The sequence below is a fragment of the Grammomys surdaster genome, unplaced genomic scaffold (genome assembly GCF_004785775.1).
Source record: "Grammomys surdaster isolate TR1022 unplaced genomic scaffold, NIH_TR_1.0 125612, whole genome shotgun sequence".
In the NCBI taxonomy this organism is placed as follows: Eukaryota; Metazoa; Chordata; class Mammalia; order Rodentia; family Muridae; genus Grammomys; species Grammomys surdaster.
Window position 1 is genome coordinate 681062 of NW_021620455.1, and position 70564 is coordinate 751625.

The following is a 70564-nucleotide window of genomic DNA, read 5'->3' on the forward strand; positions in this document are numbered from 1 at the left end:
GGGAGGGGAAGGGGGAGGGGATAGAGAGGGGGAGGGGGAGAGAAGTGGGGGGGGCAGGATAGTTGGACACTGAGTAAGTAGCCCAATGGTAGAGAGCTTGCCTGGTGTGGCAGTTAATCTTCGCTCCAAGGCATCCATGTAAGGGTGTTTGCAGAGAGGTTTAACTGGGGGATGAACCCTACTTTAAATGTGGGTGGCACCACTCCATCACATCCCATGGGCTGGGGTCCCAGGGTGAATACTAAGAAACCTAGTTTAGGTGAAGGGCCATACATGTCTAATCCTAGCACTTGAGGGGCAGAGGAAGAGGACCTCTGTGAGTTTGGTCTGGTCTACAGAGCAGCCACAGCTACATAGTGAGACCCTGTTTCAAAAAGAGGAGGAGCAGGAGCCGGAGGAGGAGAAAGAAAAAAATGGGAGCAAAGCATTTGTCTTTCTGCTCTCTGACATTAGGTACAGTGTATCTGGCTGCCTCATTCCTGCTGCCATGTCTTCTCTGTCATGATGGACTACACACTTAGCAGGTGAGAAAGTTTCCTGGACAAACGAAGACATGTGTTTGGATCCCAGTGACCATGCCAAAACAAAGTTTGCCTTCCTTAAATTGTTTTGTTCAGGCATTTTATCATAGCAACGAGAAAAGTAACCAAAAACAGCTAGTGTAGACAAGACCCTGGGTTTCAGCCCCAACACAGTACAAAAGGTCAGAGTAAAGTGCTGTGTGTGGTAGCTCAGTGAGGAGTGCTTACCGAGCACTCGGGAATCCTGGAAGATTCCCTTGCACTAAAAAAACTGGCCCTAGGTTTAATCCCCACACCAAATCAATTAAATAAATAAATAAATAAATAAATAAATAAATAAACAAACCAGAGTAGCAGGTTCCAGGCTGATGAGAAAGAACACTAGGCACAGACCTGTCCAGGGATGGGAGCCTGGAAATTGAGACTCCTAGATCCTGAGCAACTTGCCTAACAGCACTGCTGGGGATGACTGTGTCAGAACACTGAGGGATAATCGGATACACTTTAACAGGCATGTGGGGCGTGGCCTCAGCTGACACTCATAGGAAGAAAACAACTTAGTTTTTTTCTTTTTAACTGTCAGGATTTTGTGATCTATAATATACTCCTTAACTCTGTCACTGATTGATAAGGTCTTTGTTTAGTTTTGTTTATTTTTAGACAGTCTCAATGTGTAGCCCAAGTTGGCCTGGAACTCACCATCCTCCTGCCTCAGCCTCCAAGTACTGGGATAACAGTATGAGTCACCATGCTGACTGCCTTCTTTTTAGTACATAAAACAGCATGTCAGCAAGTTCTTGTGGAGTAAAACTGGTGTTCTGAAAAGCTCATCATTTTTCTCCAGGATATTGTGTGTCTCTGCTACAATAGAATAGAGGAGAACACCCACTCCAAGGTGTGACTAAGCTCTGCTGAGCAAGGGCAGTTAAAGCCAAGCATGAATTTTCTCCTGGCAACCTTTCTTCCACAGCAGCCCTAGAGGTGTCATTAACAAGGCCCAGGAAGCTTCCACACCCGTCCTGGATCTCTCATCCCTCCCTAACGTCAGAGGCAAACACCACTGCCATCAACCACATGGTCCAAGATCTATGAGGGAGGGAAGGGGATGGTGTGGAGCCTCTAGAAATCCTCTACCTCCAGCACAGGTCAGCATGAGTCCTGTGTTGTTAACTAACAAGGAGAGTCCTAGGCTGCCATTCCACCTCAGAACTCTGTAAATGTATTCAAGTCGCTTGCGTGCTGTTACTTATTGTATTTATGGAGTCTTGGTTTTCCAAGTAAATTATTCTCCCCTGACTCTGATATATTAGTTTGAAATGACAAGTATTACAACATTCAACATAAAATGAGCACCAAGTTAAAGAGATGTGAATCTTCAGATGTGGGGATAGAAATGTCCAGAAGCACATTCGAAGTTTGTGCATTTAAAACATCAAGTAATTTAGAGGGTTCGTACAATTTAGTGAGGAGTGGAATCATGTTCCTTAAAACAGTCTGTAACAGGAAGGCTGCTCATAGTGTAAAAGCCCCCAGGGAGGAGACAGTCTTGTGTGTCTATACCACAAATAGTGCTTATTTCTAGTTAGAGACTTTGCAGCTGTTCATCTAACCTGGGGTAACTCAGGTGACCTGGCCAGTCACTCTGAAAGGGTCTAGCTCAGTTCTCAGGATAGCCTCTGGCCCAGAATTCCCAAAGGGTCTGCTCTTTTGTTCTGCCACCATTTGTAGCCCTGAGAAACATGCGGATGTCAGATTCACTGCTGGGCAGTATAGAAAGGACATACTAGGGGACAGGTGGCCAGCCTGGGGTATTGAGTATTCCCAGAAGCATGCTGGAAAGGTATCTAAAAAGTTAACCAATCCACAACCAAAAGAGGATATCCACATGGGCCAGGATTCAGAGTGACCAGATGCTAAAGGGCCATAAGAAAGGTAGCCCAAAGCTTTTTGGTACTGGGCTTAAGAACAGGACATTCATTCTTCAACTCAACATGTGTGAAACTAGCCCACATTGGCCCAGCTGCCCTGAGGGACAAAGCATCTGTGGCCCTTCGAAACAGCCAGACCCACTGGCCAGTCTTCGGGAGGCCAGGGTCTCCATGATCCCTGATGTGTTCAGGTCCCCCATGGCTCCCTCATACAAGACTGTCTCAAAATAAACAATTTCCTGAGCAAATAACGGTACTAGACACGGTGTGCAGGCTGCATGATGAGCAGGGTGTACAGACTGGTGGTGGAGGGCTCTGAGTAATGGCTTTGCTTCTACTTGCCCTAAGTACCACCCAGCCCAGGTCTCTGGCAGCCCTGAGCAAAGACCTAAAGGACTGGGACTCATTCTGAACCAACAGCCATATATTCCGATGTGGCCAGGCCATATCCCTGTCTATAGCCCCACAGACACTCCCCAATATCCCCCTTTGAAGTACAAGGTAGTTCTAGGCTTAGAAACACTCAGCCTGAGGCCACAGAAGCAAGAAGCCTGTTTTGATAAGCAGAGCTTCCCAGAGGCCAGAAGCACAGGGGGGAAATCCAGGAAACCAAAAAAGCAGCCTAAGAACCAGGAGACTGTGAGAGGGGAGACAGACCCAAGGTGCAACCCTGCCAGTAAGAGCAGAGGGTCCCCACTACTCCACCCAAAATGGAAATCTTCCTTACTCTAGTTCTTCCTTCTCATTCCTTCAATGTCTCTATTAGCTACTACAATCTAGATAGTGCTTGCCCACTGTGGCTTTGTCCTGAAATTAGTCATTTGGTACTCCCTCAGGTTATAAGATGTCCCAGGACCTCAAGACTTCCTCATACCCACAGTTTTGGTCATGGTGAAGGATCCAGACCTATCCCTGCAGCTTTGTACAGTGGTAGGGCCCTGAGAACAGTGGAGTTGCTCAAAAGATGCTAGGTATAGCTGTAATTCCATCAGTTCTATGAATTATACCTGCTTTGTTTGCAAGAGTCTTGGGTAACCCAAGGGCCTCAGACTAACTATGTACCTGAGGATGGCTTTGAACTCCTAATCCTCCAGTTTCTGAGTGCTTGGATTACAGATGTGCAGCATCATGTCCAGTTTATGTGACGAGATCAAACTCAGGGTCTCGTGCATGCTAAGCAAGCACTCTAACAATGAAATTACAGCCCTAGCCTGTTAACTTTTTAAATTCTTATTATTTGTAGTCATGCATACATGTGTAAGTCTGTGTGTGTGAGTACATACTTGAGTCCAGATGCCCACGGAAGCCGGAAGCTGGAGCTCCAGGGCACTGTGAGCTGTCCAAGCCCCCATCCCCATAGCTTGTTTCCTTGTAATGTAACAGACAGGTTCTCTAGCACCAACGTGAAAGAGAGCTTCTAAATCTTTTTTCACAAGGCCTTTTGGGAAACTCACTAAAGACAAATTTCTATCTAGGAACTCCAGAAGAAACCAGATTCCTGTTAACAAACAGAACCTGAATGAAATCTTTTAGCAATGTTTCCTTAGAGGCCACAGCAGCAGGGATTGGTTCAGTGCTCAGGGTCCCCAGTTCCATTCCCAGTGCAGAACTGTTCCATTCCCAGCTCAGCAGAAAGTCTCAGCATTTAACCCTTGAGAAGTGAGCATCTTGTCTCCTTTTTTCTTGCAGGGGACAAGGACTCACCCCTAAAATAATGGAAACTAAAGAAGATGGTATGGGAAAGGAAGGGGAAGAGGAAGACAAACCCGGCAACCCCAAGGAATCCCAGCAGTACTCGGTACATCTCAATCAGGACTCCTCCTGTTTATCTGGCAGGCAAATTAGTTTAAAAAAAAAAAAAAGTAACAAAAATTGTTACATTGGAAAAAAAATTCCCTTAAAATGAGGTAAAAGAGTGCCACCTTGTGGTGAGTCTCTTTCACCATGTCTAGAGATACCCGTTTCCTGCCATGTTCTGTATTTTCCTTCTAATAAGCTCGCATGTATGAACATCTGAGGCCACCAGCACATGCCATCCAGAAGGTGCATGTGGCATCTAAAGAGGCTAGCCTCCCTGAGGCAACTCTGGCTATGCCAGGAGACTCCAGAACCCTGCCACCCCAACCAAAGAAACTTGGTGAAGCCAGAGCAGTGTCTTAACTTTAAGGTCCAGGGTGAGGGGTCTCAGAGAGGCTGACCCCCAACACACACACACCCCCCAGAAGAGGCAGGTGACAAGCCCTTCAGGAGAAGCTTCATTCCTAGTATGTCACAACGCTCAGTGGTACAGGCCTGGTCTTCACTGCCAACCCTGACCACTTATCTGGAGTGATGGTGGCAGATCCTAATAGGCAACTAAGACTATTGCCAAGCCTTTAGCTGTTAATGCTTCTGTGGCTTCTGTACCTAGAACAGGCCAGACTTGATGCTGCTGGTACACTAGTGAAACCTGAGGACCTAACTGCCTTGAAGATACCCCACACACATTCAACTAAGCTGAAAAGCTGGACAAAACACAGAACAAAACAAGTTGACTGTGAGTTTTTTGCTTTTTTTTTTTTTTTTTGGCAAAACATTATACTGTTTATTTACAGGTGTGCCTTTTATCCTCCTTGACAAAAGTCATTTGGACCCTTCACTTTCATGCTGAGAATTAACATGTAACATAGTCATTAAACATAACAGCATCATTTTGGGGTCAGTAGTATTGTGTCCTTGTTGCTTCCCCAAGGTCTCGGCTTTATGAGTTAAAGTCTTGATGTCTCCCCAGGTTACTCGCTTGCTCTTCTTCTTGGAACGTCTCCTCTTAATGGATTTGTTGTCTACCTTCAGGTGCTTCCGTTGCCCAGTGGTCTCCAAGGTGCTCTCCGGGTTGGATGAATCAGAATGGGAGCCATCTGGGATATCATTCACTTTATGGAGGCTACCAGGCATTGGTGAAGCACCAGAAGGTCCTGGAGGCAGTTGGTAAGGATTATTCGGAGAGGGTTGGAGTCCTAGGGTAGGATATGATACTTCAGGAGTAGGATATGGTGCTGGTGGTTCCCAGGTTCCTGGTGGCACTGTGACCCATGCAACAGGTGGTCCTCCTGACACTGGAAGAGGAGGTGTGGGAGATGGCCCTGGAAATAGATATGGCACATTAGGATGCTGCCCTCCCATTCCTGGTGCCCAAGGTCCAGAAGACATAGATCCCTGTGTACCTGAAGGACCAGCTGGATCTATAGGTGCGCTATCTGTCCTAGGTAGCTCTGGAAAGGGCATATTTGTTGTAACATATGGCCTTGTGGGGCCAGGGACTCGTACAGCAGGGCCTGGATAAGGACCACTACGTTGGGGACGTGATGGTCCAGAAGGAAGAAAGGATCCTGGAGATCCTGGTAGTAGTCTAGCTGGAGGGATGAAGGGATACATTCTTCTTGGTGCTGGTCCGAAAGGCACAGTGGAGGGTGCTGCACTTAGTGGGCGTCCAGATAACATAGCAGGTGGAATACTTGAGGGCTGGAGCCTGGCCAGTCAGAAGAATATTGGCCAGCTTTTGGATTGCTCACAGCAGAGGTTCTAGCAGGGACTGTTCAGTGTTCAGGTAGCGCATCTGGCAGTGAAAATTCATGTGGTATTTTTCCAGCAGGATCTAAGCCTAAGACACAACATACAGCAGTGATGAGGCCGATGAGACAGGCACTGGAGAACCAGTCTGAGCAAGTTGATTGTTTAAATCTGCTTCATAAAGGAAAATTTGCCCTAAATAAAACAAAACAAAACAACTGGTTGATTATATCACATTCTGAACCATTAGTGGTCTGGCCACTTTACCAATATGAGGAAAAGACTTAAGTAGTGGAGATTGGATGGTTGGGGATAGAGAAGAGAGGGGCTAGCACATAGGGCACAGGTTGAGGATAAAGACGAGGGGCTAGCACATACAGCACATAGGGCACAGGAGCAAGGACAGCACCTACAGAACAGCAGTGAGGAAAGAGCTGGTTATAGAAATGTCTTCACTGCTGATACTGGAAAATAATCTTATAAACTGATTTTAAAAGAAGGGATAGTTTTGTAGTAACTTAGTAAAATTCTAGTAGAGTAGAATTCTCCCAAATTAAGAAAGAACATTAAAACCAAACAAACAAACCAAAGTCACCTTCTTTCTTAATAGAGAAAAGGTAGATTCTTTCCACTTGAGATTAGGAAGGACAAGGCTGTGGCACCCACATCACCACTCCTACTCAGCACCACTGAGGAAGTCCTAGCCAAAGAATACAAGAAAGGAAAATAAAATGTATATAGATCAACAAAGGAAACACAAAAAAGTCTTTATTCTGATTATCCCATTGTCTATGTGGAAAATTCCAACAAATGAATTCCAACAAAAATATCTCCAGAAAGATATAAGTGATTGCAGCCAGGCTGCAGGACAAAGTCACCACATAAAAGTTGATTTCTTTCCTGTGTACCAACACTATAACTGTGCATAAGCATCAAAAGGATCAAGATCAGAATTCCAGAATCCTCAAAACAGCACCATCAGATGAACAACACTAATGTCAAATAAGTTCATATAGTGACAAAAGGCAAAACAGCACTATACTCGAAATAAATAAATAAATAAATAAATAAATAAATAAATAAAACAATGGAGTAGAGAAGCCAGTCTAGAAATAGGCATACACAAGTTATCAACAGATCTCGGACAAAGGAGCCAAGACATAACAATGGTGCAAAGAAAGTCTATTCCACCAGAGTTGCTGTAACCCCATGTCCACAGACCAAAAACATGTAACTTAGACACCTCCCAAACATAGCTCAAATGGATTATAGACCTAAAGGCAAGGCCATAATAAACACATAACATTTCTTTAAAAACAAACAAACAAACAAACAAACAAAAACTGTAAGAGAGGCCTTTGTGTGACATAGGGTTTGGCAATGAGTTTTTAGACACAATACCAAAGTCGAATCATAACTTGTAAAAGAAAAACTAAGCTGGATTTCTCTAAAATGTAAATGTCTTGTCTCTGAGGGATAGCTTTCACAGTACAAGAAGCCATGGAAGTTTCCAGAGGAGGGAAGTACCCAACAGTCCTATCCAGCTATGACACTTATGAATCACAGCAATGGCCAGCATGGCACCATAACCCTAAGGGTGCAGGAGTAGTCCACATTGCTTGGTGGTAACCAATAGCTCTTTAGGGACTGAAGACTCATTCAAAAGGAAGAAAATGGTGTCTGGTACTGAAAACTACTCAGCACTAGTGAAGTTATAGATATTGGAAGAAAATCTATAACTACAAACTTACTAAACCATCATAATTCTAACAATAATCTAAGCATCTGTCTGTCCTTACACCCATAGATAAGTATAGTCTTCACTGATCATCAAGGAAACGTCTCTCGAACGAGATGGAGACTACAGAAAACTACAACCAATCAAAATGCAGAGCTGTGAAGTGCAGTCCCAGTGGCTACATGCACAAAACATTCCTGCACTTAGGCCTCAGAGAATATTGTATAAGAGAGGATAGAAAGAGAGGCCAGATAATCAGGATGCTAGTTTGCTTCGAGATTCTGTCTCCTAGTAACATCAGAGGCTACACTCATAAAGTCTCACCAACATGACTTCCCAAACATGAGGTGAACAAGGACAGCACCAATGGATGTACTGAAGTGGACAGGAAAAAGCTCACAGGACTCAACCCTACACAAAAGACTATAGGAAACTGAGGAAAGCTAGGGGTGGGAGAGCACAGCTCTCTAGGGATGAGCACAGCAACTGGATGTCCAGTATCAAATGGTCAGCCCTGAAAACATACATACAGGTAGTATAATCTATACTGAATAGGTTATATTTAAGTATATATATGATGTGTGCATGTGTGTATACATACGTACTATATATATATATATATATTATGACATATATATATGAAACCTTATATAGTCCTATATAAACATACACACATGCATGCAGTAACAGTTAAAAAGGAGGTCATAAACTTGAGGGTGAATGGAGAGAATACCTGGGAAGGTTTGAGGGAGGAGAGGAAAGAGAGAAATGTTCTAAGTATATTATAATCTCAAAAATTAAATAAAACAACATCCCTGGCAAAGAGCTAGTGTCAAACACCACAGAGGAGCCCAAAGAAAGAGGGCTGGTTGGTATACTGTTTTATCCAGCTACTATAACAAACTGCCACAGACTTCATGGCTCTCAGTAACAAAAATGTACTCTCCCTCAGCTCAGGGTATCAGAAGTACACAACCGGCCTCACTGCCGTCTGGGAGGGTGACTTCCAGAAGCTCTGAAGTCCCTCCTTCTGCCTTCTGGCCACAGGGACAACTGAAGCACATCACCACAGCGGTTCTGTCTCCATCTCATTACTCCTGTTTTTCTCTCTTTGCCTCTACAATAAGATCACTTTCCACGGTACCTGGGGCTTGAGACATCCGTTATCATTATCTCAAGACCATCAACTTGGTGCCAGAGAGATGGCTCATCAGTTAAAAGCACTGGCTATTCTTCCAGAGGACCAGGGTTCTATTCCCAGCATGGTGGTTCACAGCCATCTACACTTCCAGGCCTAGGAAATCCAATGCTATCTTCTGGCCTGTACAAGATAGACACATATGGGATACACATACACAATGCAAGCAAAACACCCATACACGTAATAAATAATTTGTAAAATTCTCTCATCTCAATCATATCCAGAACCTCATGTCCCAGTGAGGCCCCACTCACTCATTGTTCAGGGAATGCAAGCACAGATACATCTGCCTCAACAACCAGCACAGGAAAGGGTTAGCCTAAGGAGAAATGGTATATCATCTCACAGGGAGGTTTAAGGGGCCTGAGATCCCCTGGCTGGCTTCAGCATCTAGGTAAGGTTTAGAGGAGTTCTCATATCTCATGAAGAATCATGGGAAATTTCACTAATTATATCAGACAGATGCTGGGTTCTTAAGGTGACACCAGCATATGGTTAACAGAAGGGCTGAAAGGAGACAAGGATCATTAAAGAATGGTCAGCCAGGCATTCCAGCTCAGAGAGACACTATGGCAGAAGCTGCCTGATGGGCTATGTCTCCCAAAACAATCTGTGGGCTTAGCTTCTGCCTGGGAGGAACCAGAATACCTCAGACTTAAAAACAAGCATAGCCATGTATGTGTTCAGATCAAGAGTCTTAGTCAGCCTAAGTTTCTTGTTTCACACGGTACAGGGACACTTTGCCTTCTCCTCTAAGTTGAGACTTGATTTCTACATCAAAATAGCAATAAACCACAAGGAATGCATGGGATACATTTTTCTCAGGACATGGATGTATTTACCAAAACTTCACAGCCATAAACAAGATGCCTAGCTAAAGTCGAGTCTCCTATGAAGACCTGAGCCCAAAAGTCTCATCCTTGAACCAAACACAGAACAATTAGCCATACCTCAGAGGCAGCCCTGCATTTTCCCCAAAACCCCAGATAGTAGAGACCTATTGTGCTTTGTGAAGGCGGCTGGGTCAGGTCAGCTGTCAAGGAATACAAACTTGTGTACACACACCTGCCCTGCTTCCACTCACTTTTCTTTCCTGCTCTCCCTTCTTCCTCCCCCCATTCCCTCATCTCTAGCAGCAAGTGAGGGCCAAGGCCAAAGGTCAAGGCTAGGGCACGTGTATAGCTCAGATGCATCGTAATGACCTTACCCCCACTTAAAAGGCTAAAAGGTTTCTGCCCAGGGTCTTACAGTGGGTGTGCTAGTGCGTAAAGATTCTGCCAGTTTATACCGGTAGGGCTCAGCCTCTGATCTCAAGGAATTTTTCTTTCCAGAATGCTTTTGTGAACACATAATTCCAACCAGTATCCACTTTGGTCTCTTCCAGGACTTCCAAAGTGATCACTGAGTTGCTTCCTCTGTCTCGTCCAGCAGAGGGCAGCAGCTCCCTAATGAAGAAAGTACCTGCAGCCAGCTTTGTGCCTAGAGAAGCTCCTCCAAGAAGGACTGGTACTTCCTTTTCATACACACACACACACACACACACACACACACACACACCCACACACCATACATATATCATACATACACACACATGTATGTACTTATGTATGTTTGTATGAACATATGAACATGTATGTATGGGCTGGGACCCATAAATGATTGCCACCTCTCTGAAACTCAGTAACAAATATCTCATTGAGGTCACAAATAAGACTTGCGTAGAATTTTGGTTTACTTTCCGGAGCCCTCCCAACTCCCTACACTCAAGGTTAGGAACTGTCCCCCTAACTCTTGGTGATGAAGAAACTAGATAAGCTAGAAAGGGACAGGTGGCACAACTTATGAGTCAGCAAACACCTGTGTGGTGGAGTACACCTGCAATGCCAGCATTCGAAAGGCAAAGGCAGGTAGGATCAGGAGTTCAGTGTCACCCTGGACTACACAGACAGTCCAAGGTCAGAATGGCCCACATGAGTCTCTAACAAATGAAAGGAGGGGGAGAGGAAAAAGAGAATGCGGGACAGGTGAGACTTCCAGTTTGGTGGCACAGCTTCCGTTCCTGACTGTGCTAGGCTCCAGGCCTTGGCCACTAGGGTGACACCTATAATCATCTGGCTCCTGCATGGGGAGCTAGGGTGCTGCTCTGGCTGGCCAGACACACTCGGGTAAGTCCCAGGCACCACTGTCAAGTTCAAGACCAAGCTCTTGGGCACCCACTGTGTTAGTTCTAAGGGCTCAGAGGACAGGACATGGGCCTGTTGACAAACACGTTCTTGCATATCTGTCCCTTCTTCGTTATTTTTTACTGAAGGGCAGGAGCCTCGGCTGTAATGAGTCACTAGGCTTGGTGTGGGTTCTGATCCTCATGGTGGCCTGTTTCTAAAGGTGACTCATGGGGTAGTTGGCAGGTGCTAATATGAAAGGGCTGCCCTAAAAAGGATTCCCACAGAGCAAGCAATCAGAGCTGAGGCAGGAGAGAGGAGCCTGTGCACTGGGGCTCTCCTCAGAGAAGCCCTCACTCCCCAGATCACATCAATCAAGTTGACATTTCCTCCCACAAGAAGATGAGACAACTTGCATTGTTAAGGAGCTGTGATGTACAAAGAGCTTTCCCCAACATACAGAATTCCTCAGTTACTAAGATAAATGAGGAAAGATTTGACATTTATTGTGCATAATTTAAGTTCAAATAGGTTCCCAGTGAAGAAAAATTGCAAGTTGCTGAGCTGGGTCTGTGCCTCCAGTTCCATGCCTTCTGTCACCATTCCGGCTCTGCACTGCTCTTGAGCTGCCTTGATTTTATAATTTAGAGAACAGAGCCATATTGTGGAATACTGGGAAGCTGTATTTCTATTCTTGAAATGAAGTTATCCCCATCTGTGAATTATTTCTTTTTCAGAAAGACACACATAAAATGAGCAAGTGGTTTTTCTTTTCTCTCACTTTAAAATATGATTCAAAAACATCAAATAGCTGGCAATGTTTTTTTTTAAAAAAAAAAAGAAAGAAAGAAAGAAAGAAAGAAAGAAAGAAAGAAAGAAAAGAAATGCTAGATATCTATCAATTTAGAGAGGGAAAGTACCCCCAAGCTTCGAGGCCAGCCTCTGAAACCTTCTGTGTATGGATGTGATGAAGTGTGTACTCTGCTCCTAATTAAAAGCCTGCTATGTTACTGTAAACTGCGGAACAGAGAAGTGCATGCCTGATACTCATGTGTCAGCTCAGGATGGACAAAGCAAGCTGCACCCCACTATGTCAGCACAGACAGCAGGCCTCAGCCCTTTGCTGCTACTTTTGCCTTCCCCTCAGACATGGGAGGAACAGCACCAAGGAAGCCAGAGGGCAGCAGAAGGAGCAGATGCACTCTCATAGGTAAATGCCATGGCCTTGGGAATTCCTGAACTAATAATACAGGTAAGTGGTAAGGCCAGTGCTTTTTCCTGACATTAGGACTTGTGGATCCTGAAAGTTAAGAACTTTGTGCTGAGTCTTTATCTAGAGAGGATGGTATGGTCTAGGTACGGGAAGAGCTTACCAGTAAGTGCCTGATTCATACTCCAAGCCTTCAGTGGCCTCTGACTTGCCAATGACATACATCTACCAGACCCAATGGATACATATTAGGTAATACATCTGCTTCTGATACCTTGGGTGACACCCTAGAAATTCTAGAAGTGTCAGTAGAATCTGGCCAAAAGCAAACTCAAGGATTCCAGGCAAGGAAGCTAGCAACTGAACTAGCAACTCCAGCAAGGATATAACTGTCCCAGGACCCCTGCCCCTCAGTCCCCAGGGCTCCTCTATGCTCACCTGCCCTCTCTCCTAGGTTCCTTTCCAGCCCCAATGAACCCCAAAGCCTGGATCAGGATGGGAGCTTAGACTGAAGTTAGTGCTGGTATAGAGCTACACGAGTCAAGCAAGTTTCTACAACCCAACCTGGAGTTAGGCCGCGACTGTCAGCACTACTCGGAGGGAGTCTCATCTGAATGACACCTACTTTACTCCCGCACCAAAGCCACTGAACTTTCCTTGTCTAAGGTTAGATAGCACACACTACCTCTATTCCCTCACCCCTTTCTCAACCCCTATCACCCATCAAGATCACAGATGCTACCCAATAGCCTCAGCACCCACCTTACTGGCTAAAGCCCAGAACCCCACCCCATGGACTTCCTCTTGTCAACCTGCTTACATAGTAGACAGAGATGGTTCAAGGATAACCTGCTCCTTCCTGATGGACTCTGAGCTCCTGAGCAAAAAGACTAGATCCGTCTCACTCAACAGACAATATTTGTTTCATTAGTTACTAACAGTTGCCATGGAGACCTTACGATCACAGAAGGCAGGGGCTAGAGCACAGTAGCTTAAGGCCTTTAAGAAATCACCCACAAGGATTCTCTGTATAAGGACAGAACCACATCCTTAGAGAGGACAATAAAGGCAAGAAAAGTGGGGATAGAGTGGAGGTGGAGAACAAAGGCAGGTACTATCCTACTCCATATCAGAGTAAGCAAAAGAAAATGATGAGGCTAGAGATGGCTCATGGATAAGAGCACTTGCTGCTCTTCCATAGGACCCTAGTTTGGTTCTGAGCACCTATGTCAGGCAGCTCCCAACTGCCTATAATGCCAATACTAGAGGATCCAACACCCTCTTCTGGCCTGGGCATAGATGTGCATAAATTTTAAAAAGTTAAATTTGGCCTATGCTGGCTCATTTCATGTCAACTTGACACAGTGTAGAGTCATCTGAGAGGAGGGTACCTCAATGGAGAAAATGCTTCCATCAGATCTAGCTGAGGGTAAACCTATTAGTGATTGATGGAGAAGGGTCTAGACTATTATGGGTGGAGCCACCTCTGGCCTGGTGGTCTTGGGTTCTATAAGAAAGCAGGCTGAGCAATCCACGAGGAGCAAGCAGGTAAGCAACACACTTCCATGACCTGCATCAGCTCCTGCTTCCAGGATCCTGCCCTGCTTGAGTTCCTGTCATGACTTCCTTCAATGATGGACTATAATGTGGAAGTGTAAGTCAAATACACTGCCTGTCACTAATTATTAGGGCAGTTACTTACAGTTCTGTCCATTCAGTCTGTCATTCTTCATAGAGAAGCATCCCAATGTACACAGACACACATCTGTGGGAGCTGTTTTAATCATATATATATATATATACACATACATATGCACACACACACAATTAGGCAGAAAGGAGTATTTAGCAACCTTGGCATTACCTGAGATACCCATACCTACATGGAGTCTGAATAAACTTAGGTTAGACCTCAGTTCTGCAAGCAGTCTCAGAATGCTTCTTCCCAGGCTTGGAAACCCTTCCTCAAGCTCCTCCCAGAACTACGCATATGTCTTAACTCTCCTGATGCTCTGGAGTGTCACCAAGGTTACACTCCCCTACCCACACTACCCCATATGTCTCTTATCTTTCTCCATTATACTCACACATGCAGACACCTGCAGCTCATTTTATGCTCCTACTTAACTTGGGGACAGTTCTTTCAGAAACAACCCTGGGTGCCATTGTTGATGGAAGGCACTATTACATTATGACTTTTCCCAACTCTTGGCCACAGCCAGCCCTCTCATCAGAGCTCACCCCCTGAAAACAGCTTCCTCCTCTGTCCCCCATCACCAGGCCTCCACTACTATAACTAGCCTTTCCTGGCCACTCTGTTCTCCCCACAGCTTCTTGCTGCCCTTAAACACATAAGCAAGCTAGGTGTGCTCCATGCTGGTGTAAACCCAGCACCAACAAGGTGGAAGCAGACGTATTTCAATTTAGAGATCAGCCTCAGGTTACATGACAAGACCCTAATCAAAGTGTGTGCAATTGAATTAAAAATAAATTAAAACATTGAAAAGGTCAGGGTGGGCCTGAGTGTGCACTGGCTGTCCCCACTTCTAACAGCCGCCCAAGACTTCGGCATGAGACTCTTATTTCCTCCAATTGCTCTCCATAAGATAGCAACTGCTCCAATCTCCTTCCCCTGCTTCTGGGTTGTATTTAACTCTACGCCACTTGACTTTCCCCAGGTTTTTCTTATTGTCTCTTCTCCTCTGAAGAGTAAGCTCCACAAGGACAGACGCAACATCTCTACACAAGCAGCATCCCAGCTAAGACAGAGAACAGAAAAGGCACTTGCTAAAAGGCAATTGTCAAATGAACAGCATTTGTCAAGTGAAGAATGCTCTGGTTTGGAACAACTGCCCTCTAGTGGTGCAATACGCTCACTGCCAACTTCATAGTGATTTCGGATACGTCAAACCCACGAACGAATAATTCCTCTTCATGCTAAAAAAACATACCCACAAATAAAGCAAATATCGACAACGGTTCCCTAGGGCTATACTGAGAGCTCAACGAACCTCTGAAGTACCACTCTGATGAGATTGGTGCTCATAAGTTACGGGTCAAAGATACTGGAGGCAAGCAAGCCTGGATGATGGGCAAGATTACGCTCGCAGGTGCTGGGTTCCGGGTGCTCCGGGGTTCAGAGGCCCCGCCTGCCCACGGCCGAGCGCTCTCTATTGGCAGATCCACAGAGGTTCCGCGTTCCCGTTGGCTCAGCTGGAGGAAGAGTCCAGGACTTCGAGCATCCAGTCCAGCCGCCCGCAGAAGAAAATCTGAGGCCTTAAGAACGCAGAGGGCGTCGCGTCCTAGCCCTTACACGATTCGAGAAGGCCGCCTATATCTCTGCTGGCAGACTATTCAAAGATACTCTTTCCACGGACGGCAGCGGCTACGTAGGTCCAACCTCGAAACAGCTCGCGCAGACTCAGTCGGAGCACGGTGCGCCCCCGGCAGCCCCCGCGGCACTGACCGTCGGAGGAGGCGGAGGGGAATGACGTCATCCGGCGGGGCGACGGACATTGGGCGCCATTTTGAAAAGGGAAAAAATTCCCTCCCCGGCGGCGGTGGCGGCAGCGGCAGCGGCGGTGGCGGCCGGGGCTGAGCGCTCGGAGCGCCTCGGTCGGCCGCGCTCAGCTGGGCGCGTCCCGCCCGCGCCATGGCAGGTGAGGGCCGTGCGCGAGCGGGCGGGCGGATGGACGGTGGTGGGGCGGGGCGGGGCCGGCCTGACGGCGCGCTCTGTTGCAGGAGCCGGAGGCGGCGGCTGCCCGGCGGGCGGCAACGACTTCCAGTGGTGCTTCTCGCAGGTGAAGGGCGCTGTCGACGAGGACGTGGCGGAAGGTGAGGCTCGACCGACCCCCGAGCCCCAGGCGCAAGGTCACGCTCAGCCGCCGGTCCGGACGCGGCCGCCTTTGCCCGCCTGACCGGCGTTGTCTCGTGAGACCCTCGGCCGGCCAGCGGCTGAAGAGAGGGTGGGGCGTCCGTAGGGAGACGGCTGTGGACGCTAGCCTTGGGAGGCTGTGGGGAGATGGCCATGGACGCCGGCCTCGGGGGTCGGTGGGCAAATGGCCATAGAGGCCAGCCTCGGGAGGCTGTGGGGAGACGACCATGGACGCTGGCCTCGAGGGTCTATGAGGAGGTAAGGCCGGGGCAAAGGTAACAAGCCATGTGAGGAAGATAGGCCCGTGGCCACAGGTCTTTGGAGTCTAGAGTGTACAACCGTCCTAAATGCAAGTCTCCAGAGTCTGTATGGTGTGAGACAGGACTATAGACACTAGTCGCTGGCAGTGACGCCGGGATTCGTCTAGGAGTTGGTACCACAGGGTGAGGTGAGGTCCATTTGTTGTGAAAGGGGGGCACGGCAGTTGGTCTTGAAGCCCTGTGTGGTAAATCAGGTCCCAGACACTAATGTGGGGGCCCATGCAGTATAAAAAGAGGATCATAGGCACCTGTATAAGGGGGAAGGAGATCCATGCAGGGTTATCAGTCTCTGGGGACTATGCTGGGTAAAACTGGACTCAGGATGGAATGGAGCGCTGAGTGCTCTGGGTGCCCTGCTTGTGGGCCTAGGTGTGCTAGTCTGTCCGGTCCAATCTCTGGCCAGGTAGATGTCGGTCAGCCCTGGATCTTCACCTCTTGGTGTTGAGCAAGAGGAACTTACTTTGTCATGGGATCTCCTGAAGCTCTGCGCTAGTGGCCTTTTACTGAGTGTTTTCTTCCACTGCTCTTTAAAGTCACTTCTCCAGACTTCCTTCGTAGTTTTTTTGCTTTGTTTTAGATTTATTGATTGGTTGCAAAAAGTTCTTGGTGTTGTAGCCCGGGCATTAAACTCTGTCTGCCCCATGTAGCTAAGTGCTGGGATTTCAAACACACACGTTTTGTGTATGTGTTTGCAAACATAGGCCGGTAAGTGCCCCTGCACACGTGGAGGTTAGAGGACGACTTGTTGGAGTTGATTCTTTTTACCATGTGAGTCCCAGGGATGGAGCTTGGGTCATCAGGCTTGACAGCAAATGACTTACCTGCTAAGCCATCTCATTGGCCCCCTTAAATTTTATTTATTTATGTTTGTATTTTGAGACAGAGTTTGTGTAGTTCAGATTGGCCTCAAACTCCCTATGTAACTGAGGCTGACCTTGGACTGTTTGTTTCAGAGACAGGGTTTTTCTATAGAACAGCCCTGGTAGTTGCTGCTATGCCCAACTTTGGCCTTGAATTCTTGATCCTGCTGCTTCCATCTCCCAGATTCTGAAATTTATTGGCAAGCACTTCAATCAAAGGCCAGCTTTCCCTAAGACTATCCCTGACCCTCGAGGCTTCAGTTTGTTGCTTTGTCTTTCCCCTAATCACAGTTTAAATGTGCCATGTGTAGGTAGATAGAGAACTAGGAGAGCCTGAAGACTGGGGCTTATTCCTGGAGATTGACATTAGCATTTCCTATTAGAATCATTGCAACTTGTTCAGCGTCTAGTAAACATGGACCTTTCACTTAAAGAAAGAAGTCTGTCCACTCCACCCACCTTCCTCATCACTAGCAGCCTCTCCTCAATGTTCTGTCCTGCTTCTTGTTCCCTCCTTCACCCTGTCTCTTCTGGAAATGTCTGGCTTGATTCATGACCCTTGAGAACACCTGGAGGTCTGGCCACAGGGACAAGACCAAACCAGGTCATCTTGGCCTGTGAAACTGCTCTGCAAAAGTTACAGAGGTGCATGGTTTGGGATTGAAGTCAGGTGACTTTTATGTGGAGTAGTTTATTGATTTTGTTTCTTCTGTATTGGCATAATGTATTACTGTGTTTCATTTTTCTTGTGCCAGGTAGGTGACAGGTCAGCCTTACTCCTGTGATTCATCCTACTTGTGATAATAGTGGTAGGGAGGTTAGGCTGCCTTCATTTTGGGTTTCTATGTGGTTTGGTTTGAGTTTTTTTGATCAGTTAAATGAATTCAAACTGACTTTATACTTTGGAAAACAATATTCTTTCCCTTAAAAAACACAACAGAAATATTTTGTTGCTTGTGCTAAACTGATTGGAACATTTTGTGGGTTTTTCTGTTGTTGTTTTGTTTTGTTTTTATCTGTTTTTGTTTTTTTTCCAAGACAGGGTTTCTCTGTGTAGCCCTGGCTCTGTAGACCTGGCTGGCCTTGAACTCAAGAGACCCTGCCTGCTTCTGCCTCCCTGAGTTCTGGGATTAAAGGCATGTTCCACTACTGCCCAGGCTTTTTGTGGTCTTTTAAATCCGTTTTACATAAAACTTTGAGTACATCTAAAATTTTAGTTTGCGCGTCTTTGGTATGTGTATATATAATATAATGTGATTACTTGTATTTTTCCTTTTAATTGTATGTATTCACAGCTTTCTGTTTTAACTCACATACTTCTTAATCCATTATTTACTAGTCCGTCATTTTGTCAGACAGAGCTGTGATATTGTTTGATTTGTCAGTAATGGTTTAAAAAGGCAAAGGTAGTCATTGGCAACTAGGACTTGTACCAACAAGAATCACTACCCCAGTCTTATCCAAACGCAAGCTTAGAGAAGAAATGTTGGTAAGAGATAATTAGGAGGTGGCATTTCAAGGGGTTTATTTCCTGTGCTGATGCTTGGATTTGAGATCTGAAGGTATGGCAAAATTTATGTGTTGAAACTTGGAGCTTGTGAGGCTTTTTGTTCAGCTCTGCAAAATTCCATGTAGCCCTTCTCCTATATTGTCCTTCTGCTGTCCTGGGCATAGGCAGTCAGATATGTCCTAGAGATTAAGTGTGAGGTCTTCTGACCTGGCAAGCAGTACTCAGAGAGCCTAGGGGGTCAGAGAACAGGGTGTAGATAGACTGGCCAGGCAGAGCAGGATGGAAAGGGCCTTTGTTTCTATATGAGTTTCATGTTTTTAATATAGTAACTCTTGATATAATACTGAGCTGTGTATAATTTGATGCATTATTTTTATGTATATAAGAATTAGATTTTGCTCTGAGCCAGGTCAGCTCTTCTGCTAAAGTCTTGGTTTCATTGTGTGGTTACAGAGTCCTATATACATACTGCAAATGAGAGCAAACTGGGCTCAGGGAGAGATTAGTAATTGTCTTGCTGATGCCTAGATGTGCAAGTGGCTGACAGTAGTGATTGGTTCTCCTTCCTCTGTTGGAGAGTAGACAAAGACACAAGAATCAAAATGGCAAAGCCAGGGAACTTCAAGAATGTTCACTCACTGCTTTATTTGGGAAGATTTTGTGATGTGCAGTGACCTGCAGCCAGCCTCTGCTCTCTGTCCCTGCACATGCTTTCTGCTAGTGAACACTGTATGGCATTACAACATTTTGGATGTTTGTGTTTGGTAGACTGAGTCCTTAAGGCTGGCTGTCACCTCCCTTTCCTAGGCCTTGCACAGGACCAAGCCAAAAAGCAGTGATACTTAACATTTTTGAGTACTATGTGTTCCAGAAGTTGTGCAGAGGCACTACCTGTGCCAGTTAATTCAATCTTTACCCATCTGAAAGGCTGTTCATCCCAGTTTCAGATGCACAAACAAGGTACCAAAAAGTGGTCAGCTCAGCTCCTTAGCTACACTAGAGCAGAGAGAGTATGTGAAATCATGCTCCCTGTCTCAAAAGCCTGTGTGCTTTACTGCTCTAGTAACCAGTTTTAGCCAGCTCTGGGGAAGTGCCTTATAGGAACCAGCTGTCTGTTAGCAGAGATTGTACCACTAGCAATTGGATTTAATTCTTTGAAAACACAGAAAAATGGCATGCCTTAAAAAGGAATTTTTATCGGGTAAAATAAGGTCAGTAATAAGAGTTGAAGGATTATGTCATTTTCTCAAACTTAAAAAGTAGGCATCATAGAAACCTCGAAACTGGAGACCTGCTTAACAATAACTTACAGTCAGCTCACTCACGGGGAACCTTAGATCCTCTTTGTTTTTGTGTTTATTGGTTTTTTTTTTTTTTCCAGAAGAAATGGGGGAACTAGTAAAAGAGAGTCTTATGTTGAACTTGGTGTTTTTGAGCTTGGTATCACACGATCAACCAAAAGGGATAACATCTGGTTCCTTCATTTCAGAGCTTGAAACTTTAATGTCTCATCTTTTTGTTTAATTATTTTGTTGTAGTAATTTTTTTCTTCATTTATTTTATTTCTACACCTTCATCCCATTCCAATTCCAATCCCTTATCACTATCTCTTAGACCTCTTTTTCTTTAGTAACATTGCCCATGTATTTATGTTTAGGACTGACCACATGGGATTTGATAACCCGGTTCTTCTTTTTAGCTTTTATATTTGGAGAGCAGGCCTCAAAAACAATTTAGTGGAATGGTCCTCATGGCTTCCAGGGATTGACCTTGGTTCATCAGGTTTGGTAGCAAGTGCCTCTTCACTGAGCCTTCTTGCCATCCCTGACATAATACATTCTTAATCCATAAGGTAGTTTATTGCTTTGAATTCAATTTTAATCTTTTTCTCCCTAAGGAAATACTACAAAGTCAAACTAACAGTCTCTGTGCTTAATTCCAGGGTGAACATTCAGGGTTATAAAAGTGACCTAGCAGGCTGAGATCTGGCATAAATAAAAAGATAGATAATCTCTTCTTAGGGTCCAAATGATGTTTTCAAAGAAACAAACCCCAGAAGGTAACACAATGAAGGGAAGTTGGGCTGAAGTCAAGAGGTAATTATGTTTCATTGAATATAAGATACATCTCATTTCAGAGAAAGTAAAATGTGGAGAATATGGTATCAAGGAAGGAGTACTTAGTCGCAGATTTTATGTGTCAGGATTGATTCCACATAACAGAATTTGGACATTGGTATTTACAGAAAACAGATATTGGTCTTTCTCCCCATTCTATCCCCCCCTTTTTTACAAGTCTCAGTGGCACAAGGTCTTTGGTTAGTTGAATTATTTCCAGTATGAGTTCTCCACTCTGTTGCACCATATTCATTGATTAAAAGCCTCTGGGAAAAAGTATCTCAGGGAGAACATCAATGAAGCAAGTAATCCGGTAGTACTAAGTTTGCAGTGGAACTCAGCTTGGAAGGAGAGATCAGACACTCCCAAGATGCCTCTCCCAAGATCCCTGTAGTTCTTCATCCTTACTGAGTCAGCTACTTTCGTCTTTAAAGTCGAGTCTGTGACCAAGGTCACAGTTACATAATCGTGTTGTTTGTAAGATTGTCCATAGCATGAATTGAATGCTGTTTTTAGTCCTTGATGCGAAGATTTCTTGTTTGAAGAGAGATTGTGGGTTCAGAGTGTATCTAGCAGTTACCAGTTATAAAGGCCTTTTGCTGAGCCTTGATTGTCTAGAAATCACACCAAGATTTGTGATGGCGGTGGGGGGTTGTACAGTATTCTTGTTACCAGTTAAAGTACTGATATGGATATTAAATAACCAACTTGAAATGTTCGATTTTAGCTATGTTTAAGCATAGATTAGTTTTTACCTCTGCAGTTAGTGAATCCTGTCTTCTGGGCCTGGCATCTTGATTTTTTTCCATTGTTAACCTGTGTCGCCATCTTTGCATCATTGCTCCTATTTCTTTTCTGTTCTAGAGTATTCTTTTCATTCCTGCCTATTCTCAACACTCCACTAATCCTTCTTGTTCCATCTAATTGCACCTTGTTGTAGATCTCTAGTCTAGCTGCTCTTCACACTTGGCCTTGGACTCTGACTGTCCTTTTCCATTGTTTGCTATGTTCTATGTCTGTATGTCAATTTAGCAGGCTACTTCTGTTTCCCTCTCCAGAAAATGGGGACTTCACCTATAACCATTAGAGAGTTGATGAAATTCCAGATAAGCTGAAAAGTTCTGCCCAGCAGGGACGTAGTATCTGGTACCTAGGGTGCAACACAGAGGAGCTGACCCTGTGCTGCTGTGGGAGGCACAGAACAGGAAGAGTGCTGTCAGTAGTCAGTACCACAGTGACTGTAAGAAATGAAATTCAGTCAGTGGGCAAGGTGTTGCATCCCTGCTAGGTCTAGGATGTTTGGAGAACTGTAGAAGAGTGATCACTGCACAGAGGAGGGTAGGGATGGAGAGGAGAAAGTCAGGGCACAATAAGAAGAGAAGCGGAACGAACATTTGAGGTAAAGGGTGGTTTGAGGAGCGGTATAAGAAACATGGCTTTCTGAGACGTAAGAGAGCCCAATTTAATCCTTTGGCAGGCAGGAATGTACTGAGAAGCAAGAGGGCAGTCCAGCTAGTAAAAATGCTATAGCCTTTGCATCTCGTGCCAAAGACTTTGAGTTGTGCTTAGTGATTATGAGCCTTAGTGATGGCAACTTTGTAACTGTGTGAAGGTCACTCTGGCCTTTGGAGAATGACTGCTGGTGGGGGAGCACAGGTTCTAGGGGAAAAAGTCAAACTAAAAAAATTGTACACTTTTCAACAAAGGGCCAAATGGTAAGTAATTCAGGCTTTACCTGAATTGGCACTCTGCACTGCCTTTTCACTTGGTGTGACATTGTTTGCCAATGTCCTTGTGTCATGCTTGTTGCTTCAGCTTAATGCCAGAGTTCAGAAAAGCAAGACACATAGAAAGGCATTGTGCAGAGATGTGAGTGCAAACCTATACCTGCTGACCTCACCCCTACCTGATGGAAGGATAGTAGTAGCTCCAGCTCATCAAAACGAGCAGGCCTGCTGCTGCTTTGATAGTCACCTTTACAGTGTACCTTGCTGGCCACAATGTAAATCCTGACTCTCAGGCATCTTAACTGAGGACTTTTAGAACTTCTGTCTATGTGACTTAGACCTTTCAATACATTTTTAAATAGTACATCTTAATTTTCAACTTTTTTCACTTTAACTCAGTCTGCATACTGTCCTTTTGATTAAAAACTTTTTTTTTTTTCTGAAACAGGTTTGGTGAAAAGAGTACTATTGTCTTACACTTAGCAGTTCCTTTACATGGCTTACTGAGATGAAGCTGATCCTTAGATCTGTTCCCAGGTTGGGTCTCTTGCTTTGTTGAAGTTAATAAAGCAAATTTGGCGTCAAGCAGAAGCCATTACTCTTTCTGGGGAGTGATGAATATTCTGCTCCTTAGTCAAGGCTTTGTTTTTTAGATGTTCCTTGGAATCTGGACCATCAGGTGTTTTGGTGGGATAGGGAGATGTCTTTGTGTACCCCAGGCTGTTGTTGTGGAAACTAGCTCTGTAGACTGGGCTAGCCTTGAACTCAGAGAAATTAACCTGCCTCTGCCTTGCTAGTTCTGGGATTTAAAGGCATGTGCCACCGCCACCCAGCCTTTTCTGAAATTTTCTATTGTGGGTGTATTTAGAATGTTTACAGACACTTCTGCATCTTTTGAGATTTTTTTTAGTATATTAGTATAGAGATAAATTGAACGGATTCACTTAAAAATATTTAACCAATTTTCCTTATCTTTAATATGTCCCCATGTGATCAAACTTATTGGTGAATTTGAGAAGCTAGTTTTGTTAAGTCTTTTTTTATCCATCCTCATGAGGAATATTCTTTTTTGAAATATTTTTCCTGGCTCTGCCTCTTGGGTGCTGGAATTAAACGTATGCACCACCTCCTCCTCCCCCCGTCAGGGAACTCTTACGCCTTGTGAGGCCAGGCTTAGTAGTTCTTACTCTTGTGGTAGTATCTGTGGATGGAGCTATTCTGATTTTTAAAGATCATTGTTTGACTCAAGAAAATTGTGTTTGTTAGTGCCACCATTGATCTCATCAGAAACTTTGTAGCAGGTAACTAACTGTTCAACAACAGCAGTAGATATAGGCTCCCCAAAGTCTGTGTTCTTGAAAACCCAGGTTTTATTATTGACAACAGATTTTATTCATAATTTCCTCTAAAGTAAGAGACTCACTCCTCTTCTCATTTAAAAAATAAATAAATAAATAAATACTCTTCCACATGTCAAAGTCTGAATGACCAGTATTGGTAAGCCATTCCAAAAGAAGACAGCATTCTGTGAAAACAGTGGCAATGGGGTACCTTTCCTGGAGACAGCTGTGTACAAAGAAGCAGTGGACAGGCTTTTGTGAGAATACAGAAAAGCCTAGCTACCGAATGAGGAGTGAGTCAAGTCAGTGAACGTCAGTGATTCCACTGTCTGTCAGGGACAGTCCTCAGGAAAACTGGCTCTTTGCCTTTTCTTTTGCCACATGGATGTCCTGCAGGACTTGAGGGGTGCTGCTCACCATGGTGCTAGGCTGCCTGTGGCCTCTACACACAGGACAACACTGATACAGTAGATCACATAAATGTGACACTGTTAACACAGCTTTGACCCTTGGGTCCTCCAAGGATTCCTGAAGGTTTCACAGACCAAGTATTGAAGACTACTGCTATGCAGGAAGCTGCTAGCAGTGGAGTGGAATGACCAGGACAAGTCAGGTTTAAAGAACAGCCACACCCTTTTGTCTGGCTAGATTTCATTGTTTTTGTCCCAGAACACAAAAATACAGTGTTATTTATAGAAAACCAAATAGTAGAGCTACAAAGAGGCTGAAAAAATGAAGACTCTCCTGGTTCTCTGATAGTCCTGGGATTCCCTCCTAGGTCCCCACTTGTAATTAACAGTGTGTGTTCTTAGCCATCTTTTGTATTCATCTGCTTATATTTTATGATTTTATTCTTCTTTTCATAAACAGCAGCTCCTCTCATGATCTCTTAAATTCTGTTTGTAGCTTGCCTATTAATATCTGATTTGAGGTCCCTTGTTAGGAAGCATTGTGTGGCTCCTTAGCACCTGGCCACAACTGTTGAGCTAAAACTGCTGTGTTAATGTCATTTCACATGTGAGCAACTTGATTGATTCCCAGGAAGAGTGAGTGGGTCACTTTTGGATGCTGTAGGCTGTAGATGCTCCAGTCAGGAGTTCTATCCAGGTAATGTTATACCCATGATCTGTCTCAGATGTGCTCACTCACCTTCATCTGTTCCAGTCCATCTTTCTTGGTAGCAGCATAGAATTTTGTATATAGGTGACTTCATCCATCAAACTGACTATACTTGATACTACATGTGATGGCCATAGTACAGGCTTGTCCATCCATCTGCCTGCCTTTAGATATCCATCACTGAGAAGTAGTCACATAGCAGTAGCTATACAAATGGTAAGAACCCATTTCACTTAGCATTCTAGAGTCTCTCTTCACTTATGTTTTAAAGGGCAATTTGACATCTGTCAGAAGAGATGAGACCCCAGTCAGACTTGATAGCACATCTTTAATCCCAGCACTTTGGGGAAGCAGAGGCATATATAGTTCACTGAGTTCAAGGTCAGCCTGGACTACACAGAGAGTTCCAGGACAACCAGGGCTATACTTTACCCTGTTTTGTTGTTGTTGTTGTTGTTATTGTTGTTAGAAGATGAGTAAGTAAAATGCATGAGGTCCCCATGATTCCATATGTAAGAAGCCTACAGAACTGTACTAACATTTCACCAAGAGGTCCTTGCAGTTATAGAACAAGGAAACCTAATTGCCTCTAAGGGCAGTGAAGCAGAGAGCTGAGTCATGCATGCCTGGTGAAAGCAGCATCCCAAGTGCTAACTGACAGCACTTGGCAAGCAGTGAGCCTATGTAAATGGTAAATGGTCACGATGCTACTGGCAGTTAACGCATGTCACCTGTGGTGATGATGATGATGGGGCTGCCATTGAAGAGGTCTTTTGCTTTTATTTTATGTCTCTTTCATTTTGTTGCACACCAAGGTGCCTTTTGTTTTATAATGATAAGGAGGAAAAGGCCAGCCAGAGGAGTCAGAAATTGTTGGTAATAGTCAAGAGGTGGCAGATCTCCCATGAACTACTAGTAAAAAGATCTTGGAGGTTGACAGTCCACTTTTCCAAGGCATACTGGCTTTTGTAAATTCTTTAGACTGGTATTTTGGCCTGTTTAAAATAAGGTTTTATTTTTAATTGTCCTGCTCTGGGTATCTAGAACCACAAAACAACTGTTTAATAAAAGCTCATTTAGTACAAAGGTCTAGATTTAAAACCCCAACTATCAGTCATTATTGAACCAAGATGATGCATACCTATGAGTCTGTACAGTCATAAACACCCACCCTAAACACTTAAGTAAACAGAACCACTTAGTTCTGTTGGTGTTATATGTAGGAACCTGTACTTTTGACACATCTTGATATACTTTATGGATTTGACAGTAAAAACACTAGTAGCAATGTAGTGATAAGAATAATGCAGGCCCCTACATTCTTAATTAATTCAGCATTTGGTCTTGTTTAGATTTCTTTAAGAACTAAAAGCTATACAGTTAAGAGTTGAAGTCTATGTGTGTAATTTCTCAGTTGCATGCCTGAACCTCTTTGCCCACCGCAGCAGTCTGTCATACAATGGTGCAGAGCTTGCCTCTGCCTGAGTTGGTCAGTCAGTGCACAGATAGTTTCTGCTTTAGCACACAGACAAGGTCACCTTCTCTGTACCCTTTCCTACATTTTCCCATATCTACTTTCTTGTTAACTTTGACCCCATTCAGTGCCAAATGTCTCCCTACATGGACTATGCCACTATATATTGTACCAGAAAAGATGTGAGGCAGTTGTCAAAAGCATTCAAGATGTCAGAGATGATCCTTGAAATAATGTCCCCTCTGTTTAGAATCCTGGTAAATTCAGGTATTCAAACAATGACATTCTTTTGAAACAGACACGGAGAAAATGTTTAGCCTATTTTCAGTTTGCTTACTTTTTAATAAACCTAGACCCCTTCTGGGAAGGGGGAAATTTGTGGGTAAGAAAGTAAGCACTGTATACATAGTCATTTCATTTATCTTCTTTAGATAGTAGAGATTGAACCAAGGGCCTTAGACATACAAGGCAAGCATTCTACTGCTGAGCTACATCCTTAGGCCTTTTAATTTTTTGAGTAGGCTCTTACTGATTCCCCAGGTTGGCCTCAGGTCTCCTCACTGCAGATGTTGTTAGCCAATGATCTTGCCTCAGCCTCCCATGTAGCTGGAACTGTGGGTGTGTGCCTCATCTTGAGCTAAATTATCACTTTGGTGGGTGGTGGGGTTCGTTTTGTTTGTTTTTCCCAAGTCAAGTTCACTGTATAGACCATGCTGGTCTCCAGTCAGCCTCGAGAGTTGCTGGATCTCAGGCGTGTGTACTCACTTCAGCTGCCTGTACCCCATAGTCTTTAAATTTCATGGTGCTTAGACTTGAACACAGGACCTTGATGTTTTGAGACAAGGAACCCAGACTGGCTTCCATTTTGAGATCTTGCCCCCACCCTCCTGGTACTAGGATTATAGACCTGAACTACTATCCGAGCACCTGCAGAGAGGCTTTCCTGAAGAAAAGTGAGTGATTTCTATGACTCCTCACTACAGATATTGTTAGCTAGCATAGGAGCAATGACATTGCCCTACATACTTGTGATCCTAAAATGTGAGCACTTAGTAGATAGCTAATTGGATACCATGTTGAAGGGGTTGCAGGGAATCAGTTATGAGTCTTCCTAGACTGACTCAGTACAGGAAGTCTGAGTGGGTGACATGGCAGGGTTGATGTGTGAGAGGAGCAAGGAAAAGTAGAAAACATGGGAAGACTCGTAGCAGGAACTTTTGAACGTGGTTCGGGTAATAGGTCAGAAAAAGTAAGTGGGAGAATAAAATAAAGGTATAGGTCAGTACATGATTCCAAAGTAATTTGATATCCAGTCAGCTAGCTTGTAACTACTCACATCTTAAGACCACAGGTATTGCAGGGCAGTACCTGGTCCTTTGCTGGCTAACAAAGTAGATAGACTTGCCAGGACTGGTGTATTTCAAACTTGCTGAAAGAATTTCTAAGGAGATAGTAAGATGAACCTTAGTTCAATCTCTAGGCCCCACATGATGGAAGGAGAGAAGGGATGAAACAAGTTGTCTTCTGACCTTCACATGAATACTGTGTGTGTGTGTGTGTGTGTGTGTGTGTGGTGTGTGTGTGTGTGTGTGTGTGTGTGTGTGTGTGTGCGTGCGTACACTTACTTTAAAAAGGAATTTCTACAAATGAAATTAAGCATAAAATGATAAAGTGAACTTTTTATAGTATGCTAGTGAAAATTAAGTTATAAGGCCCTTTAAGTAATATGATTCATTTGTTTTATATTTAGTTTATAAGAGCTTTGCAGAGATATAAACTACATACATAAAATCTATCCCTTTATAGAGTTTGTAGCCATCATAGCCATCTTCTTTTTGTTTATTTGTTTGAAATGTGTTTTCTCTGTGTAGCTCTGGCTATGCTGGAACATTCTTTGTAGACCAGGCAGGAAGAGTACTGAGATTAAAGATGCACACGACTGTACCTACCTGAAACTAAATGATACCTTTTTAGGGGGAATAATCCTCACTACTGGCCTTGAATCAGGCTGGCATTGAACTCACATAGATCCACTTGTTTCTTGAGAGCGCTGGGCACATTTTTTTCATAATCCAAAAGGAACATTCATTACTTCTTCCCTCTTCTCCCTCCACTCCAGCTACATAATTAATTGTATATTTTATGCTTAGAAATTCCCATTTCTGTAGGTTTTCCTGTTCTTTCATACATAAAGTCATGTGAGATGTAGCTTTTCACATCTGGCTCCTTTTGCTTAGTAGTATTCTCAAGGTTCATCCCTATTCTGGGGTACAACAACACTTCCCTTTTCCAATAAACAGTCGTCAAATGTACTGATGGGTATACTACAATGTGTTAATCCATTCGTTGCCTGAAGACTTTCCTCCACTCCAGCTCATATAACACAATTTGGGAATATTCTATGGGTATTTGTAGACATGTATTTTTAACTCTTTTGACATAATGGACTTATTTGGTCATTGGCTTTATTCAGCATTTTTTATTATCTGCCCAACTGTTCTCTAAAACAGTTATTTATACTGTGGATATACAGTGGTTCCAATTTCTCAGCGTTTCATAAGTCTGTTAATTGTCTAATTTTAACTATTTTGATTGTTGTGAAGTATTTTCATGGTTTTGATTTGTAGCTCCCTAGTGATTATTATGTCACTGTTAACTATGCTTATTAAGCACTGTCATAACTTTGAAAAGTATTTGTTCAAATATTTTGCCTAGTTTTAATGACTTTTTTCTTTTTCTTCTTTTTAAAGGTCTTAAGTAGTTCAGTCTGTCCTCAAACCTTGATCTCCTGATCCTCCATCTCCCAGGTGTGCTAGGACTAAGGTTTGTTCCTAGTGTTTGGTTTGTTTGTTTTTTGTTTTTGAGACAGGTTATCACCAAGTAGTTCTGGCTATCCTGGAACTTATGTAGATCAGGCTGGCCTCCAATACGCAGAGATCTGCCAGCCTCTGCCTCCTGTGTGTTGGGATTAAAGGTGTGTGCCACCATGCCTGGCTTTGTTCACTTTTCTTTAATGATTTATTTATATATCTATTTTATGTTCATTGGTTGATGTTTTGCCTGATGTATATCTATGTAAGGGTTTTAGATCTCCTAAAACTGAAGTTACAGACAGTTGTGAGCTGCCATATTTGTGCTGGGTATTGAACCTAGGTCCTCTGGAAGAGCAGCCAGTGTTTTTAACCACTGAACCATCTCTCCAGCCCTTTTTTTTGGGGGGGGGGGTAATTTTTTTGGGGGGGGTTTGGGTGTGGTGGGAGTACACATGCTAAGGCAGTTTTGTGGAGTTGATTCTCTTCAGCTTTATCTAGGTTCTGGGACTTGAACACAGGCTGTCATGGTTGCATGGCAAGCATTTTATCCAGTGAGCCATCTTCTTAGCCAGCTCTTGTTTTCTTCAAAGAATTTTGTAACATTGGTGTTTAAGGCTTTGACCTGTTTTAAGAATTTGTTTTAAGCTGGGTGTTGGTGGCATATGCCTTTCCCTTCCCTATACTCTGGAGGCAGGGGCTGGTGGATCTCCGTGTTCAAGGCCAGCCTAGTTTAAAGAACAAGTTTCAGGCCAGGCAGCTACACAGAGAAACCCTGTCTTTTAAAAAACAAACAAATAAATATAAAATATAAATTTATTTCATATGAAATTATTTTATGCTGGGCAGCGGTGCCGCACGCCTTAAATCCCAGCACTTGGGAGGCAGAGGCAGGTGGATTTCTGAGTTCGAGGCTAGCCTGGTCTACAGAGTGAGTTCCAGGACAGCCAGGGCTATACAGAGAAACCCTGTCTTGAAAAACAAAAACAAATTATTTTATAATATACGTGACTTCTATACTATATGTCCAAATTCATCATTTTGGTTGACCAAAATATAAGACTATATATGTCTGTCTTTGTGCAAGTCTCATGGTATGTTGATCCTTATACCTTCTTAGTGAATGTTGAAATAAGAAAGCTTGTATCTTTCAATTTTGTTCCTTTATTGTTATCTTACAATACCATTATATTTCAGTGTATACGTCTTACATTTCTTTGTCAGTCATATAGTAAATAGAAATCTTTTGTTGTTTTGGGCTTCCTCATTGCTACTTTATAGACATGAAGTGAACTTTGCATTGGCTTGGTATCCTGAGTCTTAGCTGAACTCATTTATTAGCCCTGATGTTTTTAAGATTGTTAACACTACAGCCTCATCTATGAATAGTTTCTTTTTCTTACCTAGTTGCATTGGCCAGCATCTTTGGAAGAATATGTACTAGCCTTCACCAGAGTACCTACACACCCTTGTTTCTGATCTTAGAAGAGTTTTCAGACTTTAACCATTAAGTACCCTCTTCTGTGGTTTTGTAGAAGTCGTTTAACAGTTTGGAGTTTTCTTCTACTTTCAGTTTATTGTTACTGTGAAAAGGTTCTGGATTTGTCAGATGTGCTATCTACACTGATGGTCGTGACTGGCTTTTGTCCTTTAACTTTCCTAATATAATGTTACATTGAGTTATATCCATTTGTTAAGCTAACTTTGCCCTCCTCAAGTATATTTTCCTTTTATTAAAATTTTATTTGTTCCTATAACGAAAACTAAGATTTAATTGTCCCTTGTTACTTTCCTGTTTTACAGTAATATATCTCAAGCCTTTCTTCTGTTAACTGATGGGATATAATTCAAAACTGATTGTAGTGTCACAAACCATCATCTCCAGAGCTCTTTGTTTTTGTTCTTAATATAGTCTAGTCACAATTTAAAAGAAACTTATTTGGGTGCTTTGAGATTACAGTGTTCCTATAAACATCTTTTACATAGTTGGTTTGCCTTTTAAAAATACTTGATGGAGGATTCTACTTCTATTGTTTTGTATTAGTTGTTGTTTTCCTTTGTTCTTTGAGTCAAGGTCTCATGGAGCCAAGGTTTATATTGAGCCCTCCTCTGTCCTCCTGTTTGCAGGAATTTCTTGTGAGCATCACCTTGACCAGCTATTGTCTCAGTTTATGTCTGGCTTTTGAGCAGAGATAACATTTGCCTTTGTATGATCTACATCAAAAAGCAAACCTTAGAAGTGTCTGGGAGAGATGATTCAGTGATTAAGATCATAGGCCTTCCAAAGGACCTGGTTTCTATTCTCAGCATCCACATGGCAGCTCACAACTGCCTGTAACTTCAATTCCAAGGTTTCCAACACCCTCTTCTGGACGCCTCAGGCACTAGGCATGCACATAGTGCATAGACATACATGCAACCAGAACACCTATACATAAAATAAAATAACTTTTTATTTTAAAAAGACAAAATTAGCCTGGCTGATGATACACTTTTGTAATTCCCAGCATTTGGGAGGCTGAGGCAAGATGATATGAGATTTCCTGCCCCCTACCCCAAATAAATACCACATAAAAACTCTGTGTACACACATCTGTTGGTAAAACAATTTTGTGTGTGTGTGTGTGTGTGTGTGTGTGTGTGTGCGTGTGCAATGTTCTTTCCCAGTCCCAGTCCTCTATGACTATACCAGAATATGTGGGCATTGCCCGGCTTACCTGACACCCTCAATAAACTCTACATCACTGAAAAGCAGCTAATATTCTGCATTGTGGATATGTAGTGATTTCCTCTTACAAACATTTGTGTGTGAGGGAGTGTCTATGTTCAGATGACTTTTTTCCTGGGAATTCTTTATTAGAATTATCTGTCCTATAAGTCTGCCCCTTGTGTTTGCCTCAATACATACTGCAGAGTATAGAGTGTCCTCCCCTCGGCCTGCTGCGGGCATGTTCACAAGCCAGAGACAGTTGATCTGCTAATGGTTGCCAAAGCTTAAATGGACTTCAGTGAGCAAGCTCTGAGCAGTATGGTCAAGAGCTGTTCAGGAAAGACTGAGAGTAAAGGGCCCTCAGATGAGAGGAAATTAAGGAATGCTTGGCCAAGATATCTGGCAAAGCCAGTAGAGATCAGGCACTTGCTTAAATAAGCATTCTCCTCTGGAGTTGCAAAGATCTATGAGAAACAAGAAAAGATGTTTGATCCCTCATGGGGTCATCATAGGACCAAGTTCTTGAGAAGCAGGATAAGAATATTGCTGCAGAAGATTAGGGGAAAGTTGCAGGGGTGAAGGCATGGCTGTTTCCTTCTAGTGTATTTTTAAGTGAATCTGTAACACAGTAGGTGGCTAGTAGTGTACCAGTGATAGTTTGAAGTCAGCAAAGATATAATGCAGTCAGTGACAGATGAAGGTAGGAGCAGTTGTGGAAGAACATCCAAGGGTTGAAGGAAATCTGAGTGTAGGTGAACAGGGCTGGAGAAAGCTAGGTAAGTGGCTTCCAGGTGTCTCCCTAGGTTTCGGAGTAAAGAGATACAGAGAACCTTGGAGGAGGTGGAGGTTGCAGTGTGGGGAGTGGAATCTGATTGGATGGGTACAACTAATGGGCCTAAGAGTCTAGATGGCCAGCTGGGATAAACAGGACTCAGGAAGTCCTACAGTAGCATGATAGATGTGCACAGTGGCTTAGGCCCAGGCATGCAGCAGTGACCACACAGCAGGAGCATCTGCAGTATAGCCGAGATATGAGAGTGAACAAAACCAAGACTTTACTCTCTCCAACGTGGCTCCACCCCAGCTCTGACCTAGCCAATAGGATTTTTTTGGTTTTGGGTGTAGCACTGCTATAATTACTACCTAGCCCCACCCCCTACATAATCAGTCATCCTGGTTTTGAATTTGATATAAGTGAGGTTAACACTATTAGTATGTGCATCTGCTTTTCATCCTGATTATGGATGCTAGTTACTTGGTCGTTTTCATTGTTCCATGGTGTTCTTTTGTAATGATTACATAACTTGTATATCTGTTCTCCTGAATGGACATTTGAGTTGCCCTCAGGGTACTTGATTAGCACTTGTTAATAACTTCTTCAACTTTAATTAAAACTTGACTTGGTATAGAATCTTAAGTTGAAATTGTTTTGTTTTTTTCCTTAGAGTTTTAAGGATGGTTAGTATTCATCCATCTCCCTGAAACCTACGTGTGGCTATTAGCTCTGCTTTCTTTTGTGTGGTTGGAGTCTTTCCTGCTCTGTGTACATGTCCTGCCCCTATGCAGGCTCATCAGCCTTTGGCCTGCACCTTTGCACCTAAGAGACTCTGGTCCTAACCCTCTGATACTCTTCTTTTCACCCTCATTTTAGAACTGTCAACTGGGCCATGGGCCACTGAAACCCATCTTGCAGCTGTGCCCTTGTGCCTTGCAGTTTTTAGGCTGCTTACATTTTAGGTGAAAGGGCCTTCTCAGTCAGGCAAGGATGACAATAGCTGCCTCCCAGGCAGAGCTTACCAAGACACTAGCGCAGTAAGTGCTGTTAGTAGACAATGGGGCTAACGATGTTAGTGGTCACTGTTGACCCTTTATTAGTGGATGTTTGTTTTCTCCCCAGTGTCTGCTTTGTTTGGTTGACTTTTTTCACATCTGCAGATCCTGAGTTGTGGATTTTGTTTTAAAAGTAGGGCCACTGTGAAGATAGCTCTGTGAACAAGTGGCCTTGGAGAACTGTCTGTCTTCTGCATTCTTGCTTTTGCTTTCTCAGAAGAGAAGTATCCTGGAGTCAGGGTGGGTGTGCTAGCCCATCACCCAGCATCACAGGAACATGAAGTGGGATGGACCCAAGGAATGTTCCCCTAACTGGAGCTGTTTGGCCTTAGGGCAGAAGAGTGGCTTCAAGTCTGACATTGCTCAAAATATCTGGAATTGTCTGTAATAAAGTGATGTAAATATCCAGCAAGACTTTTTGTATCAGTCAAACCACCACCTAACAACAAAGAGCCTCAGTGGCCCCTTTGTGCCAACTCACTGAAGTTGTAGCCAGGAGTCGTGTGTGGGCACTCTAATAGGCAAAATAAGTAAGCTCAACGAACGTGGTAATTTAGAAATGGTTGATTGCCATCTGTTAACACCTTTTTATGCATTTAGTTTCAGTCTACTGTTATAAAAAGGTATCACAATGAATTGATGTAGATCACTTAAATTTTACTGGTTTTAAAATTTGTTCACATTTAGTTCATGTGTATATTTTAGCTTTAATGCTTATCTGGCCATTACAAAGAACATTTCCAACTTTAGACTCAGACATAATTTGTGACTTAATGAAAATTATTTCTCAGCACTGATAGGCTTAGGAGTTCCTCTTTTAAAAGATTCCGTTTGTTTTAATTAATCTGAAAATCACTGACAGCTAAAACACTATTAATTACATAATATTGTATATCCTCTGAGTATGAGTAACATAGATTTAGTTTCTTTGGGGCAAGTAAAGAAAGTTTTAGTTTCATTCAAGCATATTAAGTTATTTTGGGTAATTTTAGGGTAGTAGATTGGCAGTGTGGCTAAATGGCACTTGCCTAGTATACATGAGGCCCTGGTTTCAGTGTGGGGAGTGGGTAGATGCTGCTAGTAAAAGTCGCTCAGCTGGACATGGAGCCTCGTGCCTGTAATCCCAGCTCTTGGGAAGTGGAGGCAAGAGGATCAGGAGTTTACAGTCAGCCTGAACTACATGAGACCCTCTCTCAAAAAAGGGTGGGGGGACATAGTCTAGTCCTTATGCCACGTCCAACTGAAGCCTTTTGAGACAAGGAGCCCCCTTAGTGGGGTCAGCAAGCAATACCAACATAGCCATGCCAACTCTGAGGTATCTTCAGGAAACTTTTGGCAACTATTTGATTGGTGCTCTTGTGCAATGTTAAAAGAGAGGCTCTGTCAGATGCATTTCTGCCTTTCCACTTTGTCAGAGTTTATTGAGTAACAATAAATTCACAAGGTGTGGTAGTTTCATTGGTTGCAAGTTGCCAGGCAGTCCTTTCCTTGACAGTCAGCTAAGGCAAACACTGGTTCTTCTGTTTTTGTCATTAGTTACTAATAGTAATGCTCAAATCGTGCATTACAGGTCATCTAGTAATACCTCTGTACATATATGTAGGTAACAGAATGACTACAGAGGTTAAAGAGGCCCAAGTGGAATTCAAGGAATTGCAAAGAAGCCTGAGAAACAAAAGCAGGTAGAGAGGCAGAGGAGTGAGAGGGCAAAGCCGAAGGGGAGCCTCCTGGAGATGCTGCCAGATTTAAGCTGCAGAAGTGAGGTGTGGGGAGCTGGAAGAGCAAAGGGCAAGACCAGATTCAGGTAAATGTATGTATGGAAAGAGCATCAGGTCCAGATAAGAGTACTAGGTTGAATGGACAGGCAGCAGTTAGAGCAGGTCACACCGCAGACTAAGCGAAGCTGAAATCCCTGAAAACAGTCAGTTTTCTGCTTTTGGTGCCTTGAATCATACCCAAGGTGGTCAGATGGCAGGTTGCTAGGGCCATCACATCACAGTGTTAGGGTGCCTGCCTCTGTATAGGTTTCATTTGAGGGAGCTACAGACATACCAGACTTGGCTTTCCTGGTAATGACTTTAATACATGCTTGTGCTCATTTACGTCAATAAATTTACAGTATGGCACCCTTTTTACTTTGAAGAATAATTGCTTATCTATGTGTGTGTGTGTGGGAGGAAGGGAGAGTTGGGGTATGATGCTACTTAGAAGAATAATTGTTTATCAATGTGTGTGTGTGTGGTAGGAGGAGGAGGGGAGAGTTGGGGTATGATGCTAGACAGATGGTGTTTGTTTACAGTGTCCAGCTAAGTACAGAGTCGTCATCCATTCTCACAGTAGAATCAAACGCTGCTTATAAAATGGAGTTTGTTGGGATAGAGCACAGTTTGCTCTCATCATACAACTCTTAAGAATTGCATCTAGTTGCTAGGTGGTGATGGTACATACAAGCCTTTAGGCCCAGCACTAGGGAGGCAGAGGCAGAGGATCTCTGAGTTAGAAACCTGTCTGATCTACAGAGTGAGCTCTAGGACAGCCAGGGCTACATAGAGAAACTTAACTGGTAGAGAATGTGCTTATAGCTGTGTTCTAGTCTGCCTTTCAGATGTTGTGATAAACACCATGACCAAATGAAACTTGAAGAAGAAAGGGCTTATTTTAGCTTACAGGTTTTAGTCGATCGTTGAGAGAAACCAGGGCAGGAACATGGAGAGCTGGAAATGACTCAGAGACCTTGGAAGGAAGCTGCTTACTTGTTTACTCCCTCTAGCTTACTCAGCTAGCTTTCTTATACAGCCAAGGCCAGCAGTGAGCTGTGTCCTTGAATATCAGTTAGCAATTAAGAAAATGCTTCACCAGGTAGTGGCACACACCTGTAATCCCAGCACTTGGCGCCAGAGGCAGGCAGATCTCTCTAAATTCTAGGTCAGCCTGGTCTACATAAAGAGATCTTGTCAAACACCCACCTCTCTACTCAACCCCTTCAGCCTTGCTCCCCTCCCCCCCCCCCAATAAAATGATAGAAAATGTTGCAAAGAATGTTCACAGGCCAGTCTGATTGAGGTGATTTTAGGTTGAGGTCCTCTTTTCTCAGGTAATTCTAGTTTTTTGTCAAGTTGACAGCTGATGCTGACTTGAAAAGCTGTATAGCACAGAAACTAGTCTGCAACATCACTGGCCTCATGATCAAGTCAGCTGACCTTACTGCCATATATGCTGCAGATTTAGTCCACAGGATATGCCATACTGCCTCAGAGTGTGTCTGAACCTTATTCTTATTCAGGCAGCAGGTGGCACAGTTAAAATGTGTAAGACTGTCCTCCAGAGTCCTAGATTTTTGTCTAGAAATATGACAGCTTTTCCCACTCATAGGCATGGAGCGTACCACCCTGCTTCCCACCCCTGTAGTCTTCCCCTGAGGTGGCATACACACCATTTATGTACTGCAGAGCCTCTTCAGACACCTTGGGATTGGGAAAGAGCTCCAAGCCTTACCGTTTGTCAATCTTGAACAGGGTGGTCATGATCTGTAGCACTGTACAGAGACCAGCAAAAGGTTCTATATGAATATTAAAACATTCCTATTATTACTGTGTAAGAATCAAATTTAGGGAGCTGGAGAGGTGAATCAGTGGTTAAAGAGCACTGACTTCTCTTGCAGAAAACCTAGGCTCAGTTTACAGTGCCTATGTGGAGGTTAGCAAGCACTCTTAACTCCAGTCCCAGGGGATACGATACCCTTTTTGCTGTCTGCCGGGTACTGTGTACATGTGGCACACATACATGCCTACAGGCAAATATTCATAAACATTAAAAAATATATTTATTTTAAAAGTTGACATTAAGCGTGCATTTTAAAGTTAGGTACCATTCTTCTAAAGCCAACTGGGGTGTTTTGTGTTGTTTTCCTTTAAAAATTATTTTTCTAAATTCTTATCCTACTTTGTAAATAAAACCATCCAAGTCTAGATAAGTTACTGATGACAGGAACATGAGGTTAAATTGGATCAGTGAAATCAGACTCTCAGAATTCCCATGTACGTGGGTTCTACCTTAGATCCATAAAGCAGACAAGAAGTATATATGCATTTTCATGGGATGTTTGTTTTATCTGGAGGGAAAATTTGTATGTGTTCATCTTTTGATCCTCACAAAAACATCAGTTGTGATTGACTCTGTCTTCTATTGACAGCCGACATCATCTCCACCGTTGAGTTTAATTACTCTGGAGACCTTCTTGCAACAGGAGACAAAGGTGGCAGAGTTGTTATTTTCCAACGGGAACAAGAGGTCAGTGCTTTACAGTCCACAGTCAAATGTCATCACTACATGCTGTACATACTGCTTACCAGAAAGAAAGCTTAGTTTTCAGTATCCAATTTTTTTTACACTCAGTCCTGTTGCAGTAATTATGTAGAATATTTTTTCAAGTACTACCTTAGTAGATGAGGAAGAAATCTTCTCTGTGTGAGTACTCCTAAGCTGACGATGCCTTCATCCTATTGCAATAGACACTTAGAAAATATTTTTGTTCAAAAGCATTCCTATCTTATGTGGATCCACAAGGCAGTTGGAAAGAGTATAAGAATGTGGCATCTCTGGATCACTTGTATTTGACTGCTTTCCTTTGGATTACCTGCTTCCGTGTGTGCATATCCACATTAAAGATTAAATCACAATGATAAGTCATTGTCTTTGTCCTTGGATTCCCGGAACAGCAGAGCTAACAGTACTACACCGCAGACATGTGCAGTCATCCACAGGGCAACGCTGCACCATGGAACAGAATCTAGCATCTCCTGAGAGCTAGTCCATCTCTTCAAGCAATAAGAGCCAGAATGGAAATTACTAGATAAAAACACCCTGACTAAGACTGCCAGACTACACATACCTCTTACACTTTGATTTTTCCCCTCTGTTAAAATTTTAAACTCATATCAGTACCAAAAGTTAGCTGGAGAGGTGAATCAGTGTAGTAGCCATTAGACTTCTCTGCTTCCCCTGATAATGGCCACATTCAATCTCTTTGAGTCTTACTTCATTTTCTTTTCTACTGGCATACTGGAACTGCCAAGTTAAACTGGCAGGGGCTGCCAGAGGTAAGACTTGGGCCCTCAAACTTTGGTTACACTGTAAACTTGGGGCCTGTTTGACAATTAAAAACAAAAAGGTGGAAGAGGGGGCACATCCACAGACAGGCTTAGTCATGTCCCACAAAACTGCTTGCCCACTGCAGAGAAGACTTATAGTGTGCAGAAAGGGCTGCGCGTTCTTTATTCTTCCAAGTGCATTAATGCCAGCTTCGTCAAGAGTTTTTTTGAGTCAAGACCTTTTTAACTTAAAAGATGTGTGATCATTTAATGCTCATGTTGATAGTAGTCAAAAATCTATCTGCCTTGTGCTTTAAGTTCATTAAAGAAGCTATCATGTTTCCTTGCAGAATAAAGGCCGCGCTCACTCTAGGGGAGAGTACAATGTTTACAGTACCTTTCAGAGTCATGAGCCAGAGTTTGACTATTTGAAAAGTCTAGAAATTGAAGAAAAAATTAATAAAATCAGGTGGTTACCGCAACAGAATGCTGCTCATTTTCTACTCTCTACAAATGGTGAGAATTGTAAATGACTATTTGATTTATTTTTAATTCTAGTGTGGATGGATTCTTATTGTAAATAACTCTAGAGGTTGTTTCTGCTTTAAACTTTGGAGAAGGTGAATTGTCAGCTAGGGTGAAAACAATAGCTAGAAAATTCAAATTCTTCATAGAAAACCAGTATTACTTCATATATTTGTTTACATCTTTAGTTTTTGTATGTGTGTGTATAGTGCATATGCATTTATGTAGTGAATACTTACGTATGCATGCTTCTGGAGGCCAGAGGAAGCCATTGGATATCCTCCACTGTCACTCTCTTATTTGTTTGAATAATGCAGACAGCACTGAGGTTTTAGGGACATGGCTAGGGATGTGAAGCTGGAGTCTCATGCTTGTTAAGCAACTGCTTTTCCCCAGTGAGCCACCTCCCCGGCCTCCTAAGCTTAGACACCAACTTAGGCAGGCAGCAGTTTCCTAGTGGTTAAATAACAGTGATACATGTCATTTATGATTTTTCTTTTAATATAAAGAATAAGGTTTTTATTTTCAGATAAAACTATTAAATTATGGAAAATAAGTGAACGGGATAAAAGAGCAGAAGGTTATAACTTGAAAGATGAAGATGGACGACTTCGAGACCCATTTAGAATTACGGCACTACGGGTATATGCTGCATTTTCTTTAACCCTTCGAGCACTTTTCAGAAATAATCCAAAACAGTTATATCAGCTGTTGAGAATACTGTTTTGAGTGTCACAGGCTTTACCTTCCTGACTCATCTATAATGATGGTAATAGCCCTAGTTGCTGTAAACTTGTTGAAAATGGGATTCTTCAATGTCACCAAGGTCATAAGATGGTGCTGAGGGAGAAGCTCATGTTTGGTTTTCTGGTAGAGCTTCTGTTGAGAAGTACCCAGGCGGTTGAGCTTTTGTGGTAGAATCCAGAGTATTTGCTAGTATAGTAACACAGTGAAGATACAGTAGCTGGTCAACCAGTGAGACACTAGCAGTGGAGCTGGTGAAATTTCCTCTTGAGTTAATTTCTTCTTGAGCACACTGATTTTTTTTTTTTTAATTCTTCACCTGTTGGATTGATCATTGATACTTTCAGTAGTGGGCTCAGCGCAAACAGTGGCACCTGGGTAGGAATGGAGCGCAGCTTTTGAGATAAGTGGCTAACGGATTTTTCAGTGAAATATAAGCCTTTGTTACACTGTTAACCAAGTGAAGGTATGGTATTGTTATGTGAAAGTAGCCACCTCTGTGCTGCTGTTATGTGGCAGCCTTTTTTGACATGCCTTCTCTAGGATGTCTCAGGCCCAGCAGTTGGAATGTATATAGTCTCTGACCCATTTTCTTGAAAAAGCTAGAAAATGGTGACAGCCAAGTAAGGGCTCTCTGTCCCTGTACAAAGACAGTGAGCAGAGTTGGGCTGACTATCCAAAGGCTGTCTTCCTCCTCTACCAGGTAACCTGTTACTGGGCCAAGAGAAGAGATGCTGTTTGTTGAAGTCTAAGTCATAGAACTCAGATGTTCTCTTCCATACCATAGCTCAGTTCTGGCATAGTGGCTGTGTTTGCATCTGTGACTTAGTGTGAACACATTTTTAAATCTCCCATGTTGTAAGGTGCTATTGCCAAGTTCTCTGGAACCTCCTGCTTACCTCTCCTGTCACCAACTTCATCCCACTTGCACACACAGCCTTCCCAGACGCTGAGATTCTCTCATTCAGACCCCTGCGTATTCCATAAGCTCATGTGCTTATTTGGTGAAACACAGGTCTTACCAGGCCTCTTTGACAGAATTAACTGGAATAAAACCTGTCAGGTGGCCAGAGTGAAGCCTATGAGAGAGGTGGTAGTGTGTTGGCACACAGTGAGGACAGAATCATTGGCTACCAACTCTGATATTCTAGGTCCAGACTGGAGTTTCTGCTTCTTTTAAGGATTTTTTTTCCTATTATTTTAATTCTATGAGAAGGGATTTAATTAAAAGGACTCTTTCAGTTAGGATTGCAGTTGTTGCTGCCTTGGTTAGCTGGAAACAGTAGAGGGTCATGGCAGGTGTGTGTCTTAGACTTGCATATTGTGGAACTGGCATTTCTGTTCTATGAAACCCCAGGGTATAGTCAGCACCTACCTAGGCTAAAATTCGAACAGCATCTCTACACATTTATCCAGGCACACTTTTACAGAATTTGGCTAGAGAAGACTAAGTTGAAAAATTCTTCTAAGCCTTTAGTTCCTTAGTATCTAATTACAGCAATAAAAATTACTCTAGTATTTAACTTTCTCTGGAACCTTAGGCTTTCCTTCCCTGAATAATAGAGAAATGGGGAGTCTTTTCCTCTTCTGTCTCGTGGTATTGCTTCTTTAGACTGAGTCTTATGCCTGTGTCAGGCACAAGTGTTCTGTCCAGGTCTCCCCTTCTCCATCCCTTCCCTCACCCCCCTCCTTATCTCTCTGCACCTATTAACTCTCTGCACCTAGCAACTGATACCCCAGAATCCTGTGGGGCTGTGGCACCAAGGCCTGTACACCATCCAGGTTACTAGCTGCACTTCAGACCAGACTAGCCAGCTCTCCATCTCAGATCTCAGCAGATGCTCTTGAGAATTAACCTACAGCATTTACAAATCACAGATAAATGCTTCATTAGATGCTTCTCAGCCCAAAGGACTCCCTGCATACTGTCTGTTGATCCCTACATATGCATATACTCCACCACTGTGGCCCATGAGTTGACACTGTGAATCAAAGCACAGCGCTATAAGAGCAGAGATTTGTGCCCTCAGCTACAAAGACAAGGAGTTACTGTCTAGTCTCAGCCATGGCCACCAGAGAACACCCAAGAGAGTAATGCTTTGGTGACCTAGAGAACATTGGTTAGGGCAGTTTACCTTCTTTTTTCCAACAAGAACAAGACCATAGTACTTCTGTAACAGGAACAAGGAGGAATGGCTGTGAACAGGCAGCTTTCCACCCTGTACTCTGTAGCAGCTCTCCTCTGATTTGAGGTGTTGCACAGCTGTAGAAAACCTGTCCCTTTTCTTGTCTAAATGCCAGATGCTTATGCTATTGTGACCTTTGTTTTAAATTCCTTTCTCCGTTCCATTTTTAGGTTCCAATATTGAAGCCCATGGACCTTATGGTAGAAGCAAGTCCACGACGAATTTTTGCAAATGCTCATACATATCACATAAATTCCATTTCAGTAAATAGTGATCATGAAACATATCTCTCTGCAGATGATCTGAGAATTAACCTATGGCATTTAGAAATCACAGATAGAAGCTTCAGTATCCTTTACCAAGTGCTGCCTCTGTTTGTTTCTTTGGTTTCTGTGTAATTACTTCTCATGAACAGCTCTACCGTGGTCTCTCAAACACTGACCTTTTGAATGCAGTATTTTCTAGAGTAGTGGCAACAGAAGGTCTTTGCGATTGAGTGTCCCTAAAGATACTAACCTTTGCCTGAAAGTTCATGTGAGAAACCTTGAATATTACCATATGCCTCCCACCTCTTGCCCTCCAGTGAACCATTCATGTCCTGCCTGACTGGAACTCTTAAGCACTTTAGTTCTTGTCACCGTAGAGGTCACAGTACTTGTTCTTGCCCCCAGGCTGCCTTGCTGTCCTTGTGTTGAGTCGTCACCTACCTTCTGTGAGGTCTCAGCCTTAGCTCCCTGCTATTTCTGTCATGTTTTACCCTGTAACCCCAGCAGCTTTCATCTACCTAACTTGAGGGTATCAGAGTTGGGCTGGGTCCCCTCTCTACTGCACCCTGCCACTGACTAGGCAGCTTGAGACTCTTGCTGTCTTTTTCTTCTTTGGGTTCCTGTCTCTCCGTTGTGGCATCCAGTGATGAGATACACAACTCGTACATTGTATATTATTTTTGTCTTAGTTTCTCTTGATAGATAAATCTGTCCATCGACTTCCCACAATGGCCCAGAGCAGAATTTCACTCTTCCTTTTATTTCCATCGGCTGATTCATGCTTGACTTCCTGATGTGTTTATATTGGTCTAGCAATCCAAGCTCTGGAAGTTAAGTAATTAGAAAGGCAGAATTTGTAATTTGATACTGTCCATGTTTTCTTAATTATAGATAGAAATATGTGTGTAGGTGGCACTGATTGGCTTCATTGTAGATGTCATTCTGTGTGCTCTGTCGTACATACTGTCCTGCATCCACCTGAAGCCCCTGGCTGTGGGCTCCTCTGTGGCAGTGTATATGGTCAGTCTCCTGCAGCTCCTCCCTTATGCCTCACTGCACAGTTTTCTATCACATTTCCCTTGGACAGCTAAGCACTATGCCTTAACATCGTGCTCCAGACATTGTGGACATCAAGCCAGCTAACATGGAGGAGCTGACAGAAGTCATCACTGCCGCAGAGTTCCACCCACACCAGTGCAATGTATTCGTCTACAGCAGCAGCAAGGGGACCATCAGGCTGTGTGACATGCGTTCCTCTGCCCTATGTGACAGGCATGCCAAGTGTAAGTCTCTGAGAATACCCTTGATTTCCTGTTCATGCTGATAGAAGCCCTAAATGTCTTCTTCAGGCTTGGAGCATGGGCAGGCAAGCTCCCCATGGGCCATGCTAATAAAGAAGTACTCCAGCAGCTTCCTGTACTCTGAGCTCTCTGTGACCTGGGTCCATCCAGTGAACACCGTCATCCTAGCCTCTTTTGTGTAGTAGGACCTGGGCCGTAGCTATCAGAGTGCATTCCACTTGTGTTGTCTGTATCAAACAGATACAGTGCTGTGTGCCTGGAGTCCATGCTACTCAGGAAACTGAGGCAGAATTGATTGTGTGAGGGCCAGGAAGAGACTTCATCTTCAAAAGAGGGTGGGGATAAAGCGTTGCTCTTTACAGAGAGATAGCTCACCTGCTAAGTGTGAACTGCTCTTGCAGAGGACCTGAGTTTGGTTTCCACAACCCGTTTCAAGTGGCTTACAACTGTCTATTAATTCCAGCTTTATGGCAAAAACAAGCAAAACCGTGCTCTTAATCCTATAAGCAGCGGCAGGGAGATTTCCAGGCAAACTGTCCATACAGTGATATTTGACCAGGGCTACATAGTGAGTGAGACGCTGCCTCAACATGAAAACTCTCCAGTTCCAGGAGATTGCCCCCTGCCACATACAAATGCACACCTAAAATTTTAAAAATAAACTTTGAGAGCCAGTGAGATGGCCCAGCCAGTGAAGGTACTCTCTGCCAAGACTGGTGACCTGAGTCTGTTTGATCCTCAGGATCTACATGGTGGAAGAAAACTGACTCCTGAAAATTGTCCTCTGACTTTGACATGCAAGCTCCATCCCTAAACCAAATAAATAAATGTATTTTTAAATGGGGGGAGGGGAAGGAGGCTAGAGGGATGGCTCAGCAAAGACGGCACTAACTGCTTTTCCAGATGTCCTGGGTTCAATTCCCAGCAACCACATAATGGCTCACAACCATCTGTAATGGAATCCTATGCCCTCTTCTGTGTCTAAAGGCAGCGACAATATACTCATATACATAAAATAAATCTTTAAAAAAATGAGAACCCAACTTCAAAGCATACCATGATCTATGTTGTCCTTGTACATCATCTTAGAAAGCTACAATGCACAGCTGTCTAGGAGAACTTCCCACTCCCAATGCTGATATACTTGTGCAAATAGGGAAGCAAGTCTTTCTCACCTACTCTGGAGTGGCATTGTGAAATGTGTATCAACCAGGAAGTGCTCCTCCTGAGGCCAAAGCGTGTCATGGAATGCTGTTCCTGTAGTACTAGCATACGTAGCCTGTGTCTTCCAGGTGTTCCTTAGTAAACAACTTTAGGTTTCAAGAAGAGCTGTCCTTCTCAGCACTAGATTAATTGAGTAAATGCTTCATATTGGCACTAGCTTGCTCCCAGTCTGTTCCATGCAGAGCCAGCAACCATCACAAGCTCCTACACAGAATTTTAGAAGCCCTAGAGAAGCTTCAAGAAAAGGAAATGTATCTCCCAGCCTAAAACATGATAAGACATGGGCATGTCTATGAGCTGGGGATCCAGAAGCCTTGGGTGGTAGACCTCTCTCTGCCATGGGTCCCAGGTGAAGGGAGGGAGCTATTAAGCTGCTGCAGACAAAGCTAGTTCTGTGGAGGAAGCAATACCACTCCTTCACTCAAATCACCGTGGAACATGACCACTCACTAGAGAAGGCAAACTTCTTTGCTGTCTGGGCTTGTCCAGTAGACGTATTGTGTAGCTGGCCACTGTATTGTTGGTTTAAGGTCCAAGGCAGTCTAGCAGTCCTGCAAGCTCTGTGCCTTCTGATGAGTAGGCCCTTCCCAAGGTGCCCAGAGCACTGTTTCTGTACTACACATACTCTTGCAATGTGGACAAATAGGTACATCATGTTCCCAGCCCAGTATCTTGAGGGTTACAAGCAGCTGCAGTCATGTGTGCCCCCATATGGTTCAAGGTCTGCAAGGATTTGAAGGCCTGCACCTTATGGGCACTGATGGTAGAGGAAGACAAAGCTAGGGAAGTGAGGATGACACTGAGCCCTTCAGGGTCTCTGAGAAACCTCTGCTGATTTTAGGTTGGTAGTCTTCTGATTTAGCATAGTAGCTGAAAGTGGTCACTTTGTTTTTCAGTTTTTGAAGAGCCAGAAGATCCCAGCAGTAGATCCTTTTTCTCAGAAATAATCTCATCTATATCTGATGTCAAGTTCAGCCACAGTGGTCGATACATGATGACCAGAGACTATCTGTCGGTGAAAGTATGGGACCTCAACATGGAGGGCAGGCCTGTCGAGACCCACCAGGTACATGAGTACCTACGAAGCAAGCTCTGCTCCTTGTATGAGAATGACTGCATCTTTGACAAATTCGAGTGCTGCTGGAATGGTTCAGACAGGTGAGGCTCCCAGAGTCATAGCACGCTGACATCCAGAGGTGCTGGTTCCTTCCTTTGTGATCTCCAGCAAGCCCTTCAGACTGGGAGAGATCTCAGTCAGTTGCAAGATGCTGACAGGATTCTGTTTTCTAGGTCTTTTATTTGTCCCATGAGGTATCCCAGAGAAAGCCAGGTATTTGACTTTGCTCACTGACAGTGCACCTTGGTTCATGGTACATGTAGAGTACTCAGTGAGTGATTACATGGATAAGTGGAAGAAAGGAAGCAGCAAGTCATTCACCAGTCCAAAAGGCCACCATTCAGTTTGCTTGTGTTTAGGGAGTTTAAGGCACAGGACACACCCTTCCTGTAGGCTTCATCATTTGTCTCCTGTACAGATCACATTGGTTTTTCAGTGTTACTGAGAGTCTTTGAAATCATCCCATAAGAAGACATGTTTCAGGTGATATAAGCAGATTGTCTGAGATCATCTTTTTGTAGAATTTCTGTTGAGAATTTAAGTGACTAGACACTGTCAAACACTTCAATATAAATAGCTAGGGATGTGGTAGCACAGTTTTAACCACCGCATTTGGGTGATAAGGCAGGAGAACTACCTGTTGAGGACTAGCTTGGGCTGTATAGCATGACCCTGTCTCAGAACTATCCAGATACCTACATTAGCTTCTTTAAGTAATAGTTGAGCTCACAAACTTAAGATTGCTGCCTCAGTCTCAAATGTTCAATCCTACAATGTGTCTCTGTTTCGAAGCTTGCAGGACTTTGAGGTCTGTCCTAGCTGCATGGTGTGAGAGACCTCACAGTGAAGAGCTAAATGCTTCCTCAGAGACAAGGCTGAGCACCCTTAGACAGACCTTTCCTAAACTGCTCACAAATTAACTAGCTTGCCAGTTTAGACTTTCAGAGGACAAACACTGCTATCCCTTGGCTACAGCAAGCAGCATGAGCTTCAGACTGGCAGCAGCTCCCAGAGTGACTTGTGGACCTGCCATAAACCTTGAAGCACTGAGTCTGTCATTGCTCCCAACTTACCTGAGACTGGAGGATCCTCTGCTTTTACAGTAAGCAGCCTGTATTTTATACCTTAAGGTTCCCAGGTAGAAGGCATTCATGGATCTTTTGAAACTCAATGAAAAGCATGCAAGACTGCCTCAATCACCCAGCGCTCAGGTCTCTTCCAGTGTGAAATCATTTAAGACGCTCACAAGAGGAATTTATCACATATATTCAGGAAAATGCTGTCACAGGCAACAGAAACAATAAAATTTCTAAGAATGTTTTTATTTTTACTTGGGTTACCAAAGTCTGGTGTATCCCAGGCTAGCCTCAAACTCAAGATTTACTTGAGGATCGCTTTGAACACCTAAACCCCTGCCTAAACTTCCCATGTGCTAGGATTATAGATGTGTTACCTTACCCAATTTATGTGGTACTGGGAATCCAGCCCAGGGTTTCATGCATTCATTCTAGACAAACATTCTACCAACAAAGTTATATCTGTATATCCTCAGTCCTTTTTATTTTTGGCACAGACTCTTGGTTTGTATCTTTGGAAAGTCTTGAACTCAAAATCCTTTTACCTCAGCCTCCTGAGTGCTAGAATTAGAAGGTATGGAATTACCATACCTGGCATAACATTGTAAGAGTTCAAATGTAGTAAGTAACAGATTATAAAATAAGAATACTTAGAATAGTTACTAATTAAAGGACAGAACCAAAAAGCTGATCAGAGAACCATAAGACTAATAAAATGTTCTAAGAAGTTCTAACACAACTTTTAGAAATAAAAGATACAGCTGATCCAAGTCTAACTAGAGATTAATGAGCTGCAAGGAAGATCAGAAGTTACCCAGAATACAGCCAGGGCTACAGAGAGAATTCCTGACTCTGAAAAGAAGGGCGGGGGGGGGGGAATATGTTTACCATGCAAACATGAGGACCTGAGTGTGTAGCTCCAGAATCCACCTAAAAGCCAGGTATGGCAGTGCACAGCTGTAATCCCAACAGTGGGAAAATTACTGGGCTTCATTGGCTTCTGGCAGGCCCAGCCAAATCAGTGAGTGCCACATTTAGTGAGAGACCCTGCCTGAAGGAAAAACCTAAGGTGGATGGAGGAGCTGGTGAATTTACAGAGCAGTTAAAAATACTATTTCTTTTTCCAGAAGAACAGGGTTCATTTCTAGGGAGATGTGAATGAAGCTCTCCTCTGGCCTCAATTGGCGCACAGGTGTACTCAAAGGCAAAACACCCACACATGTAAAATGTTTTTTTAATGGAGTGATTGAGTAAAGGATATGAGATCAACCAATGGCGTCCAGGGGTAACCATGGAGATAAATGTCCATAATATACGAATTATAAGTTTAAGAGAGAGTGGCTACCAGGTGTGTACATACTTTTAATCTTAACCAATTAAGAGACAAAGACAGGTGCATCTCTTGAATTCAGAGTCGCACTGATTTACAAGGTGAGTTCTAGGTCAGTTAGAGCTACACACAATAAGAACCTGCCTCGGGAAATGATGATGCTGACTGCTAGTTCATTTTAGAAAGGACAGAGACCACAAGTGGGAATGAACAGTGGAAAATACAGTGATGAGGAGTGAGGCCAGTGGTACTGCCTGGCCTCCTGTGCACTGTGCTAACATCAGTATGTTGGGAAGATTTGGCACATAAAGACAAGAAAACAGAAACCTGACACATCAACAGATTTGAATGAACAAGAATAACAAGGTTTTTCTAAGTTTATTTGGTATGGAGTTTGAGGTAAGCTTAACCAGATGATAAAATATATACAGGCAGCTAGGAAGAGCCCTGAGCAGTGTAGTAACTTGAAGGACTTTGGCTTTGTAAAGACCACTAGCCATGCAGCTGTGGGACAGCAAGAGCATGGAGGCCAGGAAGAGTTGGAGGGTTTCCAAGGAGAGGACAGAAGAGGTTGGTTGGTCTTCACTTGCCAGAGAAGTCAAAGGGCCACATGGAATGTCTTTTTTTTTTGCTTTGTTTTTTTTTTTTGTGTGTTTTTTTTGTTTTTGTTTTTGGTTTTGTTTTGAAACAGCATTACATATTTTGTAGCCCAAGCTGACCTGTAACTTGCTGTATAAATAGGCATGTTCCCTGTACTTATAGGAAAATCAGGAGTCTGGGGTTATCCTCTGGTATATATCAAGTTTGAGGCCAACCTATGCTATATGAAATCTTGTTTCTAAACACAAAACAAAATGGGCGTGGGGGGTCCTCAGTGTATGGCAGCTGCCTATAATCCCAATACTAGAATCATCTTGCAACCGCATACACAATCCAACATACAGAAAATAAAAATGACCCCTTACAAAGTCGTGGATCAAATTGTGGTAGCCTCCTGCTTTAGCTGTCTTGATGTTGGAATTACAGATGTGCACCTCCATTGTACCTAGCTTTGAAAGAAACTTAGAGATTAATCACATCATTTAATAACTTGAGTTAACCTCTGTTGGGAAATGTGACTAGACTATAACCAGTTTTGACTTAATTGTTAATGAGGTCAGGCTTATGGTAAACTGTCAGTTTATGACTAAGACAGAGAAGGATTTGTTGGGGGGAGGGTTGCTTTTTTGAGACAGGATCTCTATTACATAGACCTAGGTGTCTTGAAATTCACTATGTAGATCAGGCTGGCCTCAAACTCACAGAGCTCTTCCTACCTCTGCCTCCCAAGTGCTAGAGTAAAAGTGACTTGGACAGAGTTTTCTTCTTTCTTCCTCATCCCTCCTTTCTTCCCACTACCCCCTGCTCCTTCTACTTTCTATTCCTCCACCACTGTCTGCCTCTCCTTTCTCTCCTCTTCCCTCTTCTATACATTAGATAGGAGACTTTCCTCTTCCCTCTTCTATACATTAGACAAGAGAGATGAAGGATTTCTGTTCTCGCCCCCATGTCTTAGCTTACTATCACCTGTAAGACACATTGCAGGGGATCCGACACACTCTTCTGGCCTTGGTGATCAAGGACTTAAATTATGGATCCATTACTTTTCTTGGACATGAAAATAAGTGAAGTTCACTGGAGAATCTGTATTACATTTCTTTCCTGATAATGTAGAAATTGGGGCCTGTAGAGAGTCCAGACTTGATGCCATTACCCTGGTTCATGCCATTGCCATGATACTGCTGTGTACTCAGTGTCCCCTCTTTTTTCTCTGAACAGTGCCATTATGACGGGGTCCTACAACAACTTCTTTAGAATGTTTGATAGAAACACTCGGAAGGATGTTACACTGGAAGCCTCAAGAGAGAACAGCAAACCCCGAGCCAGCCTGAAGCCACGGAAAGTCTGTACAGGGGGTAAGAGAAAGAAAGACGAGATAAGCGTGGACAGTTTGGACTTCAATAAGAAGATCCTGCACACAGCCTGGCACCCCATGGAGAGCATCATTGCTGTAGCTGCCACCAATAACTTGTATATATTCCAGGACAAAATTAATTAAGGAAACTGACTGGAGGACCAAGTGTTGTCTTGCATACCTAAGCCGGTCGTTTTCCTGTCAAAAAAAGGCATTGTCCTCTCCATTGAGAATAGTGATGCACTTCTACTTCCCTCATAGACACAGGAGAAGAAGGGGTCTCAGCTGGAGTCTTGGGAGAGATGAGTGCCGCTGCTGAAGGGAAAACCTACTCGAAGCTGAATTGGTGGACTCTGCTCAATAAAGGCCATTACTCAAATGTATTTATTTAAGTCTGAGCCTTCCTTTACAGTTTATAGACCAAAAAACTAACATCTGAGAGAGAAAAAAAAAAAGTCTCATCAAATCTCTCTCCAGCTCTTCCCTCTGTCTCTGCCATCCATCCCTGGGCCTTATCCTGGACATGGTGTAGCCACCACCCACGTTCCTCTCTGGCCAGTGGGCTGCATCACCCACCGCTGGTGCGTGGTGCATGGATACGCCCGAGCAGGCTCAGGCAGCTCTACTCACCCACTGCACCTGCCATCACACCTTCTGTGGAGCTACTTAATAAACACAACACACTGTGAAGTGTTTTTAAACCCAAATGCCACTGCAGTCTTTATTTGTTTCAGTTGCACAGAATGAAATTATTCAGGATATTTATACTTTGGAATAAATTGAAAACTTTTTTCCTTTAGGAGAATGGTTGAGTTTGTACAGAACTTCAGATTCTAAATGTAACTATCCCAAATTGCCACTTGGTTTCTTGTAGTGACTCCATCTGGGAAAGCCAAAATTGTGTCAACCTCTGAAAAAGAAATGTACATGAAAGAGCAACAGAAGTGCAGCTCTCAGATTAACACCTAGCTTAAAGTAGGGCCCAGAGTCGCCACAACTCATGTGCACAGACTTTCTTTTTAAAAATACTTTTAAAATACTGCTAAAATTATATGCATGCTAGATTTCATATTGTACCTCAATCAGCAGAACTCAACAACTGTACTTAGGCTATATGATACTACCTGTACCTATGGCTCATTTTAAAACACCTTGGATATCAGGGGTCAAGATTTCCTGACTAGAAATATAAACATTTAAAAGAGAAAGGAAAAAAAGGTAAAAGTACCAACACTTGGTTAAGCCTTGGTAGGCAGATGGATCTGTGAATTCTAGGGCAGCTTGGGCTACACAGAGAATGTTTCCATGGGATTCAGCTAATGAGCTACTGCAGGGCAGAGCCCGAGCCTGCTGAAATGGGAAGGTGTACTGGTGACTGCCAAGGCATCTACAAGGGCAACATACCTCACCATCACAGGAACTAACTGATGCCACCCACCTCAGTTCACACTAATTAGAAACAGAGGACTTACTTAAAAGGACTCACACTCTGCCAGGCATGGTTGCACGCACATGCCACTAATCCTAACAAACAGGAAGCAAGAGCAGACACATTGGTGGTTTCCAGGCCAGCCAAGGCTACATAGTGAGAGACCCTGCTCAAAAGAAAGAATAAAACTAGCTTGGTATAGTAGCACATGCTTTAATCCCAGCACTAGGGAGGCTAAAACAAGCAGATCTCGAGTTTGAGGCGAGCCTGGTCATAGTTCGAGAACAGTCAGGACTACATAGTGACAAAAAAATATACTTTAGCTCTTGATTGTGGCAGCTTACAGTGTCAGAGACAAGTTACACAAGCATCAGCCCTGGTGCCCCAGGAAACCCAATCCTAATGTAGCAGGACTGTTCCTGTGCCTCTGTTCTGCCCAAAAAGTTCAATACATTGATGTTTAACTGGATTTACACTGAGTATTTGGACAACATTTTCCATCTTTAAAATTTTTCCCAGCAAAGCCTGCTGGCCACTTGTAGAGGAGGCAGAGTAGGTGAGCTTGTAGGTTTGTTCTGTGAGCTCAGCTGTCCCCTTGGATTACAGCAGGTGCTGTCTCTCCATCACAGGACTGAGCCTGCAGAGTCTTTTTAGACAGCTGTGCATTGCTGTGGTGTAGATAACAGGTGCTCTTGATGGCAGTTACCAGTGTTGGCTAAAAAGGCTTCTGACAAATTGACACTGAAGGCTGGTTTTGTTTCAGTGCAAGATTCTCACTGTTGTATCCCAGGCTGGCATCTTCTTCAGTCTCCCAGAGACATGTCACCATGTCTAGCTTAAGGTAAGAATCCTAGCTGGGCAGTGGTGGCGCACGCCTTTAATCCCAGCACTTGGAAGACAGAGGCAGGCAGATTTCTGAGTTCAAGGCCAGCCTGGTCTACAGAGTGAGTTCCAGGACAGCCTGGGCTACACAGAGAAACCCTGTCTCAAAAAAAAAAAAAAACCCAAAAAGGTAAGAATCCTATAGTTACAAATTTTAAATTGGTCTTGTTCTTTGTATTCAAATTTGGAATGGCTAACATTTCTTTCTCCAAAATGTTCCATTTAAGATACCAGTTTCTGTCAAATGTTTTATTGCTCTGCTTCTGGGCTGAGGACCTAGAAAAAGCATGTGAATTTTGTTTTGGAGTGGATGACAAGTCTTATTATGTGGCACTGTCCTGGAACTCATCACTGTGGAGCAGGCTGACATCAAATACAGCAGTCTTAACTGTTTCTCCCTCCCAAGTGCACCACTGAGTTTGGCATACATGTAGCATTTTTTATTTTGATACAGGGTCTCACTGCCTAGCCCTAGCTAGCCTGGAACTCTGTATAGCCTATGTTGGCCTCAAACTCATGAGATCCTGCCTCCAGGATCAAAGATGTGTACCACAACTACCCTATATATTTGAATTTAAACATGTATTTTTGCCTGATTGCATGCAATCCACATACTTGAGAGGAGGCGCAGAAGTACAAGCTTATCCACTGATACATGATAAGTTAAGCCAACTTTGGCTACTTGAGACCCTGAGGGTTGGAGGACCTAAGCATGGTGACATACCGTGGATCCCAGCACAAAAGAGGCAGAAACTACTGAATCTCTTGAGTTCCAACCAGGACTACAAAGTGAGACCCTATCTCAGGGGTTTGTTTTGTTTGTTTGTTTTGATTTTTTAATTTAAAAAATTAAAAGAAGGGCTGAAGAGATGAGTCAGCAGTTAAGAGCACCTGCTTCTCCTGCAGAGAACCTTGATTTACTTCCCAGAACCCACATGTGGCTCACAACCTGCTGTAACTCCCAATTCCAGGGGATTCAGTGTCTTGGATGTACTAGGTATGCATATACACATACATAAACTCAAGCTAATCACTCATACATAAAAACTAAAATCTTTTTAAAGGTTTTTAATTATATTTTTTTCTGCTGGGTGCTGGTGTTGCACCCCTTTAATCCCAGCACTTAGAAGGCAGAAGTAAGTGAATCTCTGAATTTTGAGTCCAGCCAGAGAAACCCTTCTTGAGAAAAGAACTAAAGTTGTGCTTCTGTGATGCAGTTACGCATCAGTCATGCCATCTGACGAGACATTGATAGTTGCATTCATCAGTTGCAGTAAAACAGATACCAAGTGGAAACGATTCTTATGGTTGGTCCTGGGACAGTTTCCCTTGCTGTTGAAAGTGGAGGGAAGGTGGGTACCTGAGGCTGTTCTCTGCTATTATTCTTGGGTCCTGGCCCAGCTACCATATCTGGAAAGTCTTCCTGTACGGAACTGTGTGGCAACTGGCTTCTAGCCAGAAGTCACACTACTCTTCTTAACTGAGGGCCTCCAGTGAGAGCCCTGCCCACAGTGACCCACTGGATGAATGATGGGTACCTGCTGTGTGTCTGACACCCGTTTTAGGCCAGTACTGTTATACCCTGTCCCAACTGCCATGCTTTTAAAGTCTGAAGAGTCAGGTTCTTATGCAAGTTAATGTGAGGTGTAACTGCTAATCCTTGGACTTTGCAGATAGAGAAAATACCCAAGGGTGCTGAGTGTTCTCTGCATGCAGCATGGCAGGGTGCTGGCTAGGGAAGCAAACAGGCCAAGGTTCCATCCTGGGGGTGAGGGAAGCTGTCTGGCAAGCCACACTGGGGCATGGTGGTGCAGGTAGCTGCATTTCTAGGGGCTCAGCAGCATTTGTAGGGACTGGCATGCAGGCAGTTAAGAGGTCAGCTTGGTCTACATAGCAAGTTCTAGGATAGCCTGGACTACATAGAGACTGTGTCTCAAAAACAAAAAACACTTCTGTCATTCCCACCCAGTCTGCCTGCTGCTGCCTGTCATTTTATCACCAGTTCTGCCTCAAGTCCCACATTTTCTGAGTAAACGCATGTGTCACTCAGAGGACCAGAAGAATTTTGAGGCAAAGCAGCAAGGAAATGGTCAAAAGAACGGTACTCTCTCCAGGAAAGAGTCAGTGTGGTCTGGAGCTCTCCCCAAAGTGGTCCTGCACAATGATTTTATGTAAATTATTCAAGTAAAAAACTTAACACTTCAAAAATGGACACTGGTACCTAAATTTGCCCATAGCAGACAGGACCTGCACTATCAGACTGATGGGATAAAACTCCTAAAAGAGGTGAAAAGTGTTATGGTGAAAATCAAAGTCTTGGTGTGCAGGAGTATTATTTTTTTTAAAGATTTATTTATGTATATGAGTACACCATAGCTCTCTTCAGACACACCAGAGGAGGGCATCAGATCACATTACAGATGGTTGTGAGCCACCACCATGTGGTTGCTGGAAATTGAACTCAAGAACTCTGGAAGAACAGTCCGCTGAGCCATCTCTCCAGCCCAGGAGCATTATTCTTAAGTTTTTTAACTCTTCAGTTTTGTAGCTGTTTTGATAGCTAAGTAAGTGAAATGAGACTTTGGTGGCAATCCTGAGCTGATGAGTGACTGAAGGCAGCTTGTTCAGTTTGCATATACATTTTTAAAGTTTTGATTTTGCAAAGCTTGTGTTCTGACTTCAAGTCTTGCACATTTCAGGTGTTAAGATGTATAGGCACAGAACTCTGTCCCACCACTCAGACCTCATGCCGTGGCTTGAGGAGCATAACTCCTGGCTCTTGTGACTGGAGGGCACTGTACAATGGCCCTATGTCTTGGCCCAATTCCACTATTACAATGATGCTTATTTCCAGGTTTTTGGCTGAATCAGGTGTTGTAATGCAAGCCTCTACTTGGTAAGCTGAGGCAAGAGGATCACAGTGAGTTTGATGTCAGCATGGTATACAATGAAATCTTGTCTCAAAAATATAGAGGGGGAATAGGATGGCTGGATATTGTGGCACAAACCTTTAATCCCAATGCTCTGAGATGCAAGCAGATCTCTGAATTTGTGGTTAGCCTTATCTACATAGTAAGTTCCAAGACAGCCAAGACTACACAGAGAGACCCTGTGTGTCTCAAACCCTTTTACAGTCCTTTATCCCAGGCCAGCCTCACACTCACTATGTAAAGCAAGTATGACTGTGAACTTCCTGAGTGTCAACACCTGGTTTATGCGGTGCTGGGAATCAAACCCAGGGCTTCGTGACTGCCAGTTGTGTACTCTGCTAGATGAGCTAACACCCTAGACCTTGTTTTATCTTGCTGTGCTTCCCACAGCTGGCTTGAACTTGTGATCCTTCTACCTACACAGCCCAAGAACTGGGATTACAGGCAGGTGCCACCACAGCTGGCAAAGATGTGCTTTTTGTTTGGTTACTTGGTTGTTGTTTTGGGATGGGGATTTTTTTGGTTTGGGTTGGTTTTTGAGACAGGGTTTCTCTGTGTAACCCTTACTGCCCTGGAACTATGTAGATCAGCCTGCCCTTGCCTCCTAAATGCTGAGATTAAAGGTGTGGGACACTACCACCTGACAGTTTTTAAGTTTTAAACTGGCAACAAATACTGTATAGACTTTGGAGGTCTTCAAAGGAGTTTGGTAACGGTCTTGTCCTACTTCTGACCTTGTAATTGTTTCTTTCTTGAATGTGCTTTGGATTTTTTAAACAACCGTTTTATGTAGAGGGTAGCTCTACCTGTCACTTCACAGAGCTTCTCCACTCTCCACAGCAGCTCAGGACACAGCTCAGACCAGAGCATATGCCCCAGAATCTATATTTCCAGAAATGTCCCTGGCAGTTCTGCTGCTGCTGGCCCAGGACCACTGTGAGTAAAAGGTTCCATTTACTTTGTCTTAAACAGTCATCAGAACATTCAGCTTCCATGGTGTTGGTGGAACGCTATCTCACACGAACCACACAGCTCAGGTCTTACTGGTTGTTAAATGTCTTGTGTCTAGGAACACACTGCATTATCTCCTCTTGTCTGCCAGTCTGTCTCTCATGACCTTGACGACTCTGAAGTCTGTGGACAACTATTTCATAGACAATTTAGCCTTGTCTATTTTGTTTAATGATTAAATTACAATTATATGTTTTGCGCAAAAAAACAAAACAAAGTGAAACATAAAAACAAAACAACAAAACAAAAAACCCTGAGGTGGCCTCAGCACCAAACTGGCAGTTCACAGACATGCCAGCTTCTTCAGGATACAGCTTCTATTTCTGATTGAGCATTTCATGGGGAAAAGATAAGAACATCTTTCTTTTTCCTCATTAGAGTATGATACTAAGTGTAGAATCTAGTGTTTAGTGTCTGTGTGTGGGGGCTGCCTGGAGCAGAGCTAGCTGGGTTCATTTCATCAGCTGCTTTCAACCATCCAGCTTCCACCATCAGGCTTCTTCAAGCAGCCTACTCCAGCCTGACTTCTTTGTACTCAGGTAAAAAGATTAGGCTTTTATTACCCTTCACTTGCTTTTTTGCTCAGTATCAATATATCTGACCTAATTTTATAGGGCATTCCCTTACAAAAACATTTTACTGAAGCAAGAAAACACCTGTTTTTCACTATTACATCCTGTAGGATCTTGCTCCAAATTAAAGATATAACTATGTCCAGTAATCATGTAAATATAAACAAAAGGCTGTTAAAATGTTACTTTTATTTTAGCACACCTGAGTTAAGTGTGGGACAGTGAAACAAACACAACAGAATCTATACAGCATGTCAAGGAGGCAGGCTTTAAAACCATGCTATAGAAAAGAGAAGACTGGGAGGACATCCGATTTAACAGAAGCTTTGGATACTGATTGATGCATATGCAAATCCAGTATTCTCCAAAGGATTTGGCAAAGATTTTGTTTTTCATTTCCAGTCTTTTAAAGTAGACAGATTTGCTTACAATATAGCTGATTTTAAAAGCACACAAAATTTAAGTACAAACAGTGGAATTTAATCCAGCAGAGTGATAAAGGTGCCTGCAACAAAACTGGCCACCCAAGGTAATGGTGGACAGCAAGGCTAGAATCCTCATCCTGCAAAGCAAGAAGAGGGGAAACTGCAAAGTGGGGTTTGTGGGTAACCTTAGCTTCTACTTGCTACTTGATTCACAAAGTAAGAGGCCTTTACAGATAACCCGCACCCTTTAATTTTCTACTATGTAATAGGATTATAAGGCCACAATATTCCTTTGGGAAAAACCCTTTAATGATTTAAATATCACTTACTTATTCTTTTGAAGTGTAAAGTGTCTTAACTGGATTACAATTACAGATCATTTTTAAATACACCATTGCTACAATATTAAAATTATTTATACTATTTATATCTAATATTCAAAGAAATTTACTAGTAAATGCTACAATAGGCATCAGTCTGACATGCTTATTAATTGATCCCATAGGTATAATTATAGGTCATGATAAGAGTCTATTCTGTCTCACTAAATCAGGAACACCGCATTTACAGAACAAATAAACACACATAGTGCAGACACCCAAGGATCATGCTAGCTCTTCAATTAGCTGTCACAGCTCAGACATGAATCCTCACTGTATGAACAGAAGTCAGATCCAAATCTTCATCAGAAGGTGCTAGTGGAAGTTGTCAGACGCCTTCCAATGTAAATCCTAGACAGAAAAGGAATGGCGGTCAGGTCTCACAATTCTCAGGTGACTTTACATAGCTCAAACAGGCCAGGCCACCACGGTTACATCTTCAGGAAGGGAACTAGCCATCTTATACTTGATAAAGTATGACTGTAATCTCTTCTCTTTTTTTATGATTTTATTTTATTATTTTTATGTACACTGGTGTTTTGCCTACATGTATGTCTGTGTGCAGGTGTCAGATCCACTGGAACTGGAGTTACACAGTTGTAAGCTGCCATGTAGGTGCTGGGAATTAAACCCAAGTCCTCCAGAAGAGCAAGCAGTGCTTCTAACCACTGAGCCATCTCTCCAGCCCGACTATCTGCAATCTTTATCAAGTGTTCTTAGTCATCTAATATGTTTATCATATTGGTTTAATTTTTCTTACTTAAAATTTAATTTCAATTGTTTCAATTATTCTAATAGTGCAAGAGACTGAATGTACAAAAAAAAAAAAGATACTAATATAGTAACAACAGGAGTTGAATTATGGAGTACCTGTCTACCAGTACAATCCCAGATTCAAATCTAAGTATAAACCAAACCCACATCCTATCACTATACAGCTTTGCATTCCCTTCTGTGTATCAAATGAGCCACACAGTTCATTACCACTAACCTCAAAGCCCAACCAAGGAGTAAGTAATGAAGCCTCCCTTCTCTGCAATGAGGTAACAAGGGAAATGACAATCTCTAAGAAAGGAAACAGGAAAGAATTCTCCCTGGCCAGGTCTGTGTGGACTGGGAAGAAATAAGACTAGGCAGTGAGTGTGAGCTATCTGAACTAAAGAGGGTAGTGTTCATCAAAGACTGGAAGTTGCCAAGAGATCTTGGGTGGGATGGCGTCACCAAGTTCTCCACCTGGAAAGGATGAAGGACAAAGACAGCAGGTAGGACTAGATCCAGAAATGATTCCCTGAAGGGAAAACTCAGCTTTGGTACTGAACACAGATTCCTAGGTCCTCCACAGGTTTTCCCCTTGCTGGTTCTGTTCTATTTTGTGTTTTGAGACCAGGTCTTGATAAAAAGACTGCCTATAATCCAGAGATTCCCCTGCCTATGTTCTCAATTGCCACTGAACCCTTCTGCTTGCTAGTTCTGAGAAAGAAGTCCCAGGTGATGAGGATGCACCTGTCCGTAAGACCAAGCGCCAGGAGGGAACCACACATGGAGGAGTGGTGAAGGCAGGCAGGGAGGGCTCCACCCAGCAAGCTAAAAGGAGCCTCTGGCACCCAGGCAGCCATTTCATTTCTGCAGGCAGCTCTATAGGTACATTGAGGGTCTACAGTGCAGGAAGTTAAGGGCAACAAGGACTAGGATGTACCTATAAGACCCACAAAATCCCAAGAAATCAACATGGAACAGACTGGGCGTTAGCCATGTGAACAGCTTTTGGAGAAAAGAATAAGCAGATTACAAAGCCTTCTGCCCCAAACATATCCCCAACTAACATAGGCCAGAAGCCCACAGTGCCATCCCAGCCACTCCAATAGACTGCAGCCACACAACACTGTCTTCATATGGAGGGTGAGCTCACCCTGACATGGACAGAGGGTTTTGCAGATTACATCTGTAATCTCAGCACTCAGGAGGTAGACATAGGAAGATCTGAAACCCAATCTCATCCCTGTGAGGCCAGCAAAGAATACAGGACTCCCAGTCTCTAGTGTCCTTTTGGTAACCTGCTCTTTTAGCACTGGTACGATCTAAAGAATCCATAGCTATACTCCCTGGCCTGTTTTAGTCTAAATTAGATACAAAAGCAGAAACCTGAAGGCCTTAATTATTCCATTACTGCTAAGGGACAGGATCATCTATCCACTGTAGAGGTGGCACAAGAAAGAGGCCTGTCATGAGAACCCCTGTGCAAGACATGGTGGATAAAGACGAAAGGACCTTCCACAGCACAAGATTTGTACTTGATCTAACAATGACTTTGGAATAAGTTTGTGAAAATGCACCAACCTCTTTCCATAAACAATATAGAAATAAATTCCTGGGGCCTAGAATCACCAAGGTCCACCCTGTCCTAGGGTATCCATATTCTCATAGAAACATCACTTACCCCAAGCCGATGGCCAGCAGATGAGACAGTAATAGAGATGGAAGGAAAACCTTCAGAAAGTCTGCTGAGAAAATGCCCCCTTTCTTCATAACACTTGTGTTTCTCATGCTGAGAGTAGCTGTGCGCTTTGGGTGTTTAAAAAGGAACTCCCTGGGGTGGAAAGAAACTGCCAATCAGTGTCCCCTTGTCAAAGGAAAAATCTTACCCAAGAATATTGCAAACGGACTTACTTGGGGGGAATATTTTCTGGCCGACTTGACCAATCCCATATCCAATCTGAGTTTTTCTTCAAGATACTTTCAACTTCTCTTCTTCTCTCAATATAATCTTCCTCTGACTAAGGAAAAGTAAATATTAAGTAAAGCAGGTGAGCTTTCCACATTCACACTAGAGATAAGGTCAGTAAGCCCAACAGAGAACCCCACCTGACATGATATTAACTCTCCTACAACTGTAAATGCATTACAAATTAAGACATTTAGGTGGTAATGTCCCTTCAGGGATATTCTTTTAATACCTCAAACTAAAATATGATATCCATTGATAGTCTCTTAACTGATGTCACATTACATGATAAATTGGGTAAAGGAAACACAAATCTGTATAAACACATTTTTAACAAAATGCAACAAAAACACTCCACAATTACAACCCTCGTTTGTATAACTGGTCACATGACCCTAGCAGCTGATATTTATAATTGCCTTCTTCTACTACTCATTCTGTATATATTTCCTCTACTTTCAGCAAGCACTTCAGTAGGCCTTGGTTCCTTTCCTGAGGGAAGTTACCCACACCTTCATTCCTGAACAATCTGTGCCCTTTGTCATCCTACCTAGATTAATTGATGGAGTTTCCCACTGACTTTAATCACAGGACATGGTAGCACCAAAAGACACCCTAAAGGATCTCCTGGACCCCAGACATAATCTTTCTTACTTCCATTGTGAACTAGCCCAATTGTCCCTTGGTAATCTGGATCAATCACTATCTTAAAATTGTTATTCCTTTCTTAGCCTGTTCATTAAAGGGCATCAGAAATTGAGCTTTCAGTCCAATGGAATGGTTGTTTGGTCTCCTGGCTTAAGTTCCCCCATCCAAATCCCCTAAAACACACACACACACACACACACACACACACACACACACTTTTTAGGCCAGCAGAAAAGGTCACAAGAACAGGAAGCAAATAATTTCCTAGGGGTGATATTGGGAGCTATTCCTTTTTCTACCCCTTGATTCTTGAACCCATGGATCCTAGTTATGAGAGAAACTGTACCATATATCGAATGCTGTTTTAAAGAGTATACCACTTTCTAGGGAACCTTGTACCAGCCCTCCAGGCTACTGATGCCTAATTGGCACTGTGTCTTCAAAAGTTTATACCACCTTTCTTTCAGGCCAGCTGCTTCATGATGGTTGGGAACATGGTAATACCAGTGGATTCCATGATCATGGGTCTACTTTCACACTTGTCTGGCTGTGAAGTGAGTTTCATGGTCATAAGCAATATGTAGAATACAGTGGATAAGGAAGTCTGTACATCCATAGATGATGGTGGTTTTGGCAGAAGCATTATGTACAGTTAAGACAGATCAATAATTAGAATAAATATCTACTCCAGTAAGGACAAAGCACTGTCCTTTCTATGAAGAAAGAAGTTCAATATAGTCAACCTGCCACTAGGTCACTGGATGGCCACCCTAGAGAACAGTGTAGTATCTGGGGCTTGTTAGCCTCTGCTGTTGGCAAATCTGCCACCCAGCAGCAGCTGTAGCCAGATGAGCCTTGGTGAATAGCAGTTCATGTTGTTGAGCTCACACATAACTCCTATCTCTTCTACCATGGCCATTTTGTTCACAGCCCCACTGGGCAGTGACACGGATGGCTATGGCTGGGAGCAGAGGCTGACTCTCCACAGAATGGGTCATCCTATCTACTGCATTCTTCAGCAGAAGTCACCTTTTGATGAGCTTTACACAAGACAAGGATCTTCGCATCCTTTGACCATTTGCAGAGATCAATTCACATACTTCTTCCCCAGATTTCTTTCTCACCAATCTTCAAGTCATGCTCTTTCCAAATCCCTGACTATCCAGCCAATCTATTTAGCTACAGCTCCTGAATCAGTGAACAGTCCCACATTCTATGTCCATTTCTTCTTCAAAATAAAATGTTATGACCATGTGTACTGCCCTAAGTTCTGCTCACTGTAAAGATTTTTCTTAGTTGGTGTGTCTTTCAGAGTTGTCTCAGAAAGTGGAAGCTGTCCACTTCTGGATGGTTCTGGATCAGTAAACCAGGACCTACTCTCTTGCTCCGTCAACCAATAATAAGGCTACCCCATAGGGCTATATGTGCATGCTTGACAGCAGATGGTATTGTAATAGGAGTAGAAACCATTGGCATTTATTTGGCAGCTTCTTCATGTAACTTGCTTGTGCTTTCAGGACTTACTTGGACCTGATCACACATATAGATAGCACTTCCATTTGATAGTGGATTGTTTCTATGCACAATCACTTGATGGGTCAGATAACACTCAGCTCATGATAGGCAGCTTGGGTCACATGGAAACTTGGTGGCCCATTCTCAAATATTCAGTTTCCACTAAGGCCCAATAACAGACTTCATTTGAAGGGATCTTGATCATCTGTCTCTTCTACAGAATAGCACACTGATTCCCTATACTGATGACATTATGCTGACTGGATGAAGTGAGTAGGAGGTGGTAAGTAACTACTTTGGACTTGTAACATATAGGTGCATCTGAGAATGGGAAATAAATCTAAAATTCAAGGGTTTTCTACATCAGTGAAGTATAAGTCCAGTGGTATGATGTATTTGAGATATTCCTTCTAAGGTGAAACTGTACCTGGCCCCTCCCAGCACCAAGAACACAATGTTTAGCAGGCCTATTAGAATTCTGGAAATGGCACATTTGTCTCTTGGGTATATGGTTACTCTGGCCCAGCTTTGAGGGGAGCCTGCAGCAGGAGAAGGCTCTTCAACAGGTCCAGGCTGCTCTATCTCTTGGACAATATGATCTAGAAGACCGAAGATACTTGATGTGTCAGTGGCAGATAGGGACACTGTTTGGAGCCCTTGATAGGTCCCTATAGATAAATCACAGAATGGGCCCCAGAGACTTAAATGTTTTGATACTTAGTCACCTAGAAATGCCACTACTTGGGAGGAATTAGGATGTGTGGCCTTGGAGGAAGTGTCTCATTTGGTGTATGGGCTTAGAGGTTTCAAAACCAAACCAAGCTCTCCCTCTTCCTGATGCCTACAAATCCAGACGTAGAACTAACTTTCAGCTCCTTCCCCAGTACCATGTCTGCCATGTTTCCTACCATGATGAGAATGGACTAAACCTCTGAAACTATAAACAAGTCCCAATTAAATGCTTTCTTTAAGAGCTACTGTGGCCATGGTATCTCTTCACAGCAATAGAACACTGACTAAGACAGGCTCTGATCTCACAATGCTAAAGGTGCTCTTTAGTTTCTACTGAGTTAATATTAGAAAAGTGAGCTCATGGACTGGGGTATAGCTCAGTTTACAGAATGCTCGGCCAGCATGCACAAGGTCCTGGGCCTTATCCCCACACTCACTGCATCAGCCAGGTGTAGCGGTACATATTTGTAACCACCTCAGCACTAGCAAAGTAGATTCCTCAATTAATTAATTTCTAAAAGACGTTTTTTTTTAAAATGAGCTGTCTAGGATTGGAGAGATGGCCCAGTGGTTAAGAATACTTGCTGCTCTTTCAGAGAATCCAAATTCAGTTCCCAGAACCCGGACCTGTTGGAGGACTGCTGCCCATAACTCTAGTTCCAGAGGATCCAATGCCTTTGGCTTCTGGACACCTGGACTCATGTGCACATACCATACAGACACATACACATACAATTTAAAATTTTTAGAAATTCTATTAAAAAGGGAAAGCGGTGGATGGGAAGATGGCTCAGTAAATGAAGTGCTTGCTGCACAAGCATTAGGACCCTCAGTTCAGAGCCCCAACACCAGTGGACAAGTTGGCGCACATCATTAATCACAGCACTCAGGGGGTAGAGGCAGGTAGCTTCCTGTGAGTTCAAGACCAGCCTGGTCAAAATATATATATATAAAGTTCCAGGCTAGACAGGGTAAATAGGGATTCCCTATCTAAATAAAAAACAAAGTGGGGTTTAAAATGCCTCTATACATAATGGCATTCTCTCAAACAAACACACACATAAACATAAATAAAAACTTTAAAAAACACAGATCCAACACTCATGTAAAACGCCGGGTACAGTGGGTCACTTCTGTAATCCCAGGCCTGGAAGGCAGAGGGAAGAGGATCACTGGAGCTCACTAACTAGCCAGTTGATCTATCCAAATTGGTGAGCTCCATATTCAATGAGACACCTTCCTCAAAAACTAAGAGAGAGCAAAGACTCGCATATGTTGCAAGTATAGAAGCCACGAGACTAATCATGTGCTGAGCCTTACAGCATGTTCCTATCTATGGCTTACCAGAGTGCTGTTTTTCTCGCCAAAGCTGTGGGTGTCTATTTCAGCTCTGTTGGTATCTTGTGGTGTCTGGGAACGGGGTGGGCTTGATTAAGAAACGGATAAAATGGAGCAGCATGTCAATTGTGTCATAAGAAGCATAAATTCCAAGCAGGGGCTCTTACCTCATTAAGGGGATGGTAGAGAACTCTCCAAAGCATGTCTCTTCCCTTTTGTCTATCACCAGACCAGTGCCAAGCAATTCTTTAGTCTTCTGAGCTGAGCACATAGGAGCCAGCTAGACATTTCTCTAGGGAAGCCCCACCCTCCTGCATGATCAGTAGCATAGCCCTTGGAAGCATCTGACCTTTGATCACTGACTCTCAGCCATACACCTTGGATTCACTCCCTAGTAGTGCTGCCTAGGAACAGAAGCCAGCTGGGAGCATGAACAAAACTGCTCAGACACTGTGGTGTTCACAGTGAACAGTTTCAAAAAGGGGACAGACTTTGTTATTTGTCTCTAGGTTTAATAAAGTCCCTCCAGACTTGAGCCCCAGATCACTTCCTCACAGCAGACTCCAGGGTTCCTGGTATAATGGAGTTACTCCCAAATGTGGCCTCAGACCTGGAAACCCACCCACAAAAACATGCACAATTGTGATTATCCATCTACTAGGTACATCAACACTTTAAGAGATACCCAGAAAACCTACCTGTCACAGTGAGAACTCTTGGAGCTACTTCGTCCAGATTCATGCTGGGCATCCAACAGTATTTTTTCCATGTCACCATTATAAATAGAGACAGAGGCTGGAACGCTGCTCCCATTCCCATTGCTGAAGTGCAGTTCTACCCAGGAACCTGAGGAGAACAAAAAGGGCAGTTAGAACTCTGCCCACTCATGGGGCTTGATGACGTACTCTGAGTTCAAGGCTAGCCAGGACCACACAACAAGTACTTGTCCCAATCAATCAATCAATCAATAAGCAATCAGACCAAGATATAGATGGACGGACGGACAGACGGACCTGTCCACTCACATTCCCAGGAAATAACAAAGATGGTATATGAGTTATCACTCAAGGCCCTACTTTAATGCCACTTTAGATACCTGCATTTATGGTCTGCTGGCCTCTCTTTTTAGGTCCAGTAGGCAAGGTTCCTGAGGCTGAAACATTGAACTGTATCTCTTGCCATTCCTTTATTCCATTTAGGTATTCTACAAACCTGTGGATTTACCAGAGGCCAAGATGGGTATCTTGTTTAAGCTGGTATAAAACTTGAGGCCTATTGCCTGCCTCAGCCTTCTGGGTGCTAGGCTTATACAGTCATGGGCTAATATGCGTAGCTAAACTCAAGCTATTTCCACATGGCCCTGGGCCTCTATAAAATTCACATTTCTGATTACTGCTCTGCATTTATACCAGAAATCAGATTAGCAAGTTTTGAAAACAGAATAGTTAATTTCTGGTTACATTTCACTCTCTAAAGGGATCTACCTTTCAAGTACTCACACAAATCTTTACACTACAGAAATACAGCATTAACATATATTAAAAATGAACTCTCAGGGCACACTTTGGTTCTCCAACATCACAAAAATAAATGAACTCTTTGTACTGTTACATCTGTAGCTCACTCTCAGTTTGGTCTGCTGAATGCATCTATTAAAATGCTTAAGGGATCATGCTATAGCTCAGTGAAGTGTGCTTACCTTATAAAATCATAAGGCTCTAAATTCAATCCCCAATACTGCCAAATGTTTGTGTGTATACATGTGTATTTTTCAGCAGGACATGGTAGTACACACCCATAATCCCAGTTATTCAGGAGGCTGAGGCAGGAGGATTGCCAAGCTTGAGGTCAGTTTGTGCTACAAAGTAAGTGCCATGCAGACAGACTGCACGTAACCCCATCATGAGTTTTGTGCTACTACCTTGTGCCAACCTTCAGTTACCAGTCTGGCTTTCACTCTCCTGGATCTAAGTAGAATGCTATGTTCTAGAACAGAGGCATCCTTTACTGCAGACTGCCTCTGCTTCCCACATGGTGGTGCTTACTTGCTTTCTATTTATCCAGGGTTTGTGTGGGGACCTATGCACACACAGTATACATACAAGTCAGGACAACTTGCAATAGTTGGGTTCTCTCTATCATTTGGGCCCTGGGGATTGAACTCAGGTTGCCAGGCTTGGCAGCAAACCCCTTCCATCTCACTGGCCCCTGGTGCTTTCTTTGACAGAGTAAGAGTATATGTGAGTCTCGCTCTGGGCCCAAGACTACTTCTCTGTTTTGATTCACAGGTCCATTCGCCTATAGAAAATCCTTTTGAGCTAACCTATTCTACAGATCAAATTCGAGGGCAGCCAGGACTACAAAAAGAATCCCTAACCAAAAAAAAAGAAAGAAAAAAAGAAAGAACTGGTAGTACCCAAAACAGAGAAGGTGACGACAACCACAAATGACTGGAAAGAACATATGTGCTAGAGAAGCTGAAGAAACAAATCTTGTAGCCACTACAATTTTACTAAGCACAGTAATAATTACTGAGTTGTTCTGTGTTCCAGCTAACATGGTACATTTGATGATGCAACTAAGGAAGAAATGGAACCACTTATGATCAATGCACTAGGAGTTGGGGACAGAGCTCAGAAGAAGAGCTTGTAAGAGTCCCTAGTTCTGATCTCCAGTACCAAAGTGGGAGGCAAGAAAAGGCAAGAGGATAGCTTGGGCTACATTGAGACTTTGTTTATAAACCACCACATACAGAGATCCCAAAGAAGAAAACAGAGCTGAGCTTGGTGGCACATGTAATCCAGTAGAAGTGAGAGTGAGAGTTTTTTTTTTTTTTTTTTTTTTTGGTTTTGGTTGAGACAGGGTTTCTCTGTGTAGCCCTGGCTGTCCTGGAACTCAATTCTGTAGACCAGGCTGGCCTCGAACTCAGAAATCCGCCTGCCTCTGCCTCCCAAGTGCTGGGATTAAGGGCATGCACCACCACTGCCCGGGAAGGTGAGAGTTCTTAAGGGCTCAGGGCCTCATTTAAAAAAGAAAAAAAAAAGAGCTCTCTAGCTACAGTTCTTGGAAGCCTGCTCCCTGTGCTATGTGTGACCTCTCTAAAACCAACAACTCCCCCTTTGAAAAGCCAGGTATAAACTGGGTGGTGGTGGCGTACGCCTTTAATCCCGGCACTTGGGAGGCAGAGGCAGGTGGATTTCTGAGTTCGAGAGTTTGAGGCTAGCCTGGTCTACAGAGTGAGTTCCAGGACAGCCAGGGCTACATAGAGAAACACTGTCTCGAAAAACCAAACCAAAAAGAAAAGCCAGGTATGATGGGGCATACCTGCAATCCCAGAATTCAGGAGGCAGAAGCAGAACTGTTGCAAGTTTAAGGCCAGCCTGTTACACAGATGAGCTAGCTCCTGGCCAGCCAAAGCTACATAGTTAGCCTCAAAAGCAAAGTAACACATACATATTCTCTAGAAAGCAAGAGCAGCTATACAGCTTTCTAGAGCACTACAAATAAACCTGTCCTCAACTGTGTACTCAACACAGAATGTGTCACATTAATCAGACAAAAAAAAAAAACCCAAAAATTAATTGTGGATTTATATAGTTTATGCCACCAACAGCCTCTCAGTAAGCTAACATGATTATACAACACAAACTTTGAAATAAACATGATTTTTCCTCATTAGCCTCTCAGATTCCCTCATATAGAATAGGCCTAGCTCACATGAAGCACACCACCAACTCAGAAGGGCAGAGCCCAGAGCCTCTCAGCTGCTGCACACAGGCCCCAGTGCCCTCTGGGATCTGCAAATCCTGCACCCACTCCAGTTCCAGTTCACTGTCTGAGGATACCCAGAAGCCAGGGATAGTGCCTTACACCTAGAATCCCTGCAGTTCCAAGTCACTAAGGCAGGAATGTTGCTGTGAGTTCAAGACAAGCCTGGGCAACAGTGTAAGCTCCTAAACTAGCCTACTAAATAGTACAGAGCTCAGCTAAGGGCAGTTCCCTTTGTCTAGGCCAATCTTGTATTCAGATCTGAACCTGTCCCAATTTATGTGATGAAGCTTCATGTTACCCATATCTTCCCTCCCTGGTGTCTAACAGAAACAGTTTGAGGTCATGTCATCTTCTTCCCAGTACCTACTCCTGATACCGAGTGTACAGTCTTTCCTACACTAACTACCAATTCTCCAAAATCAACCAGGGGAGTCCAAGAATTCAGTATTTCCACAATATCTCCTAAGATTAGTACCAAATCCCATAAATTAAAGGCTGAACCCACAAGGATGCCGCATATCACACACCAGCCACAGGGTACACAGGCTACCCACACTTCTGCTCCATTACAAACTCAAACACAAAAACAAGAAAGACAAGCTCAAGTCTCTGCAGACCCCTCTGATTTAATACTCTGCTAGAGTTCAGAACTCAAAACATGTTGCTTAGTTTCTAATACAGTTCAGAAGCAGTCATATGGAAACACACACACAGGGCAGAGAAATCCACCTTCCTGTTGCCAACTCCAAAACTCCATGAACATTCTGGTCAAAGCTGGGCTATGGTGACATTTTCTTATATTTTTAATAGCCCAACCTCCAACTCCCTCCCCTCCCTGGTGCCCTAACTTTCCACCCTCTGACAACTTATTAGTTACCAAACTCTAGCCTCAGGCTATCTGGGTCCCAAATAAGTCATCTCATTCTTGGGGGCTCCTTACAAAATGGACCTGACCCCCCATAATTAGACATCCAAATTCAAAACTTACATAGTTGGGATTGAACATAAGACGCCTTCTCTAACTAAACAGAGAAGGGGGAGATGCCAGAAGCCAGGACCCTCGCCCTTACCCTTACCCCCTACCTTTCCCCACCTGCACAATGTCCTCTGAAGCTTGGCAACTGCAAGATCCTGCTTAGCAACTGCAGATAGACTCAAAGCAGAGTACCATGTCTTCTTAAGAATAGCAGGGAGACCATAACTCAAGCAGTGTACCATATCTTCTGAAGAACTGCAGGTAGATCATAATTCAAGGCAGTGTACCATATAGACCATGACATGTTTCAAGGCACAGGCCAAGAAGATTTTGTACTTTTCCACCACCTGGACCCTCTTACCCCCTCCCCTTGTAAAACATGCTATAAAAAAGCATTTCATGTTAAAAAAAAAAAAAAAA

At 43.3% G+C, this 70564-nt stretch overlaps 3 protein-coding genes across 8 annotated transcripts in view; 1 reads left to right on the plus strand and 2 right to left on the minus strand.

Moving 5' to 3' along the window:
* Positions 1 to 5017: 5017 nt before the first annotated feature.
* LOC114638616 (MAPK-interacting and spindle-stabilizing protein) lies at positions 5018 to 15720 on the minus strand. 6 transcript variants are annotated; one of them, XM_028787183.1, is made up of 2 exons: positions 15321 to 15720; positions 5018 to 6089 (listed from the first exon to the last, which is right to left on the minus strand). In XM_028787183.1, exon 2 carries the CDS (start codon positions 5927 to 5929, stop codon positions 5072 to 5074), a length of 858 nt encoding a protein of 285 aa, XP_028643016.1. In that variant the 5' UTR covers positions 5930 to 6089; positions 15321 to 15720; the 3' UTR covers positions 5018 to 5071. The 6 variants fall into 6 exon arrangements, with proteins under 6 accessions (XP_028643016.1, XP_028643013.1, XP_028643018.1 ...); XM_028787180.1 differs by having other exon boundaries at positions 5018 to 6193; XM_028787185.1 differs by lacking the exon at positions 15321 to 15720 and adding an exon at positions 8881 to 10827.
* Positions 15721 to 38192: 22472 nt separating this feature from the next.
* Ppp2r2d (protein phosphatase 2 regulatory subunit Bdelta) lies at positions 38193 to 51520 on the plus strand. The gene is made up of 6 exons (XM_028787151.1): positions 38193 to 38290; positions 40145 to 40257; positions 42716 to 42893; positions 43930 to 44094; positions 46233 to 46494; positions 50678 to 51520. The coding sequence occupies exons 3-6, from the start codon at positions 42734 to 42736 to the stop codon at positions 50955 to 50957; spliced, it is 867 nt and encodes a 288-aa protein (XP_028642984.1). The 5' UTR covers positions 38193 to 38290; positions 40145 to 40257; positions 42716 to 42733; the 3' UTR covers positions 50958 to 51520.
* Positions 51521 to 57806: 6286 nt separating this feature from the next.
* The window catches only part of Bnip3 (BCL2 interacting protein 3), a 19199-nt gene continuing 6441 nt past the window's right edge, over positions 57807 to 70564 (minus strand). The window contains exons 2-6 of the mRNA XM_028787179.1: positions 66096 to 66243; positions 65404 to 65485; positions 61110 to 61216; positions 60880 to 61029; positions 57807 to 58793 (exon numbers count right to left, since the gene is read on the minus strand). Coding sequence (XP_028643012.1) covers positions 58748 to 58793; positions 60880 to 61029; positions 61110 to 61216; positions 65404 to 65485; positions 66096 to 66243 — 533 coding nt within the window. The 3' untranslated portion in view covers positions 57807 to 58747. The remainder of the gene's footprint in view (positions 58794 to 60879; positions 61030 to 61109; positions 61217 to 65403; positions 65486 to 66095; positions 66244 to 70564) is intronic.

Excerpts from the sequence above, each read along its gene's own strand:
- Ppp2r2d (XM_028787151.1), top strand. The coding sequence starts at position 42,734 with ATGGACCTTATGGTAGAAGCAAGTCCACGACGAATTTTTGCAAATGCT. Across the intron at positions 42,894-43,929 it reads AATCACAGATAGAAGCTTCA|ACATTGTGGACATCAAGCCA; the intron begins GTATCCTTTACC and ends ATCGTGCTCCAG. Across the intron at positions 46,495-50,677 it reads TGCTGGAATGGTTCAGACAG|TGCCATTATGACGGGGTCCT; the intron begins GTGAGGCTCCCA and ends TTCTCTGAACAG.
- LOC114638616 (XM_028787183.1), bottom strand. The coding sequence starts at position 5,929 with ATGTTATCTGGACGCCCACTAAGTGCAGCACCCTCCACTGTGCCTTTC.